Below are 72,089 nucleotides of genomic sequence, written 5' to 3'. Positions count from 1 at the left end.
AATTTCCTAAATCGGATTTTATAATTTTGTGCTGGACTTTGTTTTTCGATAATAAAGTCTTGTTAGTTGTACTTAACTCCGCATTCATCCTCCTGAGCGGCTAATTCCTGAACACCGGAGTGACTCTTACCCTCGCTCCTGAACTATTTGTTTTTTTTTTTTTTTAATCTAAGTCGACGGTGTGTCTGACAAAACACACCTGGTGGCAGGACCATACTCTAAATTTGCATAATCTATTTTTTGACGACCTCCGACCTCCGCACTTTGTTACCATGAAAACAGTTACTCCAAACAACTAAATATTTAATTTAGGGTTCGATAATTTTATATCTAAAAGTTAGAACGAGAAACATATTATAAAAGTTTAAAACTATACTTTAAAAAAATTATAATATTCGAACGTTTGTCTACCTGTGTTTCGAGGTTTATAACGTTTTTCTCGATACAAATTTCAGTTCGTTACACGGATAAAAAAATCATATAAATGATATTTTCTTTTGTATATATAAATAATATTAGAAAAATATGTAGAAAAATAAATAATACTATATGAATATAATATTATAATATAAAACAATAATATAAAGATATAATATAATACCATGTTATATAAATACTGTATACGCAAAAACTAATCTTTGTAATAGAAAACTTCATATAAATCTGCTTTAACAATACACTAATACACCCGAAAAAAATAAAACGACCTTTTAGCACAATGAAAAATTAGTTATTTCAAAATAGAGACAGAAGGAGCTTTCATCTATTTCATGATTGATAGTCACTTCTTAATTCATATTCTATTTACTTTTGAAAGCAAGTTTGCAAATTTTACTTGCGAAATTAAAGAACAGATGCACAGTTTATTTGCTTCACGTAAAATATTTCATTTGATTGATGTAAGTATTATTTAAAATTAAAACAAAAGTCGGCAAATATCTCAGTACTCTGTTTTGGTTGAATTTCCCCGTAAGTAAAAGCGTAGACATTAATAAACTTTAGTCTTTTTACTTAGAGTTTCTCAGTTCAATAAATATTATTTTTCGATTTAAACATATTGTTTTATTATATTGCTGAAAGATTGGTATAGCAAGCAAAAGTCGTATTTATTATAATGGAATAGTAAATTCTTTCTTTGTGAAAAGATAGAATTTCGAATTGATATTAATTATTGTTAAGCAGAGTTTTTAAATATATCTTACACACATACACGAAGAGAAAAAGGTCGAATAACATCTTCCCAATCAGATTTCAGTTTTCTTTCTGCTACAATAAATTTAACAGGATTCACCACTATAGCTGGTGTGTAATCCGCTGGGATGTGGGGTATAAAACGTACAGGAATACCAGTAATATCTGCAACCTAAACAAGAATATTAACGAGAGATTTAGTATTTTTAGAAAATAAAATAATCGAATATTTATATTTAGTGTTTACTTTTAAAGAAATAAAAGATAAAAATATTTTAAATTTATGAAATTACCAACCTCGTCATGTATTTAAAACAATTTAAGTTATTTAAACTGCGTATCATATTCTATTTTAGAAAAGTATTTATTTAAATATTTCGAGGTAATATTCTTTTAGCTTTATTATTAAATATTTTATTTAATCTAGTATTACAAGCATGTACTGTACATAGCACTGCACTCACGTGGCGAAACAAAGACCCTACTTTTCTTTCTAAAAATGTAAAACAATGGGCATCATATCAAAAACTACAATTATTTTTGTAAATTCTGAATTTTTTTGTCTAACTAACAGCGTGAAATACTTTTGGATTGAAAAACAGATTATTACGTTTACTTTATGTATGTTGATCAAAAATCACAAACACTAAACTTATAAATTATTTATCTGACCTCCTAAAAAAGGGTTTTCGGACTATTTAACAAATTGTCAGACTGTTTGCTGGAGTTCAAAAATTACTCAGAAGCAATTTTAATCTCCAGATGTTTTATTTAAATGCATCTCAGATCCAACGTTTTCGCTGATTTCTTCTCAGTCTACAGAGCATGAAAATTGTTTTGTGAAATTCTAACTAAAATATATTTTAAATCAAATATAACTAAATGGCATCTATTAAAAATAAGACAAAAAATATAAAGAAATCAACATTTAAAGTAAAGAAGACGGAGAATATCAAAGAAAAAACATCATGAAACTACATAAGCTATTTGGATACCCAACTTTTAACAGAAGAAAAGAATGGAACGGTATGTTAATCTTGAATAAAACTAATATTAAATTTCCGGATAATATACTATATATGCTAAGGTTGGAAATATCTTTCAATGCTCCGATAAAAAGAAACATTTTTAATAATACCGGAAATAGATAAAGCAATAATTTTACTTAACATTAAAAAAGAAGAAAAAGGCAACTTAAAAGGGTGTTTAAAAGAGATATTAGTAAAATAAGAAAAAAGAATAAAGACGAAAAAATATTAAAATCAGACAAATAGGCAAAAGATTATTCTAAAAAACACAATTTAGTTCAAAAATTAAAAGAAAAATAAATAACATAACAGTTATAAGAGCAGATAAAGCTAAACAATTCATTTTGGTCAATAATAAATGGAAAAAAAAGTAAATGCTTGGAAGTAGTCGACAACGAAGATTTTGTAAAACTAAAAGAAGATCCACAAACTCGAAAAATTACTTATTTGAATAAAGAACTTTAAAAAATACAAAGAAAATTGATAGACGCAAAAGAACAACAGTTTATATTAGACTAGTCAAATTATATAACACCTCTTTTAAAAATCTGATTCAAGACTCATAAACCTGAAGATAAATGCAGACCTTTAGTTGATTTCCAGAACTCTACATTATATACGAGGGTAACCCCAAAAGTAATGTTTCTTATTTTTTTAAAAATACAAAGAAACGTTTATTTTCAATAACGTTCATATCATTTTAAAGCTTGAACATTTAACTATTTTTCTACATAATCGCCATTGAGGTCGATACATTTTTGCATGGGTTATGGCAATTTTTGTATGCCCATGTCATACCAGCTAGCCGCCATGTCGTGTTAAACCGATTGAAATTCATCGCCAATTAACGGAATTGTATGGCGAGTCGTGCATACATGTCAAAAACGTCTTCAAGTGGTGTGAAGGGTTTGCAGCTGATCGTACTGAAATTCACGACGAAGAAAGAAGCGGAAGACCGTCAATTTTCGACGAGACAGTCGCGACGGTTGAGCAAAGCATGCGTGAAGATCGACGAATCACTCTGGATGATCTGTGCATTTTGGTTCGTGGGGTTTCTCCAAAGCACCATTCATAGGATTTTAACGGAAAAGTTTCAATATCAGAAAGTGTGCGCAAGATGGTACCCGCGACATGGCAGCGAACTGGTATGACATGGGCATGCAAAACTTGCCACAGCGCCTACAAAAATGCATCGACCGCACTGGCGATTATGTAGAAAAATAAATAAATGTTCAAGCTTTAAAATGGTATGAACATTATTGAAAATAAACGTTTCTTTGTATTTTTAAAAAATTGGAGACCTTACTTTTGGAATTACCCTCGTCACTTAGAACATTTCCATAAAAATAAACTATTTGAAATTCCATACTCAGACTATAGAATAACATCAACAGACGAATTAATTAATAGAATATTAAAATTAAAATTTAAACCTTTATTTAAATTAGTAAGCTTTGATATAAATTCAATGTACCCTAATATAAAACGGAAAATAATAGAAGAAAACTTCCAAATGTAGATATAAAAATATGGATTCATAAATTAATACAACTAACATATTTCAGTAATTACTTTAAAAATTGAGGGTATATTTAATCGCCAAAATGATGGGAATAGTATGGGCTCTGTCATAGGACCAAAACTAGCTGAAATCTATATGAACACAATAAATAGCAAGTAACATTTTACCAGGTATAATCCTCATTGTAAAATATGTAGATGGCGTCTTAATAATATTCGATTCAGAAAAAATGGATGAATTAAAAATACGAAACTTTGCGAACGATATAAATTTGAATATTTTATTTCAAATAGAACTTGAAATAACAATCAAATATATTACTTAGATATAATAGAGGCTGAATAGCTGAGCGGTTAAGATGGCAGCCTACCACTCTGGGAACCCGGGTTCGAATCCAGATAGGTCAAAGAAATCCCAGCATTTTTTTGGGGTGGTCAGTCCAAATATATTGGGCCACCATACCTCATTACCTGGCCGCCCCATTGTGGGCCTGGCCGATTCTGTAATGGGCTTGCTAATGAAGGCCCTCTTAATTCTCACAGAACAGAAAGGGTTTTAAAATACATATATAACAATACACAGAAGTAGTACAGAAATTATATTTAAAAGTAAGAAAAAGATTGTACTATGTCTAAGACTATAAATTACAAATCATATTGTCCTCTCTAAATAAAAAACAACAACTTCATTACAGCATTGAAAAAACCTACACACATACAACATATAGTGAAAATAGAATAAATAAAGTCAATATGATGTTTTTATTCTATGATTACCCCAAAAAATAATAGACAACAGATACAAAGTTAAAATTCTAAAATAAAGAATTGATACATAGATCCTTTCCTTATATTAAAATTCATTTCGAAAAATTAAAAAAAAAAATTTAAAAACATCCATAGAATTAACAGCTAATTTAAAGAATGCATAATTAATAACCAAAATAAATTGAAAATATATGTAGTCCTATATAAATTGTCGTGCACATGTGCAAAAAGTGCTCATTATATTGAAGAAACAAGAAGAATGTTAGAAAAAAGGATAAAGGAACAAGACACATCAATCAGACTGGAAAATGCCCAATCATCTTGGTTCATTCGCTGCAATGAAAATAACTGTAAAATTAATTTAAAAAAAATAACATAAAAATCCTATTTAGAAAAAAATATACATTTTTAAGATGATTTAAAGAACACAGCAATTAAAGGTTAACGTTACCTATGGTTCCAAGATGGCGGCTCGTCTCTGATTCCAGCAAATAAAAAAAGGGAAACGGTGGGGACTCACGTTCTAACCTAACCTAAACTATTCTAATAAATTACCATAATTATTACCAACAAAATTATTAGAATAGGTTAGGTTAGGTTAGAACGTGCGTCCCCCACCGTTTCCCTTTTTCTATTTGCTGGAATCAGACGAGCCGCCATCTTGGAACCATAGGTAACATTAACCCAATTAAAAATGGTGATAACCGTAAAATGTCACGGTTTTAAATTTTATGGTTTTAACATTGTACTTTACTATGTATATTGTTTGCCTGTCACTGCTATTACTACTTTATGTATCGTACTGTCATAACTACTATAACTTCACAATTTTTACATCTATATTGTAAATGATTTACAAGAACAATATATATATTTTAACTATTGTTATAGCAAATACCTGTAAATCGATAATTATTAATCCATATTTTATTAATAGTCGCAATTTCTGTGCTTCTCGTAACCATGTACAGTACGTTAAAAATTTTTTACATATTTTGTAACAATGCAAATATTTTATATTAACTTGTATGCATTATTTCCTAAACAGTTACATCACAAAGAGTTGAAAAGAAACTCGGAATCCAAAATGCATACTCTAGGAAATAAAAATGTGATTTTCTAAAGCTTGTCCTGTTTCTAATTGAAAACGTAATAAGTCTAGCGGAAATGAAAAGCCGTCATAGAGCTCGTAAAATTGTATTTTTGTCTCTTATAGTAATTAAAAAACCTTTATCACTCTTTTTCTTTTCGAAATATTTATTTCTATTAAACTGTCCTTATTAAATAAATTCAAAAATATTTTTAATGTAACATGAAAGACCACATTATTTGTCATTTTATTCTTTTTTATTCCGGATATTCCCTCGCACTTAGTGTTTGTTTGTCTCGAAAATGCGAGTTGTGTTACTTCCGGCAGCACCTCACTAAATTGATATTAAGATTTTGAATATGCCCACTGGGTGAATTGAAAAAGTAGTTTTTCACTGTACTCATAAAAATGTTTTTTAAAATTTAAAAAGTAGTAATGCCAGGAGTAAATTTTCATTTTATTTTAATTTTTTAGCGAAAAATCGGATACTTCAATCTAAAAATAGACATTGCACGAAAGTATTACATTAAAAGATCAACGTTCGTGCTGATTCTTTAAAAATTAGTGTGCTGATTTTCATTTCTGAACTCAGATCTTTGAAATGCAATTCAATGACAATGCATCTTAATGACGTTTGAGGTGGCGCCCCGCTATGGGCCCTGTTATACTCCTATTCGAGAAATTGCTAAACATAACGAAATGTAAAATATAACCATGGGTGTGTCTAATACAGTGCAGTGACGTACAGTAATTGGATGACCTCACAATTAATTCTAGAAACATGACGAATGAAACCAACTTTTTAATTTATTATAATTATCCTTATATAGTTATTTTTAAAATGAAATGAATACAGATAATCTTTTTATAATTTCATAAATTTAAATAATTTATCACTAAATACTTTTCATTATTTAACTTCATATTGAGGCTTGAGAAATTACATTTTAAAGAAAAGACGTTTGCATTTACATCAAAAGACGCTTCAAGAAAGAAAATCTACCTTATTCACAATTTGGCCAATCATTCCAGAATAAAAACCATTTTCTTCTCTTTTTCCACTGTCTAAAGGTAATGGATGAACAACTTCATATCTATATAAAATCATCTGTATTTAAATATGTCATTACATATATTTATATTGCTTATAAATTTTACTCCATGTACTGTATTTTTGTTTTCTTGTATCAAAAACGTTGAACTGGTCATTACTTATTGATATTATCAGGAATTACTAACTTACCTAAAATTTAACTGTTCTTGTAAAATTTTAATGATATCTAAAAACCAAGTTTGAGTTATTTGTTTTTTTGATTTTGTGAAACTCATCCACGCAGGATTCTGTAAACAATATAAAATTAATTTAAAATGTGAAACATTAAATAACCAAATTAATAAACATAATTCTAGAAATAAAAAATTCTCAGAATAATTTTTCGAGTAAGAACACTCATTTTTCACCGACTTCGAGTAAATTGTGACAAGACAGTTAACAATCAAAGTAGAAAAACATTTATTTTACTTTTTATTAAGAAATTCAAATACATTTCGCCTATTTTGCTAATTCAGTGAATACTGACTTTAATTACCAAGTGTCTTCTGATGATGAACGATATTATTCCAGCGTGCATCAACGATCATGCCAGCATTTAAATTCATGTTATTTGCATAACATTTAATACCATTAATTTTAATAAGATTTTTTTTGTTTATATAAAATTTGTATATTATTTTTGTTGATTTTACTTTTAAAATTATTACAGTGTTGAAACCAAGGTGGTGTTTCAATCTTATGGCCTTAATACCTTTTTTATGCAGTTTAAAAAAATACTAAGAAGTAAACATTGCATGAAGACATTATAGTAGAAGAAAAACAGTTATTCAAAAAATATTTATTGAATAACCTAAATTTATTGAAATATTTACCTAGGAAAAATCTTAAGTGGTATGATTATTATATAAGTCATCGATACAACGTTAAAAATGAAAAAATAAATTCTCGATACGTCCTCTTCACGTATATAAATTGCTTACATGAAAAAATACAAAAGTCACTTCAATAAACTCTCTGTTCATCTTCTAGCAAATCAAAACAATAGATTATCTAATATAACAAACTTTATTAATAAAGAAGAAGAAAAAGTACAAGATCTTCAGTTAGATACTGCAGGAGTCATGTACAGTACGTGTCCACAGCCCAAATACTACATAGCAGAAACTAAAATAAAATTAGAAAAACGACACAAAGGACACGAAGCGGCCATTAGTGAATCATCTTGGTTTCAACACTAATAATTTTAAATGTAAAATGAACAAAAATAATATATAAATTTTATATAATGAAAAAATTTTTATTAAAACCCGTATTAGAAAACACTATAGTATTAAAAATTACGCAAATAACATAAATTTCAATGCTGGGGTAATCGTTGATGCATGCTGAGATAATATCGTTTATCATAAGAAGACACTTGTTTATTAAAGTCAATATTTACTGAATAAGCAAAATAGGCCAAATGTATTTGAATTTCTTAATACAAAGTAAAATAAATGTTTTCTGTAAAGGTCGCTTTTAGCGTCCTAAGTCGAAAAGCCACGCGACAGAGATAATTGGACCCACCTGGCGTTGGGGCCATAAACGGCCGGAAAGATCAAAGGAGTAGCGGTTTCGTTTAGGGGTCAATGTGTGTGCTACGTGTCGGCCGGCTTGGGAAAAAAATGTAAACAGGGGACGGACGCGAATGTGAGCTACGTCGGCGGGAAATAAGGCGGACGTCTTTGGAAGCTCTCAAAAAAAAAAGGAAGGAACTGATTGGTCGCGGGTGGTCGCAGCAGGATCCCTTAAATTGGAAGGGTGGCGGAAAAACGAGGAGAAAGGGCGAGAGACCGAATACGTGGTGGTCTCTGACACTAGGTAAGCCTTTGAGGTGTATAGAGAGAGCTTTCTCCTCTTGGAAAGTCCTCCGGAAAAAGGTTAGTGCAGAGACGGACGGCCACGCAGTTGAGCCATCTCCGGAAAAGCGACTTGAGTTCCCCGGAGACTAACAGTCCCCAATAGACAAGCCGACTAGCGATACCACATCTTTGTTACATAGCGTATGTAATGTTGTTGAACATTGTACATCTTGTAAATATTTGTTGTGTAAATAAACTGTATATATTTACTTGTTGAGTGTGGAGGTGTAGCTTTCCTCGAACCATCTTACGGACATTCTCGAGTCGCAAAACCCAACTCGAGACGATTCATCGTAAAGATCGTGACGGATAAGAAGGATCTTCACTTTTTCCTTTTTTGATTGTTAACTGTCTTGTCACAATTTACTCGAAGTCGGTGAAAAATGAGTGTTCTTACTCGAAAAATTATTCTGAGAATTTTTTATTAATAGAATTATGTTTATTAATTTCTATATATAACTGATCCCATTTTTCAATTGCATCTTTTATATAGTTAAATAACCAGTTTTGTAGAAGCTAAACAGGTATTTACGTCATATCCAGCAATTTTCCACACGTAGTCTTCGTCCATTTTTTTCTATCATCTAAAATGTATAAAAATAAAAATTTTTAAGACTTGTAAACCAGGTATTTTAACAAAATTACAAAAGTTTCACGAGCAGGCTTAAAAAGCTTAATATATTCTCAAAATATCAAAATATTGGATATTTTCAGTGTATTCAATTTTTGTCATATTTCTGTATTGAATGGCCAAGAAGAGAAAATACTTTATTCATATTCATAACATTACTCGTTTCTGAGATTTCGATAAAATATAAACTGGATTGATTTAATTTGTAATAATTAATACCAGGAAACAAAATATATTTTGCTGTTAGTGTTTTTCACCACAGAAGTAAGCTCATTATGCAGTGTCACAGATTATCACTTTTTAAATAAATAACTACATCAGTCTGTGTGAAGAAAAAATTACAAAAATCCTAATGTAGGCCCATTTTGAAAATTTTGTCAGTGCCCATTCATATATTGTTATTCCACTGCAACTGTGTGTTTTGTGTAGGGAAGTGTTTTACAAAAGCCATAGAAAAAATAATACTGAATAAATGAAACAATTCGTTAGCAACGAATTCATTTCGAAAATTTATAATTTGCAAATTCTTTTTTGAAGATTATAAGATGATAACATAGATGAAAATGATTCTTGCAAATTTTAACGTGAATTTTCTTTACAAAGAAATAAGGAAAATTACATGATATACAAACAACAAAACAAATAATCTTTATTACAAATTTAAATATACATAAATAAATTGTTATTGTTTTCTTTTGTTTGTCCTTTATGTAAATTTTTATTTTTACACAAATGTAAAAAAAAGTTTGTAGGATATTTTTCTAGTGTCACCACGCTGTCGTATTTCCAAATCCAGAGGCATTAGACCCGCCAGTACTCAGAGTGCATCATTTGATGTAGTACGACATGCTCCAGTAATTTTTAATAGCATTTTTCTTTATAGGCTGTTTATTTTCCGTTTCATGTGTGTCAATTCCATCCTCCACCCCGAAATTTGGGCAGCGTATGTGACAATTGGGATTATAGCACCTTTATAAATCTGTGTTAAAGCCCTTCCCGCCTAGACTACATTCTTTACGTGCTACTTTCGCTATTTCTTGGAATAGGTTACCCACATTTTTCTTAATTGTTTCTAGGTGTGCATTCCAGAAAAGTTTGTTATCTATTGTTACTCCTAAATAGTTGATTTGGTTGGTACATTTAATCGATTTATTTTGCATTTTAATTGTGGGTTGCCTGTTTGCCACTTTGCATGTTGTAAAGGCTATGGCGTTTGTCTTCTCTGGATTAAATTTTAGTTTGTTTGCATTTCCCCATTTCTCTATTTTATCCAGTATATTTTTACATTTTATTTCTATTTGTTCTCTGCTTTTTGCCGAACAAACAGACCATTACAATCGTCAGCAAATGCTGTTATTTTTGATTCCTAATTTTCCGACTGTCGAACTACTACCGAATCTACTTACTATTGAACTAAAGCCTAAGGTGAACAGTGTACACCTTAGGCTTGGTAAGGTAGGGTGAACTCTAAAGGACTTGAAGAACGCGCCGGAATTCTATGTCAGAAAAAATACTTATTCTCACGTGAAATTAATGTAAACTTTCTCACGAGATTAAGGGCTGCGTAACAAGACAAGTTTAAAAAGGAGAAATTATAAAAAAAACAAGTTATAAAAACCTAAAAATGCGTTATTTGGTAATAAAGCCTAAAATGCATATTTGAGTATATTTTGGTATAAAAAAAAAAAAAACATAAATTTGGTATTTTTTGCCACTTTCCTAAAAACTTTCCTAGCCAATCTCCCTTTTTTATCTCCAGGGATTGTGTTACTTTTTTCAAACTGGTTCTCATTAGTTTATTTTATCATTAAAAAATTAACGTCCTGTTGTTACCCATTGGACACTGATAAAAAATGCCGTAAGGTGTTTAACTTTAAACTTTGTTATTTAGGCCAAGTCTTTCTTTCTTCTTCCTAAAAACTATTTATACAGTGGAGCCACTTTCATTTTATTAGTTTGCATCAAGTATCTATAGACTTGAATCAAGTCTACATTATTGGATACAGATTGAAAATGCCAAAAGAATTGTCATCGAAATTCTCTCCTTTGCAGTCCAATATTGCTCAATTTAGAGAGCCTAAAATATATATCTCCGATGGAAAGGTGATAAATATTTTAGGCTGTTATATTAATATGTGCATCACAGGCATCGCAATGCCTGTGGTGCACATATCATTTGCAACAGGAAATCTCAAATTCGACAGTACATACAAACGGCTAACACAAGAACAACATGAAACAGTGAGAAAATGCCGAGCGTAAACGTAAACAAATATTTATATCACAATCACAGAAAAACGGGATTGCTTCTGTGCCAAACAGTAACTTAAATTATGAATTTCGTGAGGCGATGTGTGAAACAGAAATTCCATTTTCCAAACTATTATGTCCAACACTTAAATCATTTCTGGAGAAGTACATGCATAAAACAATTTCCGATGAATAAACGTTGAGGAAGTCCTACAGGGAAGACGTGTTTCTGAGAAAGCTGAGAAAGTTACAAAATTAGTTTGAAAGTAAACAAATATGCTTTGTGGTGGATAAAACCACAGATGAACAATACAATATGGTTACTGTTGTTCTAGTTGGAGCTCTTCGTGAAGAGGAATAAAACGCGCCTAAACTCTTGAATATGGAAATATTTGAAAAAGTCATTGTTTACTTCTTTGCATTAACTGAGTTACAATAACTCAGCTTCACTCTTTTCAGATTCTTTGGTCTGATGGCGTATAGTACAACATCGTGTGTTTACTGTTGTCAGATCATACAGCATATATGGTCAAAGCAAAACAGAATATGAGCATAACGTTTTCTTAATTTCTACATGTGACATGTTTAGCCAATAAATTAAGCGGAGCCGTTAAAAAAATCGAGATACTTATCCTAAAGTTGACAAGATAGTGGTACATGTTAAGAAAGTGTTCGTAAAGACATCTTACATACAAACGTTATGAAAATACGACTAAACTTTGTTTTCCTTGAGCCAATTATCACAGACTGGGGAACGTGGTTGAATTCCCTGTTTTACATTGGAAAATAAATGGACCAGCTGAAGAAACTTTTTATCACATACTTGCGAAGATAAGACCATGGGAATAGTGTGTGTTTTATCTCTTTTGCAAGATACATCAGTTTGCCAAGAATTAATGGTCCTTAGATCTCTGGAATTTCTAAGAACCAGCTTTGTGCAACTGGTGAAGCAAAGACTTCAACTGCATGAATTATTTCTATCATTGAAAAATGTCCTAGAGAAACCTACAATCTAATCTTTTGCAAGAAACTCGACGTACTGTGGAAAAACTGTTTGTTTGTACGTTGTTTGAAGAACATGTGGTATAAAGGGAGATTCGTATTTTGAGGGTTTTAGTGCATAATTTGAGGTTTTTACAGCAAATAATATACACCTAAAATGCACTTTTTAGCACCTAACACTCCAATTGTTAAACATCATAATGTAGTAATAAAGAACAAACTAAAAGGAAGATAACACTTGTACTTATATATAAAATAAAGATTATATATAGTTTATGCTTTACTTTAAACTTTCTTAGCCTATAACGTTCGATAAGTGCATAAATATAATTTTCGGAAAATCATATGTAACGTAAAATCATAGAAGCTGTAATTCTTAAATCTTGTGAACTTTAAAAGTTCATTAAAATCCTGATAAGTTCCATACATCTGGGTGTAATAAATTAAATGTAATTCAGTGATAAGAAAAAATTTCATAAAGTAGAAGCTAGATATACTGTACTTACATGAAAAAAGTTTATTAATGCTTCACTTTAATCTATTTCAGCAGGGAGTTTAATGATTGTGTAAATTTATTCCCAGTGATAAAAATAAATTTGACTACAAAATATTTTAGTTGATAGTCGTTCTTTTCTCTTTTATTCTGCGCACCAAACAAAATAATGTATATGCTTTCAAAGAACAGTATATTCTATAAATTATATTCAAACGTTTTTAATAATTACTATTGATCTGTATAATACATTGCATTTAATATCTCAATTAATAAAATTGTAGATAATAAATATAATTTAAGAGCAATAAATAAAACAGAGGGGTAATTTTGAAGATTGCATATATTTTTATGAATAAAGTTTTATATTTAATAACAAAATCATTATATTATTCGGATAAACAATCCGGAGTCGATATAAACGAGCGTGACGCTCGTTGATATCGACTCTTATAATACACGCTCTTATAATACACGTGAGCTGTCATGGAAACGAACGAATATAATTTTGCAATAATCTTTACATATTCGGATATTTTGTTTAGATTTCTGTAAATCAAGACATCCTACATTCATATTTAAGCATAATATTACTTTGAATATAGTACTGAATATTGTCTTTAAGATATTTCAGAGAAAAACAATGTTAATTTTTGTTTTAATCAGTAGGATTCGTTATTTTACTCTACTATTCAATCTTATCTTTACTTCATTTAAATTGTCGAAAACATATATTTTTGTATATTAAATTTGAATTAAAAATATGCTGCACGTGAGATAAAACTCGAACATGTGAAAAATTTTCAATCATAGTACACTCTTTTTTCATCTCTTTGGCATACTTTCTCAGAATCTGCTCTTCTTTACTGATAAAAAATGATGTTAAGAGGATGGAAAAGTCACATGACAGATTTATTGAACGACTTTTCATGTTACACCTGAAATAATTCTGCTTTCCTCTAATCTATGATATGTTAATATTTTGCAATTGTATAACCATAACTGCAATTAATACGTAATGCCTTCTAAGGTGTGCTGAAATCTAAAATCAAAAGAAAATTGTTATATATTAAGTACCTTCGTGTAAAATGAATTAAAATTAATGAATATGAATGTGGTCTTTCTTCACTCTTTATGTGATACTTACAATTTCTAATAGAAAGTTTTGTCACTAACGTTTGAAAGTTAAATATTTTACTACTTCCTACTGTTTTTTTCTAGTTTTCTTAATATCATTTATTTCTTGTTTTAACCTGAATTTGTGAAGATTATTACAAAATTATATTCGTTCATTTCCATGACACCTCACGTGTATTATAAGTGGTGACCACTTATAATACACGCTCGTTGATATTGGCTCCAGATTGTTTATCCGAATAATATAATGATTTTGCTATTATATATAAAACTTTATTCATAAAAATATATGCAATCTTCAAAACTACACCACTGTTTTATTTATTGCTCTTAAATTATATTTATTATTTACAATTCTATTACTTGAGATATTAAGTGCGATGTATTATACAGATCAATAGTAATTATTGAAAACGTTTGAATATAATTTATAGAATATACTCTTCTTTGAAAGCATATACATTATTTTGTTTGGTGCGCAGAATAAAAGAGAAAAGAAAGACTATCAACTAAAATATTTTGTAGTCGAATTTATTTTAATCACTGGCAATAAATTTACACAATCATTAAACTCCCTGCTGAAATAGATTAAAGTGAAGCATTAATAAACTTTTTTCATGTAAGTACAGTATATCTAGCTTCTACTTTATGAAATTTTTTCTTATCACTGAATTACATTTAATTTATTACACCCAGATGTATGGAACTTATCAGGATTTTAATGAACTTTTAAAGTTCACAAGATTTAAGAATTACAGCTTCTATGATTTTACGTTACATATGATTTTCCGAAAATTATATTTATGCACTTATCGAACGTTATAGGCTAAGAACGTTATAGGCTTATCGAATCTATTACACCCAGATGTATGAAAAAGTTTTCTAATTAAAATTGATCAAACCGATTGACAATGTGTTGATTAGTATTAAGAAAAAATTTTAAAAATATTTAACTTAGCTCTCATCTGTTAGAATTATAACCTTGAATTTACATATATAAATGCCCGACTAATCATGTAGTTTTTATCTTAAAGTTTTCATCCTAAGTATCTTAAGTAAGTATATTGTATCTTTAAACATTATAAGATGTTTAACTTAAAATGAGTTGTAAATAACATGTTTTATAATTTAGAATTCAACTCTCACAAAATGCAGAATTTAAGATATTTTTATATTATTTAGATTATTAGGTTATTTATATTTTTTATAGACACCTCAACGGTGCATAAATTTGCCCTTAATCATGCTCTTAGAAGGGTAAGAGAGTTGATTATTCGGAATTAATTGTTCTCCCCCAAAAGGTACAGGGTTCTGAAAAATAATTTTGTACTAATTTTAAATCTGTATTTGTTCTCAATTTATATATGTACCCAAATATTATATTTGTTAAAAAACCTGTATTCAAATAAACGAATAATATAAAAAAAGAATTATTTATTTCTTTGTTGACAGTTAATAAATCATTTAAGATACCAAATATTGTAGCATTTTAATTTACTCAACAAATTATTTATGATATGAAACAATTCCATCCGTGTTTATAAACTTGAAAAATAGTAGAATGGAATAAAATTTGTATTAAAACAAATTAATTTTGTGATTAGAGCTGCTCATACCCATACTATTCATATACGCTATATGATCTGACAACAGTAAACACTTACTATACGCCATCAGGCCATAGAATCTGTAGAGTGAAGCATTGGCTAAGTTATTGTAACTCAGTTAATGCAAAAAAGTAAACAATGACTCTTTCAAGTATTTCCATATTCAAGAGTTTAGGCGCGTTTTATTCCTCTTCACGAATAGCTCCAACTAGAACAGCAGTAACCATATTTTATTGCTCATCTTTGGTTTCATCCACCACAAAGCATATTTGTTTATTTTCAAACTAATTTCGTAACTTTCTCAGCTTTCTCAAAAACACGTCTTCCCTGTAGGACTTCCTCAACGTTGATTCATTGGTAATTGTCCTTACGCATGTATTTCTCCAGAAATGATTTAAATGTTGGGCATGATAATTTGTAAAATGGAATTCCTGTTTCACACCTCACCTCATATAAGTCAAAATTGAAGTTATTGTTTGGCACAGTTTCTCTGTGACTGTGATATAAATAATTGTTACACTTACACTCGGCATTTCCCCGCAGTTTTCCCTGTTCATGTGTTTAGCCGTTTGTATGTACTGTCGAATTTGAGATTTCCTGTTACAAACAATACGTGCATCATAATCATCAGAATGCAGAATCTGCCCATCGGCGATCAATATTTTAGGCTCTACAAATTCAGCAATATTAGAGTTCAAAAGAGACGATTTCGATGACAATACTTTTGGCATTTTCAATCTGTATCCAATAATGTAGACTTGATTCAAGTCTAAAGATGCTTGTTGTAGACTAACAAAATCAAAGTGACTCAGCTGTATAAATAGATTTTAGGAAGAAGAAGGAGAGAAGTGGCCTAGATAACAAAGTTCAAGGTTGAATACTTTCTGGTTTGGTTTTTTAATACTGAAGTATTCCCAAATATACATTTTAGGCTTTATTACCGAAGTATGCATTTTTAGGTTTTTATAACTTGGCCCCAGCTACCCATATGAATGAAATAATTGCAAATTTGGAACTTTATTTGCAATTTTGTTGCAAAAGAATATGAGAAAACCTAAAAACCGGTTCCTAATGACATTATTCTTAACATGTAGATATATAAAAATTGTTATAATTTTAAATGAACCTTATTGACGTCGCGTGAATTTTTACTAAAACTAAATTATTTTTTAACACAACGATATTTAAAAAATAAAATTTTTAAATTATTTAAAACAATAAGATTAAAACATGTAAAAGTAAAATATTAAATGAAATAGGAAAATAGTAAAATATAAAATAAAAAAATATATTAAAATATACATCTTTGTTTTTTATATGTATGAAATACACCACATATTTTAATAGAAGTTACAGTGTTACAGGTTAGAATAGTGATTTATAAAAATATAAAAATATTGATTAACATTTTTAGTAACAATTTCTAAACATATTTATTTACTGTAATTAATACAATTATACTTTGTAAAATTTTTATTTCACAATGGTTTTGTTATCTTATTAATTAATGCAAAAAATTTACATTCATATTTTTTTACATTGTTATAATTTCAATGATTCTGCTTTATTTCTTGCCTGTCTTCGGCAAGGATATATTTTATTATAAACTCTGAGTATTAATTAATTAAGTTTCAGAATTTTGTTTTTCTTGCATAATATTAAATATCCACATTAAAGGAATATGATATTAAAGAATCTATAAGAATTAAAAGTAAAAGGTATAATAACCAAATGATATTTAGAGAAATCTCCAATAAAAATAAAAGATTTTTTCAAGAATATTTCAAAATTACATTAATTGATTCTCGTTATAACTGATGTATGAATTATTACTATAAGTGATCACGCACGTCGATTAAATCCAGAATGTTTATTTGAGTAATATAATGACTCGGCTATTAAATACGAAAATTGAAATAATAAAAGGAATTTATCTCTTCGTTATATTTTTATTGCCGATAAATTACTTACTTTTAATACAAACTCCTATTATTTTATTTTTAAATGCAGTATTTTATACAAATCAATGGGGATTATTGGAAACACTTGAATTTAATTTATAAAACGAACTCTTTATTTAAAAGCACACACGATATTTTGCATGATCAGCACAATAAACAAGTGAATAAAGACGATCAAAGACGATTTATTTTGATCATTGAAAATCTATGCCATTCAGGGTAAAAAGGTTTCGAGTTAATCGATAAAGTATAATCTTTCTTTATGTAAATAAATCAAGTCTATTTTTTGTTTATTTTGTACAATTTCTTGTTCGTTATGTCGTTATGTTGTAATTGTTAACATATATAAAAATTACCACAATTGTAATGAACATTATTAAAGTCACTTTTTAATCTTAATGAATTTAATTATAATTATGGCTAACTTAAAGATTACTTAAGTGAGTTTGAAGTTAACCAAAATAAACATTTGTGTGAAAGATATTTAAAAATTAAATTTTGTAAGATTTCATAAAAAAATGGTTAAATGTTTAAAAATTAAACCTTTTAATATTTGAAAGTCCTGTGTACAAGATAACAGGTAAGATTTCTTCTTGAAGGCTTTGTTTTAAAGGTATTTTCCTAATTCAGTTTAGAAGATATTTTGTGTATTTGTTTCCTCTAACCGAAGTGATAAACTATTCAACATATTTGCATATCCAAAGTGAAAGACTTCACTTAATATCCATTTATTTATAATTGAATACAAGAAACTGGAAATTAATTTATGAGAAAATATAGGTTGGCCAGGAAATATAGGTAATTTCTGCAATAATTTCTCTGTGATAATTAATTTATAAAATCTATATATATAACCCATTCAACAGGTGTCCGTCCGTCCGTCCGTCCCGTAACCGTTTGATAACCGACACTAGAGGCGCCCCTATCGTGTGTCATATTTCAAACATTCAAATTAAATTAACAATTTTAATTATTATTTAAATTAACAATATAAATTATTATTATTCATTTGGCTAATACATTATTATTTGGTCAATATAACAATATAAATAATTCAGTATATTTGTAATAGGAATTTATTACTGTCACGGAATGCCTGTAATGTTCACTAGGGGGCGAATAACGTAAAACCGGATAGATTTGAACCGCTACGATAAAACGATAAGTGAAATAGTTAAGCTAATATTTTAATATCTATATATATAACCCATTGAACGCGTGCCTGTCCGACCGTCCGTCCGCGTAACGGTATGCCAAAAACGGGCACTGGAGGCGCCCCTATCGTTTATCATATTTCAAGCATTTAAATTAACAATATAAATTATTATTTAAAGTAACGCCCACTAGGGGCGCCCTAGCGAATGTTACCAGCGAAGGTAAATAAACAAATTAAACTATTTTAAAGTTTTTATAGAATGTTTAATAACACTAAATAATAATTTTTAATTATCATGAAATTTGTAATGAACGCCCACTAGGGGGCGTCCCGGGCTCCTAGTATTTAATAAAATTGTATTATTCAGCAAACTCATTGTTGAAATTATAATGTGTATGTTACAGTATAAGTGATTAACCGGTTATTATAATCATAATAGTATGAACATAATTAGCACTCATCTTGTTGGGTTCCATAAATTTCATTTAATGTCTCACTTTTACTAGCGATTTTACGTCATTCTCAAATGAATTTAGTAATTTTGATAAATATCGCGATACTTTTTACGTTTCTTCTTGCTCTATTAAAACAACTCGTAGATTTCAACAAATTGTAATAAATGAATAAAAAACTCACTCTTTTTTCTTGATATTAAAATAATTTTATGAATATAGAGGAAACTAATTAAAAAAAACTGTTTATATGTATAAAAATATCAAAAAGTTTGTTGGAAAAAATATTAAACTAATAATTCTTACTGTTTATTTAAACATGGTAAACTTTACTGGCATTTCCAATTACACGATTTTTCATTCTTGCATTTGCATTCGGTGAAATTGCACTTTCCTTTCTATGGACATTTCTGGCATTCTTGACCGCTTGAAATTGATGTTTACTTTGCGCATACTCTAAGACATAGAGCGGTGTTTGTTACATTCCCTGCCAAATGTTCCCTACAAAGAATTTTTTGTCACATAGTACGAATTACTTTCTGGTATACAATTGTGAAATACGTACGTCGTCTGTTTCCAAGAGTCATTTTCATTAGATAATAACACTGCCATGATATTCCGCAGATCGATTCTTGCCCCCGTCCATGTCCGGTATTCTTACTCCCACTGTAGCTCCTACTTTGTCCACAGAAAACTCCAGCACTGATATTTTCTTCCATTGAACTTCTAATTCTGTTTGTGGGTTCATTCGTTTCTTCTCAACTTCTTCTTTTCAGTATTTAATTGTAAAAATATTGGTCACTTCCATACTAGAATGCACTTTGGTGGACGAATCGGGAATAGACACACAAAGTTGATTGATTGATGGCTGTTCGTTTTTCAATTCTTTTTCTGAATACAATCTTTGGATCCATCTAATTTACGTTGATTTAACTATTAGATTAACTCCTAGATCTACGTTGATTTTGATCTAGGAGTTAAATTATTTCTTGTAGCTCCTCTTTGGTAAAAGCATCCGCTACAGCGTCATTAGGAAGGGATGATGTCTTTAGCTCAACTTTTAAGAGTGAAACAAACACGGTTTCCTAAGGATTCCACTTAATGCATTGATATTATAATCTATACATCGTAAGTTGCACAAATCGTAATCATTCGTTCAGTACGGGATTTTATTACTATTTAACCAAGAGTTACTGGAAGAAAATGCATTTATAAAATTTACTATCCTACAATGGTGAGTATGCCTAATCACCGGTTAATGTGAATAATTATTAACATATAACAGAGAGATTTCACATTAACATTAATCGTCGATGATTATTGACAATAATCGGTTATTATGTGTAACTAATCATTTAAACATTTACAAAATTATGTGTGTGTTAATTTACTTATATTTTCTATTACATTAAACCCCAGCTGTGAAGTTAAATCACCCGTACTTCAAGCGAAATAAAATTGAGAAAATACTTTACTTTCACTTAGCAAATGTAAAACTTATTGTTGATTTACAATAAAAGAACATTAAAATTAATACATTACACATTGTGCATAAAATATCCGATATTTCGATAAAATGTAGTAATTCGGAAGCCTGCATTTGTAACTTGTATGATTTCTCAAAATAAGTAGGTTTATATTACTTAAATTCAGATTTTTTATATCTATAAATTTTCCATTATAGGAGAAAATGCATAAAGACTACATTTGGAAGATTTCTGGAATCGACGTAAATCTTCTTTAACTTTTGCACATTTATTTATTTAATGTATTACTTTTTAAAATATATTTTGTATTGTTTACAGAATCCCACGTGGATGAATTTTACAGAATCAAAAAAACAAATAACTCATACTTTGCTTCTTGATATCATTAAAATTTTACTAGAAAAGTTTAAATGTAGGTATGTATGTAATCTGTAATATTTCAAAGTTTTAAATAAAAGTAAATAAATACAGTAAATACAACAAAGTATAAATACAACAAAAAAAATGATTTTCTGTAGATACGAAGTTGTTCATCCAATACCTTCAAGAATTGGCAGGAAAATAAATGGTTCGTATTCTGGAATGGTTGGCCAAATCGTAAAAAAGGTAAGTCTTTTCTTTTTGTATTTATTGTGACATTGTCACAATAATTAATTATTTGAAGCATATTTATGTTTATTTTGAATGTCGAGAAAAGGGCTGTAAGTTTTAATCATATTTTTAACTTATTTAATTTAAAATATATGCTCTCCACCTGAAATTAGTAGTGGCTTGCCCCTGTATATCATACTTTTTTAACAATAGAGTCGTGCCGGTCATCTAAGTAACTCTTTGCAGAGGAAAATATTTGAATTGAAATAACATGACATCTGGATTACATGAGAAGTTCATATACAGTTATTCGGAACTTTTCTTCAAATCCTTCCAAACGTTATCTCTGATTTTATCTATCTCACTCCGTTCTCGAGAGTAAAGAAAGACAGGAAGACAGACGACATTGGAAATTTATGGGCATCCATTTTTTCAAATTGCAGCCAAAAACTAACTCGTGATAACTTGTTCAAATTTATGAATTAATAGAAAGACTAGCAAAAAATACGTTTTGCTGGGGGACTCAGAAAAAGGTTCGAGTTGTTTTCGTTACTGTGTAGCGTATGTTTTCCGCAGGATGGTAGAGAGTAACTATGAAAATTTGGTGTAAATCAATCAACTTTGGCAATTTGTGAGGAATGAAATCGGGGAGAAGTGAGGTTACGAGTTTTAATGTAGCGTATATTTTTGGAGGGTTGTAGAGACTAACTATGCAAAACTTCGATATAAGCTTCTAATATGTTATTACTATTAGTAGCCTAATTAATAAATCACTATCACCTCACTGGCCTTATTGTTATAATTACAGATTGATCACACAATTTTCTGATTTTTATTCATTAATACAATCATGCCGGAACATCATAAGTTAAATGAAAAAATCGGAAATGTCTTAATGAATCTGTAATCATAACAAGCGGGTTCATAGTTATTTATTGATAATGAGAAATTTGTCTACAGTGATCAAAAGATGTGGGAGTTTGAGAGTATAGGGATGAAATTAGAGAGAAGAAGTGAGTGGTTCAAGTGGACTTCACGATTTTACTCGTTATTAGCATTTACAAATTTTTATAAAACCCATCCGTATATTAAAATTAAGGATTTTAATATTTTATAATAATTAAAAATATAAAAAGTTTTTAAAATAAAATATGTTAACAGATTGTGCCTAAAAATGTTGTCGGGGAAGATCAAGCAACTCGTTGCTGGATTGTTTTAATATGAAAATAGTATAATATATAGTCTATAAAATATAAAAAGGGACAAAATAAGCTTTCAATAGCGAAGAATTTTCAAAATCGGTTAGCAGATTTTGAGAAAACACATATTCTCGTTTTATATATTACTACAGATACATTGACTGAATTTAGTCATTTCATTGAGAAAATTTTATGCGAATAATTAAAAATAAACGTTTTTATCGATCATGTTTCTTCAGATAGTAGTGGAACCAGCCAATTGAGTACATCACTACAATGTGTTTAGACACACCCATGATTAAAATCCACATTTTGTTATGTCTATCATGGGTTGATCGGTGATGGGGATCGGACTAAGACTAAAACTAAAACTTCATTAAAGGACATTGTCATCAAATTACAATGAAAGGTTTCGAGTTTATAAGTGCAAACCAGTACATTAATTTCCCCAGTTGTTAAAGAAGGAAGAGTCGAGTAATCTAAAGCAGGAAATTTCAGCAGTTTTAATAGAAAAGGAGTTAGAACTAAAAAAATCGCATTGTTTGAACTGAAGATTTTCACGAATTCTACTGTAAACGTTGATTTCCATTGCATTACATTTATTATAAATAAGAAAATTTCATAATAAGAAAGAAGAAGTAAGAAAACTTTATTGCGAATTGAGTTTTTCAATTTTGGAATCATCTTCAAAATTTCAGTCTTAAATTTTACTTAAAAGTAAATGTCTATCTCTTCTTTCAAACCGTGTTTGATGATTGTTGGACTATGAACCCAAAGTTGAGTTTTAATCAAACACTTGGCTTTATTTCCATCTTTATTTAGTTGATACGTGCCATTTGCACGTTTCGGGCATAGAGCCCCTCATCAGTCAACTAAACAATACAACAATTAAAATATTACATTAAGTATTTGACAAACAAAATTAACACAAGTTATGGTTCTTACCATTATCATATTCGATCTGCCATGCATACAAGATTTTAACTCAATCGACACATGTATCTTATTTTTTATAAACGGAGTAATCCCTTTTACACACAGTATTTATATCTGGTATAAAAACAATGTATAAGAATATAAGCCGTATACAATAAAATATTTTTCAAAACACTAACAGGAAGTAGATTAACCGATTACCTGTTGTATTTGTACAGTACATAATCTTTTGCTTATTTTATGATATCCAGTTATCACAATATCTAGAAGATATAGACCGTGGTTGTGTTCATATTACGGAATATAATAAGTGATTTTTCACAAGGACATAAAAATTCTTTTTCATTAATGTCTTATGGCTGTTTCTGCCTCATTTTCTGCGCTGAGGCGTAGTACAAATTTGAATATTTTCAGAATTATTAGAGATGGTAACAACAATGTAATTTCTTGCAACAATCACAACCTATATTAATATATACAGTGTGTTTTACAATATTTTTAACCAGTTTTCATTTATTTTTACGCTTAGACTTTTATTAATGCAATTTTTGACGGTTAGGATTGAAACACTTTCTTTAAATTTTCTGTTATACATATTCTTTTCTTTGTATAGGATTTGAACGTTATTTTTGTCCATGTTGCAGTCGTTAAGTAAACAGTGGTCATGGAAAACGGAGTTTAGTCTATGGTATTTGAGGTCTGCAATGTGTTCTTTTAATCTAATGCCTAGTTTTGGTTTGGTCTCTCCTATATAGAAATTAGTTGTGTTGCAGGTGCACGGTATCTTATACACTATATTTCTTGTTTCTTCTTTTTTCTCTGGTTCTCTGTTGGGTTTCGTGGGTCTTAGTCTATTTTGTAATTTTTCGTATTTTGGAGCCAGCTTTATGTTCATGTTTTGTAGATCTTTGTTGATGTCTTCATATAGTTTCTTTATATATGGAAAGCTGATATATTTTATATCCGTATTTAGCTTCTTTGTTTTATTATTATTCATGTTACTGTTTATCTTGTTTTCCCAGTGATTAATTAAACTGTTGGGGTAACCGTTGAGAACGAATTTCTTTTCTAATTCTTTTGTATGGATATGTATGTCTGTCGGGTTGCTGGTTCTAGTGATGATTTTTATATACTCCATTTTGAAGATGTTTTGTTTTATATATAAAGTGATATACTAATAAGATACGTGTGTCGATTGAGTTAAAACCTTGTATGCATTGCAGATCGAATATGATAATGGTAAGAACCATACTTTGTGTTAATTTTGTTTGTCAAATACTTAGTGTAATATTTTAATTGTTGTATTGTTTAGTTGACTGATGAGGGACTCTATGCCCGAAACGTGCAAATGGCACGTATTAACTAAATAAAGATGGAAATAAAGCCAAGTGTTTAATTAAAATTCAACGTTGAGTTCATAGTCCTAAAAGTAAATGATACTTGAGTAGCAAAATGTTACAAAAATACTTAAATAAAACATTTAGTAATAAAAATGAAAGGATATGAACATAAAATCTTTAAATAAAATTATTACACCATTTAAATAAGCATAATACTTTAAATAAATCAAAAGTTTATTAAATTGATAAATTTAAAATATGTTTACCTTATTTATTTCTTTACATATAATTTCTGAATTTCTACTTAATATTCATGTTTAGGTGGCCGATATCACTGCTTTTCCTGTAGTGTATAGGAAGGACGTCCTAGAGCATTACACACCAATCATAATGGTGAATCCTATTAAATTTATGGTAGCAGAGAGAAAACTAAAATCTGATTGGAAAACTATAACTCTACCTTTCTCTCTTCAGGTATGTTTTTAGGATATATTTGAAATTACTAATTTCAATCGGAAATTGTATCGTTTCATACAGAAACAGTGAAATATTTCATTATAATAAATACCACCTATCTTCCGGCTTATGCTTTTGCTACACGAATTTTTAAGAAATGTAATAAATTAATTTTACTACAGCACAGGGGTCATATTTCTTGAAGTAAGAAAACTTAAGTGAAGTGTCTCAGCTTTATGTTTATGTTTTCACTTTTGGTGAAATCCTAGTGAAATCAATGATCAGTGAAATTTTGTCGAATTCTATTTAGCTTTTGAATTATAATTTCACTTTTAACATGGAGTATTTGAAATAATTCCAACAAACTATATTTTAACTTTGCTTTCGTAATTCTCATTTGCAAAAAATTGCCTTTGAAAGTAAATAGGAACCCCTGACCTTGCTTCATGGAACCCTCTTTGACAACCACGGCATTAGAGTATTTCTGAAAAACGTTTATCTAATTTTTTTCAATTATCATTATGAGTAACCGCTCTGTATGAATTTATCTGTAATATGAATAATAAATAACTATATTAAATTTTTATGATTTTTCCGGTTTTATTTGTAATAGAGGGGAAGTATGGTAATCGGTCAAAAAGGACTCTCAGTTTTTACATTTATGGGTCCAGAGGATTTTGAAACGCCGAGAAATCCAAAAAAGAAAGAAAAACAACTACGGGGGGTTTCTGTATGCATAGATCTGTGTGTATGGCACGATTTTGTTCACCTCATTTGAAGCTTAAGTCCTGTGCTTTCTGTTAAAAATTGCTTAAATTCTGTAGGGAGGTTTGATTAAGGGGATTAATGCTATTAAATTTTGGTGATTTAAGCATAAGGATGACGAGATAAACGGGATGATGTGTATCTTCAGTAATGTCAGACTTAAATGACGATTTCACTTATTATTAGCACTTACAAATTTTTTTATAAAACCTTTCCGAACTCTAAAATTTAAGCTTTTTGCTATTTTATAATAATTAATATAAAAAGTTTTTAAAATAAAATATGATAACAGATGGCGCTACCAAATGTCGCCGGGAAAGTTAAACAACTCGTTGGTGCAATTTTTATATAACTACGTAACTTAAAATGATATCGAATGTTCGTCTTTGCTGCTGATAATCAGCACTCAGAAAAAAGACCCTAAGTCTTATTACATTTAGTTATTATTATAATGTGTCGGCTATTGTTGTAAATAATTACAGTTTGTATTTTCGGTTTTACTATTGTTGCTATTTCGACACGTATTATAATTAGGAAATAGATATGACAGCATGGACTAATAATCTTAAGGATGAACTCCAGATTCTGGGAGACGTAAAACTTTATCACTAACAAATGAAATCACATTCTTTTAAAGTGTTACATATTGTTTCTTTTTATTTCTATATTCTTAATGTTATACTTTTTTTTTCTATATTCTGTAGTTAGACTTTGTTTATAAATAGGACATATTATACTAGTTTATGATTAAGAATTTCGCTTTTTACTAATCAGAAACTAAACAAGGATAATAAGTACTACGAATACGGTACAGGTAGAGAATATAAAAACAAAAATTTTATATTGTCTTCATGTATTTTCATATATTTTTAAAAGATTAAATTGTAATTAACACTTCTGAACTAATATTTATTTGGTAGGTGTCTGCCACAGTTGAGGCTCTCTCGGTACAAAAACTAATAAACATAAATTAATTTACACTTGACATCTTTTTCATCACAAAAATAAAAAATAAACGGATAAAAATAAAAACAATGAAAATGTTCGTTTATAAATGCAATCGTTCCAGAGGACGACTAATTTTCCCAGAACCAGTAGTCACTCCATTAAATTACGAATGAGGTACCTTTTGATTAATGAAATCACTTAATACTGTCGGATCCAGAAACTGAACTAATGTGTTCGTCTTTGTGTTCTGAACTTCCTTCACTTCCTAACTGCAATGAAGACTTAGGAGGTCAAACTGCCATCTGGCGTTTGGGTGATATCCTTGCACTTTACTATTACGACGAATTCTAATTGTATAAGAACGCAGGGTCTCTGCAATGCGATACGCTATAGCTGAACCCAATTTTCAGATGCAGTTTAACTTATTGGCCTTGTATCATATTTGCAGATTCATTTCTTGAAAATGTAGTGACTGCCACACGTTACTTTTCTCTAATTTCTTAAAGAAATGCAGATGATGATATTTAGGCGACCGTGCAATAGATGCAACGCTATTAAACCATGAGTAGGTCGTCCAAAAAGACGTTGGGCAACAGAGGGAAGGTATCCTCGTAAAGCATTCGTGTAGTTCAGAAGTACCAGTTGTATGTCTATCTGTTCTATAGCACGACATCTCAACATTATTTTTGCTATTTGCACTTAGCGTTCAGCTAGTCCATTGAATTTTGGATAATGCGGAATTGATATGTTGAAGTTTCCAATTTTTTTGTAAAGTTGTGGAATGCTTCTGATGAATATTGTAGAGTCTACAATATCGGACAATGGTCTACAATGTCTACAAATTTTCGATTCCAGTACATCCGGTATGCCATGTGTTACAAAAGAATCATTCAAATAAGTTATTACTGCATGAAAAGTCGGATTATTTAATTTTTTTTAAATCAAAGTATCCTGAGTAACTATTAGCAATAAGACAATACTGGGCCCAGAAAATTCAAGTATATTTGTGGCTGCTCTTCGCTAAGCGAATGGAAGAACCGGTTTCATTATTAACGGCTCTGTATTCGAAGCTCATGCTGTTTGCTGGCAATCGGATATCTTTGTACGTAAGCTTCAACATCACAAGTCACTCCATGTCAAAATAAAATCTCAATGACTTGCTGTAGCGACAGATAACTCCTAGATGACCTTGGTGGATAATTTTAAATATTTGGACTTTAAAGTGCTAGGACGTTCTTTCTTGAATAGCAGAACTTTGCATATTGTTAGCTCTTATCTATAATTCTAATACTTTTCCGCAAACTCTGAGGAACTTTCTTAATTGGAGGAACTTCTTAAAGGAATTCGTCCTGAACAGAGATATATCTTACTTAAATGGTTCACAAATGTGTAGAACTTTTCCCCGGTTTTTTTTTGAAGGCCAATCACAAAACTTTTTATACATAAAGGAATACATGTACGAGTCTGACAGATCCTCAGTGTAATGCTTTGGTAGATTTTTTTTGTTTTTTAAATACCCCCATAGCCTTTCTATATTTTGCGTATGGACTCCTTTTCTGGGGTTAACGAAATTCTCGAAGTGATTGACTGTCCCGTGCTCTGTTTCAACGCCTTCTAAATAGTCTATGTTGTTGTAACCTTTCCATTTGTCAGTTAAGACCAAGCTTTCTGAATTGACAAATTTCGATATAATCCAATTTAGCGTGATTTCGGAACGATCGTTTACTTGACAGATAAAATAGCTCTTGTCTTCTCGACATATTCCCCCCTACAACCCATTTCGTACTTTTTAGTTTGCGGCCTTTTTCATATTTTCGTTTACATATGACAGTCTCGTCGATTTCGACGGTTTTCTTCGGACCGCCAATTTTAAACGACGTCATATTGTGCAGAGCAACTAGCATAATAAAACGTATATGGTTGGACCAGTCGACAGCAGCCTTATTCGAAATGCCTACAGCAATACCCGAGATGGTCGAGGAGCATTCCAATGCAATGTAATGCTCCTCGACCATCTCGACCTGTAATGCCATATAAAAGAAAATATTCGACTCCATGATATTTTTCCACATTTACCTTTAAAGGTTCCTTCGAATGCAGAACTATTTCTTCGACATTTTTTGCATCTCATCACACACGAATTTCGGACATGTCGATAAAATATTTTGCACGAATTCGAACAATTCTTACACACTTCCTCAATATGCTGTAATCCTAGACTCGCCGCAAATTTAAAACCTTTATCGATTCTGGGTCATTACCTAATTCGGAAAATTCCGATTCGAGCACTTGATAGAAATTATGGGTGGTGCACGCTGCCAAAATTTTTGGGAAGAAATATCGAAAGCACTCATAATTAACCAATTAATATTAAACGAAAAACTTTGAAGAGAAAATAAAAAAACAGTACGTCTAAAGTCAAAAAACACAATCAAATCAACACTTATCACAACTGTTACTACTTTCCGCCGATAACTCTACACGAAATGAGTCGTTAGTATTAATTTGCATAACAGAACGCGATGTTCGCAGCTCCCTCCATTACCGACGTCACTAAGTAACCTGGATCGAGATTACCGGAAGGTCCGCCATCTTGGCTACCTAAGGTAACATTAACCCTTTTTTCCTTATTTTTACTGTATCTATTTTTTTTTGACAACCATAATTATTACAGTGTTCTCCCACTGCAAAATTTGCATAATTACCTCTGATGGCGCGTATATGCTCCTTTGTTCTGATTCCAAATTTTCTTTTTGTTTCCTTTATATAACATTTAGTAGGACCACAACTGCTATTAAACGAATAAACAACTTTTTCATCCATTAATTCAAATTTCTGATCTGACCTATAATATAAATATCTCTTAAATAAGTTATTTTTTTCAGGAATTAAATTAAATTTACTTTATCTTTCAAAATACTTTTTACTCTTTCAAATATTTTTGGTATGTATATAAAATTTACACACTTTTTGTCTTTATTAATATTACTATTTTTATTTGCTTGATTATTGATCCGATCCGTATATTTTTCTGATATTTTTAGGGTATTCACTTAGTAAAAACATTTTATTTATTTCATTAAAAATAGCCGGAACGATTTCATATTTAGAAAAATATATTTCTTACTAGACTATACAATGACAGTCTCGTCGATTACGACGGTTTTCTTCGGACCGCCAATTTTAAACGACGTCATATTGTGCAGAGCAACTAGCATAATAAAACGTATATGGTTGGACCAGTGCATGAGTCCATCTCGATCGGTCCCTTCACACGCTTTCTTAGAGGTATTAACTAGACTTGTTCTTGTTCTTGTTCTTGTGCTTGTGCTTATGCTTATGGTTCATATGGAGGTTATAGCCTATTAATTAGACTACGGCGGAACCGTCCTTTTATTTGAGGCTACTGTCCGCCAACAAATGTAAAAAAGTTAAAAGTCCTCTAGCGGTGGCTTACATAATCTTTAAAAAAATGGATGATGGACTCATGTATTGTATAGTCTAGTAAGAAATATATTTTTCTAAATTTTATTTATTTGTTCTATCTCCAGTTGTTGGTGCTGTAAATTAGTCGTTCTATTCTTAATTTTATCTATGTACATTTTGAAGATATTGAATTTCATAGATTGAGGGAAGTTAGATTTATAATTTAATACTTTCGTTATTTGCACAGGCTTTATAAATTTTTTATATTCTAATTTATTATTATTTCTAATGATTGTTATATCTAAATAATTTAAGCTATTATTGACTTTTATTTCAGCTTCAAATTTTATGTTTTCCTCTACAGCATTAGCCTGTTTTAAAATTAAATTTTCGCTAGTCTGCCTACCATCAAATATAATTATGCAGTCATGCCTATTATGCCTTTTATGTTTTTAATTTTCTTATTTATTTCTATCATAACAATCTCCGCAAGTCTTGGAAAATATTAAGGAAAAAAGGACCAAATAATTATAAAAGGCAGTTATATGAACACATAACTTATATAAAAATGTATATAAAATATACATGTATGCTGTATGGCAGTTATATAAAAAATGAGAAAAATAGAATAAACAATAACTTAGGCAGAATAATTCACCAATCATGGGCAGCCGTCTTAGATAACGAATGAGTGTTAATAGCTTGATAAGTTCAACACGCGTCAATATTACCAACGTTGAGGCCGAAGTTATAAACGCGAAAACGTGTACATCGGACGTTCAGCGCCACCTTCCTGTAAGCCTAGAAGTTTGACAATGGTGCTTGGAAAGTCAATGGAATCATGCTCGACATTCCAAACGCCATTGTCAAACTTCTAGGCTTGCAGGAAAGCGCCGCCGAACATCCGACGTACACGTTTTTCGCGTTGAAAACTTCCGCTTCAACCTCGCTACTGTGTAACTTGATAGAACGAACATTATAAATATAAACCTTTTTAACAGAATTGGTAGTTTTAACATGTTTTTAATAAAATACAGTAAGACCCCGCTTAACGTTGATTCGATATAACGCGGTCTGCTGGAAGCCTAAAAAAAAGCTCAACATTTATGCCGATTTTAATTATCGCGGCATTTCAGTAATTCGTACATAATAGGGGAAAAAAGTGAAATCTACTCCGCACGCGGCGCTAGTATCGATGAGGTCGTAAACAGACTAAGCGATACGTTGTCGGTTGTAAAGTACCATTTGTTTTTTCTTTAAACGAAAATCTAATAAATATTTTAAGTTTCAAAAATGCCAAGTACGTGGTGCTGTGTACCACATTGTTCTAATAGTGGTGGTCACAAGTTTCCAAAAAATCCAGCATTGCGAAAGAAATGGATTCACGCCGTTAAAAGAGCAAATTGGAAACCAACTTCATCCAGTCTCGTGTGTAAAAATCACTTCACACCTGATCAGTATAAGGAAATTAATATCTTTGGTAAGCACATTATTTAAAGAATTATAATAACTGTACAATATTTTTTTCAAGCTATTAGCAATTAAGAAGCTTCAAACACCTCGCTTGAAAAATACTTGATGTTTACATCAAAAGTCTCTGTTTAGTTTTAATATCTAGGCGTGATAAGCCCTAACAGTAGAGGCTAGTTTTGAGCACTTACATAGCATTAATGCTAAGTTAACAAAGGATAAAAAATATATATAGTATCATGGATTTAATTGTTAATTCTTTATGCTAAATGAAAAATAAATAGATTTATTTTACTTTATTAGGAAACATCCCAGCAAAGAGACAACTGAAGGCTGATGCTGTACCAAATGTATTTCTTTGGTCTAAAAAAGAGGCACCTTCGGTTGCGAGCAGACGAGCAAGAAGAGAAAACCGTGAACGCAAAGTTCAAGATAATCATGATGCATGCTATATAATGGATACTGGTACATTAGAAATAGGAGGAGAAGTAATAATAGATGAGGAGGAGGAAAAGGCTACTTGTCTTATTGAAAATAATGTGGCAAGCACTATGGTCTGTGTAACTACACAGACCCATACTTTTGAAGTCCCAATGTCAGTTGAAAGATTTGAGTTTGACAACAATGCTATACATTACTATACTGGGTTAGAGAACTACAATTCTTTCAATTTTGTACTACAAAGTTTGGGACCAGCAGCATACAGCTTAAAATATTACAAGTTTCAGGTTGTAACACTTGCAGTGCCAAACCAGTTGTTCTTGACTTTAATAAAATTAAGATTGAATACAGCAAATTTTGAGTTGAGTAGGATGTTTAGTGTATCTGAAGAAACAGTACGAAACGTTTTCATTACTTGGATCAATTTCATGTATTTACAATGGCAAGAGTTGGATATATGGAGTGAAAGATCTCTTGTTGATACATACATGCCTAGAGATTTTAAAATGAAATTTCCAAATACTAGAGTTATCATTGATTCTCTAGAATGCAAAATAAGCAAACCAAAAAATCCTGTTGCACAGCAGGCTACATGGTCATCATATAAAAATGACAACACATTAAAAGCAGTTGTAGGTTGCACACCAGGTGGTCTAGTAAGTTTTGTTTCAGAAGCCTATGGTGGTTCTGCAAGTGATCGACAGATTGCAGAAAGGTCTTCACTGTGTAAAATAACAGAGGCAAAAGACTGTGTAATGGCTGATAGAGGTTTTAACATTCAGGACTTGCTAATTACTAAAGATGTTGTGGTAAATACACCCACTTTTATGAGAGGAAAAGCACAGCTGAGCAGCAGTTTATCATCTCGAGACAAAAAAATATCTAGTAAAAAAATACATATTGAACGTATTATAGGAATGGCTCGTACATATAAGATTTTGAGGCAACACATGCATCCGACAGTAACCAAACTTGGCAGTGAAATTATATTTATATGTTTTATGTTATGCAATTTTAGACCATGCATTGTTGGCAGAGATGCTTAATTTGTTTCACTGTTAGTCTAGCTCTATTAATTCTGTATATAATGTTTTTTTCATTCTAGACTCTAGCCTAATTTAAGTTTTCCATTTATAGTATTTTTAAATTTTTGTCTGCTTATAAATTCTAAGATTAAGAATGTATACTAGCATACACAGTAAGGTCTTCATTATGGAACTTCAATTCAAAGTAATATAGTGGTTTTAAAATTTGTACTATAGTTGAATAAATGTTTGTAAATTTGTAAGCAAATAAAAAATTTTAATCTTTAAAACAAAATCTCTTTTTATTATTTAAAAAATTTACCATCTAGAAAAATTTTACATAAACTCAAATTGTAAAATAAAAATAACAATTAGCTCAATTATTTTATAAACTTAATGTTTATAGAACATCTTTTTTAAAAGAGCTGGCTTAAAATACTCATGGAAAAACATAATTAGTGTTTTAGTCATGTCTGCAATAAATTTATCATCTCTTGGAATGATAAAAACTTTGAAGTCACTTTTTGTGTAAATAAACAGGTGAGCAACTTGTCTATTTGTCACTGCTAATTGACCTTGGATTTGATAAAAATAATCATGATTCCGTTTTAAAGTAATTTTGTCATCAGTACATTCCAAATATGGTACATTTTGCACATTCACAGAAAGTTTAAAACTGGAGTAAGGACATTTAACTTCTAATATTTTATCATCATCCACAAGCCCATCTGGACTTGCAGCTAAGAATGGGTATTTTGGATGAAGAAACATGCCACATTCTTTCACAGGAGTATTTTCAAAAGAAGAATATGCTTCAATTGCTTCTTTTTCATACCTTAAGCCATGAGAAATTGCCTTACTTTTTATTGGCCTACTTGACAGTAACGAGTCACACAATTTTAGTCTGTCTGCTGATTTTAATTTACAAACTTTTCCAAAGTTTGAAGATGTCAAATGCAACAAATGTTCCTTCTTCCAAACTGCACTTTTTCGTTGTAATCGGGTCTCTTTTTCCAAATGTTCTATGTACTCCCTACTTGCTTCAGTTACATGTAAAGCTTTTAAAAACATTTCGGACATTGTGCTTTTGCAATAATCATGATCTGACTCTAAAGCCCTCATGTTTGCTGGTTGCCTTAATTGTAATATCGGTATTGCACAACCACTTTGCATGTTCATTGCCAAATTAATAACAAAGTTTGTATAATCAGAGATTGAACTGCCAGATGGTCTGGGGTCAAATTTCATGTCTTCTAATCGTTTCCTTTTCATTCCTCTCTTCTTAAATAAATGAAATGGAAGCTCACTAGCCTTAATTGGGGAACCTTTATGTTGGCGGGTAGGCTGATGGAATGTTTGCAGAACCTGAGTGCATGTTTTGTGACACTTATAATTGCCTGTTCTTCCGTATTCTTCTATTGCCAATAGTGTTACACATACATGTTTGCAATATGCTTTAGGCCCTTTACCTGCTGTACATTCACATATTGCATTTTCTATAACCCCATCATCTGTAATTACTAAATCTGTATAATATGTGTTCCCCTTGGTTAATTCAGATTTTACATTACCTTTAAAATATGAAATTTTTTTTCTTTTGTTCCTCTTATTGTTAATAAGAATTTATTAAAATACATCTGCAAAGCAGACAGTGGCATTCTTTGATCTGACATCTCCATGTAGGCATCAATTGTATCTATAGTCAAAACTGGTATTTGTAAACTTGGAGAGAGATCCTTATATTCAGATGAATCAGGAAGTTTGAGTTCAGGAGAGCTATCACAGGATATAGAAAAATTATGAGTTTCCTGATTCCTCTCATATGCCAATAACCTGAAAATTATTGTAAACAAGTTTAATAACTAGTTAACATATGATCACTAATATTTTATTTAGTTTTTTCTGTCTCATTGACAGGAAAGGCAAAAATTATTATTATATATTATATTTTTACCTTAATATATTACATATAATATAAAAATAAACAGTATAAGGTAACTGAACAGTATTGACAAGCACCTAAATATGGCATATATATATAGTGTATGCCAGATTTAGTAAAAGGAAATGGGCAAAAATTCACTTGTACAAAAAGTTTATTGGTGAAGAAATTAGTCTTATTGCATTAAATTAATGAAACAAGTAAGAAGACTTGTGACCAATAAAAAAGACATTTTGATTATATTTATTTTAATTACTCCAAAAATTGTTTTCTCTTGGTAAAAGATTCAGATATATATCTCTTATATTGTCTTAGAACTTCATAGAAAGTAGTTTTGTTTGTGTTGATTGTTGTTCTAAATTACAGTGATAACCTATCGGTACAGTTAACATTTCAGATACTGGTATAAATTGGTTATAATATATCAGGTTCAGTACATGACCATATTCCAAGAGGAAAAAACTTCATTTTAAAGTTTTGACCTTATGTTTTGGTTAGGCAAATGTGAAAAGAATCAATGACAACTTTACTGATCTTTAAATGTTTTTATCGACGAAAAATGTGCATTTTGTGAAATCTTATCCTTAAAACTTTCATATACTGGTAAGTTACCTTATCATGTAATAGTTATAAGGACTTGAAATTATAAATGTAATAATTAACGATAAAAATATAGATGTAGATTATTTTAACTTACCTTTCTATTAAATCGGCTTTTCTACCAGCTAACTTGGCATTGTACTTTTTTAATTCTTCCTTTAATTGTACCGTTGTTAACCTTCCTAAAAAATATTTTCGTTCTTCCATTATTATAAAGTAAGCTATCCTTCGAACGGAACAGCTTGTTTACAACCGTATCGATAGGCGCGACACCTATGTCACGTGATCACATTTTTCCCCTATACAATTATTTACAAACACGAACCAATCAGTAAAAGGTGGCAAAAAAGTGTCCTTTCTTTAAATCTCCGTTTGTTTGGTGCAATTCTTTAAAAAATATAACATCATGGATGCCATAGACAATATCGGCTTGGCTTGGCAAGAATTAACTGATAAATGCGTGAATAGAGTATGGAAAAAGTTATGGCTGAAGGTATCCAAGAATTCTCAACGAGAAGCGCCTATCGCTGTATCATTAGGTTGACCAAATTGTCAATCTAATATATACAGCATGACTAGGAGATGCAGATGAGCAGGATATTTTGGAGTTATCACAGGTTTCTGGTGAGAGCCTTGCCAACGACGACTTTCAAGAACTGGCACAAAAAGGAATTCATGTAGAACTGGAAAATAGAGATTCTGAAAACGAAGAACCAAACGAATTTCTCTACAAATTTCCTTAGTAAAAGTTTGGTAACGATTACTGAAATCGTTAATCAAATTCTAGCGAATGATCCAGATTTTGAAAGGAATGCAAAAGCGAAACGAGGCGTTTTGGATGCGATCTTAAGAATTTGAGATGAGCCTGGACCTTCATCACAAAAATGAAATTTACATTACTGTGTGCCTATGTTAATGTGTTATTTAACATATATTATTATGCAAATAAATATAAAAATAACCTAAAATTAAAATAAAATCTTTTTATTTTTGGTCGCGTGTTCACCTATCCCTATTTACTCTATGTTAAAATGACTTCGTTTAACGCTGTTTCGCTTAGCGCTTTCTCGTCTAGGAACGCATCCCCAGCGTTAAACGGGGTCTTACTGTACTTTTAATTTTTATATAGGAATATGAAGCAAAGTAAAATTAAATATAAAAACCAATTATTGTCGGTATTGGGATGTCTGTATATCGTAAGTTTATAAATCAATGTCGGTAAACCATTTTTATTTATATTTATATAATTTCTTAATTAGTTATTTATTATCTATACAGTAAGTAATTGTGTCTTAATCCGAAAAAGAATCCTTTCGGTAGACTACCTCACAGCTATTCAGGTTAAAAGGGATTCTTTCGGACCGAAGGGATTCTTTTTCGGATTGAAGAAACAATTACTTACTGAACAAATAATACAGCTACCATTAGAGAATTCAACGGTTATTATTTATAATTAAATATTGTAATCCTTGTAATCCTGATAATTGGGGGCATGATAGCCCGAAACACAGATTATAATCGTTGTGTGTGTACAGGTAGCTTAATAAAGAAAGTCTGTTTTTTTTTCATTTCCTCATTCTTGTGTAAATGCTTAACACCAATATAATTGTCCTGTTGATGATTAATGTCCATGTTGACAAATATATAATATATTAAATAAGGACAGTAATGCAATAATAATTTAACACATGTTTACTTTTACATACATATAATTGATGTTACTAAAAAAATAAACGGCAAATTTTAATTTTTGCACTTATTTGAAACTGGACACACACATTAATATACATGTACGGGCCAGAAAATGACTACCGTAGATAATAACTGTAAAATATTCTCGATAGTATTAACTACAATTACAAAGACACAAAACTCTTAAATTACATTACAGAATTTCAGGATGAGATATAATTCAACTCTAAAATCGTGTACCAGGTCAAACGGGATACATTTAATGGTAACATAATGAAGATTTTTACGAAAAATTAAAGCTTACCCTCCAAATAAATTTGGTAATAATTACAGAAGAAATGAGTATTATTTTTTATTTATATTTTCTGTATTGCTTGAAAATATAATGTGAATGTTTAAAACTAATATAAGGTGCATTTCATAAATAAGATTTCAATTCAAAACGATAATATTGATGTAAATTGTTTATTTTTATATATAAAAATTTATTTGAATTAATACGTTAGCTTTGGATTACTCTGGGAGTTTCTTTGGTGTTACTTGGGATCGTCTTACCGCAGATAATAAACTGTGGACAAAATATAAAGAAATCCAGAAATTTTTGGTCGATACAGAGAGCTTTCTTGTTTCTGTTTGCATCATGCTCCATGAAAGGTTTGTACGTAAATATACTAAGCACATTTTTGTGATTATCCCTGCATTAATATTTCTTGTAACCCTTATAATTAGGGACTAATCTGTGCAAGACAACAAATTGCTCTTCTAGATTATCCATCGGAATATGTCTCTTATCGACCTGCGTGTTAGCATTTGGTTACGCTGGAACTTTAATTTCGTTTCTGACTAAACCTTCTTACCAATCGGTTCCAAGAACCATAAATCAATTAGCCACTGCCGTCAAAAACGGAGAATATTCGAGTGGCACATTTCCATTCGGAATAGACTTATTTTTAAAAGTTAAGTGAATTTTTATAATTATAAATTAAATATACAAAGTTTATTTTTGAAATTTCAGTCTAACCTACACTTCTACTAGTATATTTGTTTAAATATAGTTATACCTCGGTTTTCTAAAATAAATCGTTTCTAAAATTTGTTATTTAGGTTTTCTTTTTTACCTTTTTAGCTAATATTGTTAAATAAAATGATCGACGCCAATTTTATACTAATGTGAAACAATAAAAAAACTATATTTAAAAATAAATTTTTATCATTTAATTTAGTTTAATAATTAATGATTTATCACGAGAAACAAAGCTATACGATGTGTTTATGTAGTACAAAAATAAATGGGTTTAATTGCATATACGTTTTTTTCAGGGAAAAAAGTCAACTGATATAAAAATATTAATAGATTATATGGAAAAGAATCCAGATACGTTACTATTAGACCCATCAGCTGTAGCTACCAAACTGAAAAATGAACGTTACGCATATATTACGTCACAGTTCTTTGCAAGAGCAAAAGTTTTGCCGGTATTTCAAGGGAAATCATCACTAAGTGAAGATAATTTTATTATGATGATTGCAGGATACATGGTTAGAAAAGATTTCCCATACAAAAGTTCTATCAACAAAATGTAAGAATGTGTAATTACTTTAGATTTTTGCTCGTAAATTTGTGCAAGATAAATTCTAATGTATTATATATACATGCTTGATTTTAGAATATCTCGTTTATACGAAACTGGAATTATTCAACATATAATGGAAAAAGAATATCCTCCTCTACATGAAGATAAGTACGAAGTTCACCCATTAAAGTTAGAAGAACTTGCGGAAGTTTCGTTGTTCTGGTTATTGGTTACATATTATCTCTACTCTGTTTTATTACTGAATTGGTAATTGGATTCTGTGATAAGTCAAATAGAAATTATTAATTAATGACGTTTATAAATCTATTATTCTATGGAAATTGCCATATATAGATCTTTTTAGTACACTTTTAATGAAGAAAATTATTGTTTAGTATTGTACTCGAAAAACACAGATTTTTTTTTATTAGCGAGGTTGGATCCGAAGTTATAAACGCGAAAACGGGTATGTCGGACGTTCAGCGCCACTTTCCAGTAAGCCTAAAAGTTTGACAATGGCGTTTGGAAAGTCTGGAATCAGGCTCGACAGTTAGTTAGTTATTAAATAAAATACCAAAAAGGTACATTCCCGGTACCGTAGTATAACATAACCGGGTGCAAGCGCGACAAATGATAAGATACAATAGATCAGAGTGTAGATTACAATACATAGGAACGTAGATACGGCAAATTAAAATACTGTATACAGTGTAAATAAAAACAACAAGAATACAAAAAAAATTTTAAAAAAATAATACAATAATACAATTAAAGTGCAATGGCGTGACAAAGATAAGATTATTAAAATTTATACATCAGAATTAAAATGTAAAACAAAGTTATGATAAACAAATAAAAAACAAAAGTGGGATAAAATACAGTACGATAAAATAAAATACAGTTAAATACAATACAAATACATATGATAGAATAAAGAGAAATAAAATGCAATATTTACAAATATTTACAAAATCTACAATGAACTGTGCAATACACAAGCAGAGGATAGGTGAACATGCTGAGGAGCAGGATGAAAATCGCCGCTAGCCGTTGCCAAGAATTCAGTAGTCAGGTACAGGTGTTCTTTTAAAATACACAGAAATAAGGTGGAAAAAGGAACTGTAGGTGTCTTTATATTTAAAAAGACTGTCCAGGTGTTGAAGGGGCCAGTTGTCGTCGTGGGTCTCGATGGTTGTGTTCAGGTGGAGTCGTTCCAACTCCAGAAGCGGGCATTGCAGGGTGTAGTGGGTGCTGCCATCAGAGGTTCCACAGAAGGTGCAAGAAGGGTTAGTAGTCCCTTTAAACCTAGCCAGGTAGGTAAAGAACCTACCATGGTTGGTCAGAAACTGAGAAAAATGGTGGTTGGGAGTGTACCACTTAAGAGTCAAAAAGTCCTTTATATCTGGAATAAAGTTAAAGGTGATGGAGTCGTTATGATTCCATTCGTCCTGCCAAGAGGCAAGGAGATCCTGCCAAAGGATGCCTTTGATGGCCCTGATGTTAATTTTATTATAAGAGAAGGGCAGGGAATTGTCAGTGGAAGCTTGTTTGGCAATAGCATCCGCCCTGTCATTACCATGGGTGCCCTGGTGAGCTCTGGTCCAGCTGATGTGAAAATGGTTGGGAGAGTGGATAACAGCTTCGTGAATGCCAGTGGCAATGGGATGATAAGACTTGGCCTGAAGGAGTGCCATTGCAGAAGCGCTGTCTATAATAATAGCGATTTCCTTATTAGTGTAATTATCATTTGACCAGTCAATGGCTTTTCTAATGGCAAGAAGCTCTGCCTGGAAGACAGAGCAGTGCTCCCCAAGCTTCAAATGGCCCGTAGCAATTTCTTCGTCATTATTGAAAACAGCAAAGCCACAGCCCGCGTTCGAGTCGGTTTTAGATCTGTCGGTGAAAATATGGAGGTCAGTCTGGTTAGAGGTGTCGAAAACAGATATTGCAAGCAGTCGCTGGGTGCCAGGAATTGAAAAAGCTCACATTGGTCTCCAAGTCTTCATGTTTAATACAGTGATTATCAGTATAGATATCTCGACCCCATTTTATGTGCCACAGTTTGGAGTTGAGGGATATCACTGCCCTCAACTCCAATCTGAGTTGATGGGTGCCTTTTTTGCCAAAACTTGTAAAGAAGCGTTCGGGTGGTGCTATACGCCTTGGTAATTTGAAGAAGAGCTCTTCGTAGGGTAGTGATAAATTTCCTTTTCATATGGGATTTGGTGATATCATGCCCCAGCTTCCACAAGCATATGTAGTGATTGGCGGGAAAATCTGATTATATATCGCATCAAGGGCTTCGGCTGCCAGGCCCCAACGTTTCCTTGCCATGCCTGCCAGAGCATTGAAGATTTTCCTGGTGCGATCTGTAATATACTGGGTGTGGGTGTTCCATAATAAGCGAGAGTCCAAGACAACTCCCAAGTACTTAATAGTTTTCTTTATGAGATCAGAATGATCGCCCATCTTGACAGTTGGCACTCTTCGGTACAGATTAGGTTGCCTTGGCTTATTAAATACGATGCCACAGGTCTTGGCAGCATTGAATGTTAGCTTATTCTTGGTTCCCCAATCGAGGACTTGTTCCAAAATATGGTTTCCATTGCGCTCCAGTTCTGTCCGAGAACATCCACTCAGCAGCACCAGCACATCATCCGCATATGCCATCATTGCCCAAAATTTTGGTGGAGGAAATTATCAAATACAACTTTCCATAGCAAAGGGCCACAAACAGAACCCTGTGGGCAGCCATGGACCACGCTCCGGCATACATCGTGATCTCCATAGTTAAGAATGGCGGAGCAGTTAGTGAGGTAGTCAGTAATTATTCGGTAAAGATTACCAGGGGTAGGCTGGATGGCCGAGCGGTCAAGGATAGCAGCCTGCCGCCCTGGGGATCGAATCCGGACAGGTCGAAAAATCCCCATGAATTTTTCAGAGGGGTGGTGCATCCGGATATGTCGGTCCCCGTGCCAACCCACCCGGCCGCTCCATTGTGGGCCTAGCCGAACCCATAATAGGCTTACTATAAGAGACCCTCTTAGTGCCCACAAGAGTGGAAAGAGTTACAAAAAAAAAATAATTAGCAGGGCAATCCTTGGTTCTAAGGCGGTAAAGAATAGAGGGCCACCAGGCACTGTCAAAAGTCTTTGCAATGTCCAGGCTGATGACCATCAGAGACTTGTAGCTACCTAGGAGGTTGTTAACGCTGCTGATGACGCCTTCATGCTTGACATTCCAAACGTCATTGTCAAACTTCTACGCTTACAGAAAAGCGGCGCTGAACTTCCCAACGTACACGTTTTCGCGTTTAACACTTTAGCCCCAACTTCGCAATTCTTATTTCGATTGATCGTATGTTGGCCTGCAATTTAAAGAATTGTAGACCTATAAATTTCCATTGTCAATCGTCTGTCTGGCTGCCTTTCGTTAATCTCGAAAACGGTGATAAATAAATGAAATCCAAGAGCAGATTTGGAAGGTATAGGGGCATTAGTCTCAATTAACTATATATGAACTTTCAATGCAAACTAGAAGTTCATACATAGTAAATTTAAAACCTTTCTCCTGAAAGATGTTAAACAGATGACTGGCATGACTCTATTCCTAGCGGGAAAAGCGTGATGTACAAGGACAATACACTACTAATTTTAGATGGAGAGCATGTATTTTCAATTAAATGAATCAAATATATGATCGAAAATTGCAGCCTGGCGTTGTGACCATGTCACAATATATAATTGCTCGTTAAGAATGAATTTCTCCTTGCTATTATGAAAAATTGTAAAGATAACTCGAGTAACACATTAAATATATTCCGAAGAATAACACATTAAATATATTCCATATATTTCTTAATATAAAAACTATTTAATTTATTATTAATAAATGTGTGTCGAACCTTTTTATTGAAATGCTTAAATAATATTAAAATATTTCTGCACAAATAAAGCCTTTCCATTAATCAAACTCATTAGAGGTATAAAACAATAATTATTCTATTTTTTCGAAATGTCATATTAATCACCATTACACCGAATATGGAAGTAGCTCAACAATTTTTGTGTCTGTAACATAGACATTTAGACTTTCAGATTGTCTGAAATATTACCGTTTTAAAACTTCATATAAATAATCTTAATAAACATTTTAACTGTAAATTTTCTTTATTTCGTTTGCATTTAAGCTGTCACTTTTAATTTGGTCTTGTGTGAAATTGATAATAATTATCTATTACTATATTATAAGTATTAATTTCAATAAATGCATTAGTATATAACTAATTTTTTGTAATTGTATTTTATGTATTTAGAAACATTATTCTGAAAAGGATTTTGTGATTTGCATGTGATAGCGAAAGCATCCATGGAAAAAACATAATTAAGATTTTTCAGATGGTTTGGACATTGGAAGAGTTTTTAAAAACATCTAGATGCGTTACTTTTCAGACTTTAAAGTTATAATGGCGATTGAACTAAAGTAACTAACTAAAGTATAATTGGTTCTGACGTTCTCATATACGTATCAGCTCTTTATAGTTTCTGTCAAGATACCCAATAGCAAATATATCAGATTTGTGAATTTCAAATATCAAATGTACTTACACTGTAACATCCTGCATATCTTCTGTGATGCTATTGTCTGTGTTTGAACAACTAAACAGATAATGTGATGTTATTCTTGCAGCTCATATTTTCAAATCTCTTCCTTTTAAACAATATGATCACGTAGTGCTATCTACTAGCCAATAAAGCTGGCTTTAGTCTGTCACTAGACAGATATCATTTGGTGTCCAACATGGTGCTGCCATCAAGTAATATTTAAGAGACGTACAAACATATAGAAAATGTAAGAGAGTTCATGATACGAGACAGCGAGGTTTTCAGTCATAAAAGATAAAATACACTATAATATCGATAACTTGTCTTGTGCAAGTGATACGTTTCCAAGTTATGAAGGTATCCAACTTTTCAGGTTTTACTGTAAATTATAAATACTTTGGATATACAGTAATTACGAAGAGAAATTGAATTTGAATATATTTATCTTGTATTAATTTATTAATTGTATTTTGTAGTAGCCTAAATGATTGTGTTTTTATGTAAATACATGTAATTGTGCACATAAAATATTATAGGTACAATTTTATTGTAGTTTTTATTTATTTGTTTATTTATTTTTGCATCATTTCCTGCAGCAGCTATTAGTAAAATGACATTAAATATAATAAATTGGTATTTTATTAGCGAATTCGAAAGCAACGTGTTTATAATGTTTTCTTATATAGAAATAGAATAAAAATTATAATTTTATTTGTATAAAGTGTTATTATGTTAGTGTCATCCAAATGAATCATAAAATCTAAGAATTGTTAAATTGTGGTATTTTTGAGAAGAAAAGTAAATGGTATCGCTGTCGTTTGATTATGTAGGAACAGAGGGTTTTAAGTTCTGCTGTCAACAGAAGCATTGTGTCTTTTGTGAAAATCAATATCTCTATCACGGTGTGAAAATATCTAGAACAAATTGTTTTTTTTTTCCTGATTCGTGAGGAAATAAAGATCTTTGCCGATAACAGTATTAGATTCACATTTATGAACAGTATTATTACATTTTTATGAATATAAATAATTTTATTATTGCACTATGATACATTCCTATACAAGATTGCATCTGTTCTGTAATCTGTCCACTGGAAACCTTGAAATGTTTTAGCGTTTTTAGTGGAAAGATTACAGAATAGCTACAATCATTCGCCGAATAACGAAAACGCTAAAATTGTTTTCAGAGTTTTTATCGTTTCTCAGAAATCGATGTCATCCAATACTCTAATCATTGGTTACGGTTATTCACTTAGTTTTAAATTATGTCGATTTTCATGGTGGTTCTTTCTGAAAGATTAGTTTATTCCAACTTATGATTTTGTCACTTTTTTTAAAATTAAAGACAAAATTTCCTCGTGTTTCCCTTTTTTGTAAACATTCCATGCAAATTATGGAAGTTTTTCAATGAACGTTTAAGTTATTGTTTACATCACTATATTCGTTATTCTTCTAAGCAAATGAAATAGATTTATTTAATTTTTGTATTTAAATATGTTCAGTGATTTTTTTTATCATTTCCTTTGTTTGACTCGAATTATAAACCAGTTTTGGGTGTAAACATAATAATTTTGTTTTGCAAAAATGAGAAAATAAAATAAAGAAATATTGAAAAATATATAAGTTTAAGATATATATATAATATATATATAATTTAATATTTAAAACTTTATTAACTCTATCAGTAACAATTTCTCGCGAATTGCATAAAATAGCTACATTGTATTAATTTTAAAAAGTAAATACATCTATATTAACTAATTAATTCGTTATTTAATTTTATTAAAATTAATAACTACTATAAAGTGTATTTTACTAAGTTTTCAATAAAAACATAATTATTTTTAAAACTTTTTATGTAAATGAAATAAAGAATTGAAAATGATGACATCACTATTCTTCCAAATTTAACTGTAATAAACTGTACTTTGAGAGAAAAGAAATTATTTATTCTAAACGATTATTCATTTGAAGATGCTATCAATCTCTATAACGATGAATGTATTTACGCTAGAAAAGAAAGTACTATTCACACTGCAACAAATTAAACATGTATAGCTACGTACTGTACGTCATGTGGAGGACCCACGACAAACTATTATACTATTTCGGTGTAATGTGACGTCAGGTATGAAAATTTATGAATACGTTGTCATCTTTGACAACTTTTCACTATTTCCTTATTCATCCCGTTCTGTAAACACTTTTCACTCATTCAGGTGTTCAGTGCCGTATGCGGATTATGAAAAAAAAAAGAATAATACCGTATTTACTCGCATATAAGAGGAGGTTTATATTCATTTATCACAGCTACGAATACCTAGGTCGTGCTATACGCGCAAGCGAAAGATTCCTTGCGTTTTTGCAAATAATTTTTGTAAACCGTGTATTCGCATTTTTTACCGGATGCTCACCCACTTGTATTTAAAAGCAGAAGTATTTTCTCCGAGTCGTTTGAATCGTTATTGTATATTGTCAGGAGTAAAGACGAATAGCAATAGGAAAAGCAAAGCTTTTGAATTGAATTTCAGATTGAAATTCGAAAATCACACGAAGCACGATATAAGTTTTTATCCATTCCCACGTAAAAACAGATGATTATTCAGAAATCAGAATTCGGAGAAACTCATAAGTGTAATCGACGGAGAGTGTATCGACTGTTAAGAATTAACAAAAAAAAAAAAAGGTTTCCGATTGTCCAGCTTGAACAAATTAAATTATCGATTTTACAAGATTGTTCCTTAAAGTTTAAAATGCTAGTAATTTTTGCGGGAAAATGTGTGCATTTATGTTCATTTGATATTTTACTTGTGATTAAACGAAATAAAATTAGAATTGTATTAATAAATCTAATTTTCTTTATTTTGATCTTTAAAATCACACCTTCTCTTATATGCGAAGCAGTGCCGTAACTAGGGCGGTGCCAGCGGTGCCCAGGCACAGGGCGTAGACCCCGGGGGCGCAGAAATGACCTGGACCAAGTTTTAGGTTATAGTTTTGGGGCGTAGTTACAGATGCTCGCACCGGGCGCATAAACGGCTAGTTACGGCGCTGATGCGAGGTCGTCTTATATTCGAGTAAATACGGTATATCCTGATAAATTCGAATTGAATAGTATTGCAGAACAATCGTATCCAGAATCGATAAAATTGAAATATTTATATTCTTATTCTGTAAAATATCCTTTTACCACAAATGTACTGTCTACGTGTCCCATCAAATATGTCGTAAATAACACATATACGGTGAAAATTCGATTATCAACAATGCTTATTAAGACATAATTAGTCAGAGAAAAAAATAGAACTTGTAGCGTTCAAGATACTACAGAGGACAGTATGCAGTGACCATACTTTCCATGTCACTGGAAATTACTGTCGTAGCGTCACAATACTGTACTTGTGGAAAATCATGTACGTATACCCAAAACATTAGAATAATTAAATGGTTTCTAAGTTGTTACGGAAATAATTGCAATTTAAATTAATTTCTGAAATATACATTAACGTCATTTTGAAAAGACATTACAGTATCTAACTTTGAGGACATCACTACTACCAAAAGACATAATTTACATAACCACATGATGTTGAATGACGCAACTATGAGACGCGGTACTATGCAAAGTACGTTAAAAATAAAAATTAAAAAATGTTATATTAACTTTTAATATTATCCTATTTTCGACTTTATCACCGAATAACATAAAATAACAAGTTATACGTATAATATAAAACTATAATTGTTACATAACTCTGGATATCTTCTATTTCGAACTTAAGACAATGAAGAAAATATACACATTTTCAAGTCTATGTTTTATCCATTTTCATCACAAAACATAGACCTGAAAATGTGTATATTTTCTGCATTGTCTTAACTTCGAAATAGAAGATATCCAGAGTTATGTAACAATATGTAAATGAAATTGGAATACTCGGAACCACCACTAGAGGGCCAGACCAGTTATAAATATGTTAAGGACTTGAAGGTATGGTAAGAAGATTATATTTCTGCTTTTAATGTAAAAACGTCAGATCCTCTGTAGAAAGGCTGACGTTGATATCGTTATAACTACGTGAATTTTCTACTTATTGTTTATCTTTTCGTGAAGTTTATCTTCATGTGTTTTTAGCTGTTACTTCTGTGGTTGGTGAAAATGGATAAAACATAGACTTGAAAATGTGTATATTTTCTTCATTGTCTTAACTTCGAAATAAAACTAGAAGTTGAAACGGTTAAAGTTTACTTAGGAAACCCCAATGGCCGCGCTTCCGGTCGCCATTTTGTTTGCTGTACTACGCACGCGTACTACGTTCAAAAAATTATGCAAATTAGTTAGTATGTATAATTTTTTGAAAAAATAATATTTACATTAGTAAAAAATAAATGTTTTAAGATTGTTTTATATTTCATAGCTAGCTGAACTTGCAAAATAAACTGTTACTCACGTGTTTGACGCTCTGTCATACATTTCCTTTCCGTTTCTTCTCGCTTTTCCTTGATTTGCGATCCCTATCTCTGATGTTTCTTTTTCTACTTGATATTTTTAGTTTCGCCACACGAATGTGCCTTACTTTTTTCCCCCTTCTTACACTCGTCGCTTTGTGGAGCAGCTAGAACGGACTCCGGTTCTTTCCATTTCGGCTCGATTCCGGCACGTTGCATCACGAAAAGTAGACGGAATAAAAACTTACCTATTTACTATTAAAAATAGCAGAAAGTAGCATTTTTTCTTCAAAAATGTTTAACTGGTGAAAAAAAACCACTCGCAGCAGTCGAGCCGTCACGAAAAACAAAAAATTTGCATACGATAGCGTTATTTAAAAATTGCGCCACCTACACCGAATTTCTAACATCACCTGCCGTCGAGATTTCCGGAAGCGCGGCCATTGGGGTTCCCTAGGTAAACTTTAACCGTTGAAACTTATCGGTATTCTGTGCTTAACGGGACATCAGTCATTTTTACTACTACAGTCGACTCCGCATAAGTCGACACCCGGTTAACTTGGCGTCGTCGGTTACGTAGTCAGTTTTTGTGATTTCAGTCGACTTACATAGGCATTAATGTTAAAAAACTCGGTTTACTCGACATCGTTTAACCCGTCACCACTGGATAAATCAACATAGAAAAAGTATGTTGATTTATCCAGTGGTGACGAGTTAAACGTTGTCGAGTAAACCGAGTTTTTTTAACATTAATGCCTATGTAAGTCGACTGGGACCACAAAATCTGACTACGTAACCGACGACGCCGAGTTAACCGGGTGTCGACTTATGCGGAGTCGACTGTATTTTCCGAAAAAATGATTATATATCAAATTTTATTTACTCACTTTATCATTTTATTTTAATGCAAGATTGTAAGCATTTTAAGATTCTATACAGTTGTTTCTTTCGGTTTATAACATAAATTATTCTTTCGTATGTTGTTATCGCATTATATATAATGTAAACGTATATAATAACCGATAATCCCACAGAGGTGTTTACGATGGGCGTCATTTTCTATACAATTAATAATAATGTTATTTTAAATATAAAGAAATGCTATTATTCATATAAATGATGTAAAAAGTAAATAAATTTTATTCGGATTTGTATTTAGTATCATGCTACCAAACTACTGTAAAAAAACGAAGAAATTTTATTTCTGTCTTTTTATTGCTTTTATGTATTCTTCAGTTTGTAAAATATATATATTTTTTACTTTTTAGTTTTACTTCCTACACTTTCTGTTACTAATTTGACTGCAATGAAAAAGAAAATTGTAGACCTATAAATTCCCTCTGTTTTTGTGTTTTTTCTTAATCTCTAGAACACAGTTGCATAAATGAATCATGAGATTACAGACTGAAAGATCAACGGCACAAGGCCCAGTTTAACTGTATTCCACCTTCCCGACGCGAACCGGAAGTGATGCTATTTCAGTTCAAAATGCAGTCAAATAAATGAACTTCACAACTCTACAGCTAATAGAAAAGTATGATTTACAGGGGCAAGACATTACTAATTTGAGGCGGAGAGCATATATTTTCAATTAAAAATAATCATATTAATTAAAAATTATTAAATAATCATCAATTATTTAATTAACTTTACTTTAATCTTATTTTTAATACTTTTTTAGTATTAAAAATATGATTAAAAATTTCCGCCTGGCATTGTGACGATGTCACAATAAACAATTTCTCGTAGCAATTTAAATTCGTTTTGTCTTTTATGCTCTTCACTTTGTTCTAAAAAATGACATTTGTATATACATTCTTTTATATTCATCATCATAATAAACAGCATATAACTTTTAAAATATTAATATAAATTTTTTATGCCGTGTGAGGATCCTAGACCTTCGTCTACCCGCATTTCAAGGATTCTCAGAGCCTAGTAATACCACTGTATATAAAAGTGGATAAACAATACACAGTAGACCTTGTGTTTATGATTAAATTATGAAAAAATAAACATTTCTATTCAGAAATATTGATTTCCGTTATTTAATTAACTTTACTTTTCTAATAAAGAATACAACGAAATTTAATTTTCCCAACAATATGAAGTATGAAAAGATTGCTAATTTTTATATTCATATTCAAATATTTGTTTTCTTACATTTGAGTTGTATTATTGTTTCATTTATTTACCAATTCTATTGTTAAAAGTTATTTTTAGTTTAATAATTAGAAAACTACAATCTGATTGGATATATTTGAAAACTTTATTTCTGAAAAATATAATAGTGTTGTAACGAAATTTGCATTACTTTTCAGTACATTGAATAATTAAACTTTTATTTGTGGGGCGTATTTGACAACTTCATGTATTTTCTTCGTAGTTATTAAAAGTACCAATTAAGCAGACGATTAATAAATATTCATTAAATTGAGTAAATTCAATCTACTTTTTACTTATTTAATTATCGTAAAATCATTAACGTCAAATCAACATGTACGCTTTTCGTTTTAATGAATGTTTGTTTTAAAATCTATCTAAGAAACCGCGAACAAAGTCTGTTTATCAAATACTTTGTAGTATCCATGCCGAGACAGAACATTCAAATAAATTATACATCATTCTTAATAAAGACGTGGTCTTACATATCACATTTCGTGATACATCTTTTCAGAAAATTTATTTTTCTGATGTACAAGATATTTGTCCCTGTTAAAAGCATTCAAAAAAGTAAAATTAAATCTAAATTATTTTTACTGTGACATAGTCACAATGCCAGGCTGCAATTTTTAATCATATTTTTAAATTTATTTAATTTATATTATATGCTATTCACATAATTAATACTCTATTCAGATACATCATATATTTCTTTAAAAATGCTGTCGTGTCGTTAATCTATTTAACACAATACGGGAAAAAACTTCATTTAAACTTACGTGACTTGTGCTTTGCATCTATTGTTTGCATAAAAGTAATCGGGCCCTACTCTTTGAAAGTTTTAAATTCTACTAACGAATTTCATCTATGTGACTTCGTTCTCGAGTTTATGGACAGACACCGGACGGTCAACATACAACAGTGGAATTTATAGGTCTTCACTTTTTACAAATTGGAGCCCAAAAACATCCGGATAGTTCAAAGTCGTGTTCGATCGGTCCAGTCGCAGTTCGATTATTAACGTAAAATTTGTAAAACCGAAACTTAAAAATGACATTTGTGCGAAAAAATTTTTTATTACATGTGTAATATGATGGAAGATTTCGAATGAAATAAGATTTCAGCGGGATACCAGATAATAACTTCGAATTTCATTGTACTCGTATTTGGAATTATTCGAACGAAAATATATAAAAAAAATTCAATTTTCTTGGTTGGAAATTGCAACCGTACTTTGAATTTTCAATATGGAAATAATGAGGTTTTACCAGCGCCGGATCTAATAGGTGCGAGGCCCGATTAAATTTTTTTTTTGCGGGGCCCCTCAAACGTTAAATAACAAAATTAATTAACTGTTAATTTACATATTGAAATATGTTGTTTTATTTTTAATAATAATATACCTAGATATTTATTATTGTAACATGTACTATTTTTAAATATATAAATTTTGACGTGATGCGGGCCCCTTCAAGCGCGAGGCCCGATTGGCACCAATCGCTCCAATCGCCTAAAATCTGGCCCTGGGTTTTACTTTACATGCATTTTAAGAAGAATTTATGTCAGATAGACTAAGATACGCTAATTTGTAAATAGTCGTGATTTTGAAAGAGACATATGCCAAGTCAATAAAGATATGTATGAATGATGCTTCAAATAAGCACGGTTTGTAAATTTTACTGGAGAATATTTATACAGCGAATTTATTATAAGTTCATCGAATTTTATTACAGTTTATATCGAATTTTATATGTATTTATTTATATTTATATCGAATTTTATATGTTTTTTATTTATGTTTATATCCTATTTTAAATGAAAAAAAAAAACAAAAAGATCTCTAGACTCCTATTCCGTTCGTTTACTCCGAGTTCCTATACGCAACATCTCTTGGATATTGTTCCCAATTATTTGGACACACCTACCACAGGTTCACACTTCTAGTCTACACTATTATATTAAGTCCCCATCACGCGTCTACCTATATTGGAATCGTGTTTGAACCCACAATCAGTATGATTAAAAATAAACATTTTTATTGCCGCAAGACAGAAAGAGTAAAAAATAAAAAGGAAAATATTCTCGTTCATTCCTCCTAACATTAATTATTTTAATTAAATTTTTCTTAGTTACCTGAAACAGAGTTTCTGAAGTGCGTATGTTGAATTTAACTTACAATATTTTGAAGCTATAAAACTGATATATAAACGTTATTATATATTTTGTCAACGTGGATATTAATTATTAATAGGACAATTATACTAGTTTTAAGCTTTTACGCAAAAATTAAAGAAAAAGTTCTTAAAGAAAACAGACTTTCTTTATTAAGTTACCTGGACTTTCTTTATTAAGCTATCAGGTAGCTTAATAAAGAAAGTCTGTTTTCAGTATAATTGTTCTATTAATAATTAATGTCCATGTTGACAAAATATATAATAAAGAAATAAAGGACAGTAAGGCAATAATAATGATATATAAACGATTGACTAGTAGAATACGACAGTATCCGATAAACCTATGAGACTGCTGTAAATTAATTACAGACAATAAGCAATGTTGATTGGAAAAGTAGTGTATAATATTTACTGAATGAACTTAATGAAAGGTTCAACTTTGGCAAATCCATAAATTTAGTACAAGTTATTGGGTAAAAGTAATTAGAACTAAACATTTGTAAACACATTAGAATAAAATATTTTTTGATTGCTAAAATACTTCAGACAAAAAGAGGACTATTAATATATCAAGTACCAACGAATAACAAATAATATAACAAATACAAAAAAACTGTTAATATAAAGTAGTAATTTATTACTTTTATATAAAATAATAACTACGTTATTTATATTTTTTATAGCAACAGTTAATTTAAAACTGTTAAATCAATAACGCTTGAATAAATAAAGTTTGAATTAATTATAAGTAAGGACTGTTTACAAGAAATGCGTTTTTACTGATGTTATTAACTACTTTCATCAGAATTTTTCATCGGTCAACTGAAATTCCCTGATGTGTTCTTGGTTTTTAAAAACTATAGTAATATGGTTTTACATAATATTATTTATTTATTTCATTGGTTAAAACTGACAGCCATAACGTGACATTTAAATGAAGAGAAACAAAATATGACAAAAGATAAAATTTATTAAAATTTCTTTCTTGTTTCTCTTTTTACAACATATTCAATGATTTATTAGCATAATTTATATTAAAAAACACGTGCTCTTTCGAATTGGTAATTAAATTCAATAAGAATCGATTTTAATGTATACACGTCATACACAATTTATTCTAAATACTAAATCTGGTCGTTAGATGCAACAAACATAAACACGTCACGAATAAGTCCAGAGATAAATCTAATTTTATATTCTCTACACCGCTGTGTTATATCATCGTCAAGGGAAATTTCATATTTAGAAGACGCTAAGAGATAAAGTGCGTAAGAAGAGTATCAAGGTATGAAATTAAGTTCTATGTTTATATAGCATTTTTTATGTATATAAATATTTTATACATAATTGTATAGCAACTTGGAAAGATGGTTATACTTTGTTTGCATAAGACTACGTCTTCCAGATTTATATTTCACAAATCATGACTTGACAAATAAGATAACTTGGAACTTGGGTGCCTTAAAGGTGGACATGGATTTATATCTATCTTCTGGAGGAAAATTATTCAAATACAGGTACGCGAATTACTAACTACCCGAACATATGGGGAACATGAATTAAAAAAAAAAAAAAAAAAACTAAATGGAAAAAATAATTATAAATTGCTTATAATGTAAACTATATTAGGTTACAAATATGTATCTTATTTATATCAAAAATATAAACAAGTTAATTAGCTAATTATTCTACAACTCGGAAGACTCATCTGGATCAATTGTAACTATTGGGCTATCATCACTAGGCTGAATCTCGTTGCATTTGAGGCAGAAGGTTGGCAACTTCATGCATCCATCTTCTCAAACTTACATATTTTATTCAGTCGCAAGACTTGCCACATTTATCGTAGTAGTAGCTGCGAAAGAGACTAGTGTATCTTTACTACTCGACTGCCTTTGAGGAATTCGTTTCTCTGTTCTCTTCCGAGCTTTATTGGGTTTGTTTTCCTTTTTTATAAATACCTTTAAAACCAATTATTGTGTCGTGTTTCTCATTATGTTTTCTGATAAAAGCTCTGTAAATTTTTTGATAATTTTTTAAAGTTTAAACAATGTAGCTATTTTCATAAACAGCATAACCCAAGCTTATCTTCATTTGAAGCATCAACAAACTTACATAAAAATATAATTTTCGTTCGAGTCTACTCTGTAATCCGTTTTATAGTCCAACTCAGAAGTAACAGTAAAACTGGCTTGAAGATATAACTTAGTGTTCAGACAAACAGGAAGAATAGAATATTAAAAAATTACGGAAGTTAAAATTTACTTTTATTGTAGGATTTGACGCTTTAAACAATGATAAAATTTATCACAATATGTTGGCGTTTGATCAATTTTAACTTCCGTAATTTTTTAATATTTTATCCTTACTGTTTGTCTGAACACTAAGTTATATCTTCAAGCGAGTTTTTACTGTTACTTCTGAGTTAAATTACAAAAAGAATTAAAGAATAGACTCGAACGAAAATTATTTTCTATGTAAGTCTTTTAATGCTTCTTTTCAAAAGTTTTTTTTTCATTCAAACTTATCAGATATTTTATACATTTATGTGTTCGTTCAAAAGTTCTACCATCCAAACCAATACATTTTGAGCTGCAATTTTAAAAAAATTGTAGACCTGTAAATTTCCACTGTCGTCTGTATATCTGTCTTTCCTTAATCTCGAGAAGATATGTGAAAGTCACGTTATTTCAATTTAAAAATTTTTCTGTTAGGTGTTAGATAGATGACCGGCACCATTGTATTGTTAAAACAAATATATGATGTAAAAGGGCAGGCCACTACTAATTGGAGGTGGAAAGCATATAGGTTAATTTAAATAAATTTAAAATATTATTAATAATTTGAACCCCGTGTTACAATAAATAATTGCTCGTATTGTCTTCTTGAATCTCGTTTAAATTTTGGATCTTCGATTTAGATAAGATTTCTTAAACTTACCGTTCGACTTTCCAAGATTTTAGCTTTAGACGAAGTTTATACAATCGTAATTAATAAATACTAGCAGATGAGGCCGCCGTTGCTCGGGCAAAAAGTAACAATGGCGAAGATTAAGATTATTAGATTATAGTCGATCTTACTCGTTTTCACCGGGTGCAAGAATTAGGTTCACCCTCTTCCGAGACTAATTACAGAATTTTTAAATAGGTCTAAAAATATGTTCGATTTCCCGCAAAAACGCAAAAAAACCGCATCAAAAAATAGTATAGTAAAATCTTAGTTCAGCCAAACCATCTCCCTCTCCCCCTGCGGAGGAGAACTTCGGAAAATCCCTTTTTATTGTACGTTCGCATGAAGCTGCGAACAAATATCTGTGTATCAAATATGAACTTTCAGCTCATAACCGTTTGGGCTCTGCACTTATTATTATTATTATCAATATCAACCCATCTCGATTATATATATATATATATATAATCTACATATATATAGAAGATTTGAATTAAGTTAATAAAAACATATACATGGCACTACCGAAATATTGAATACATGTCATATTGTTAGGAAGTTTCTAGATGTTGACACAAATACCAAAAACGCAGCTTATTGTTATGCTTGGTTCGGTAATACCTACCGAACTTTGACTTTAGTTCAACATTGCACTTGGCAACAGCATTATATGAGCATGACACTCGCAACGTAATAATAACAATATTAATAATAAAAGCGGGCTTTTTAAGAAAAAAATCACTGTTATTAGCGATCATTTGTTTATATTTTATGTTTTTTGTGCATTTGTCAAAAATTTAATCAATGCAGACATGAGTTATTTCTCTAGAGCAAACTTTCGAAGAATTACATAGTTTACAGCATCCACTTCTAATGAGAGGCAGCCCGTTATCACTAATTTCTCATAGACGTTATGCGTACCAAAAATTCTCCTTTTGAATATTTTCGATGCTTTTTGCTTAAAATTCCGCCCGATGTGCAAGTGTGAGCTTACAAACATACATAATAGGTTTATAAAATTATAATATGAAAAATTATATTAATTAAAATAACTGTCTAGTGCTGCAAATAAATTAATATGGTGGCATTCCGGATATACGGAAACTGTTTCATTTTATAAACAAAAGTTTCTATTATACCATTTCTCACAGATTTTATTGTGAAAAATTTATTTTTATTAAAAACATTAAGTTTAACGAAAGACAAATCATACATTTTTCCAGAATGAAATGTAACTTATTATTTATCAAACTGCTTACCAGTAACCGAGAATATAAAACTACGGAAGACAGGTTGAGTATCGCGTGACCAAGCCACATATATCGGCAGGATATGTGGATTTTCTTGGGATCGTGCGTGGTTAGGGAATGATATATTCCTATATAACTAATAGCTAATAAATAAGTAAATATAACTGAAACTATGAGTTTTAGTTATATTTTATTTTATGACATATTTATATTTAAATATATGTATATAAATAATTTATATTTAAGAAAATTATAATTATATTATAAGAAAATACTTATAAGAGTTCGTTTTATTTTACTACTTATACTGTATTAATATAGATTCAATTTTTTGGTGGTTAAAGTAAACTATTATAATTTATAACAAAAAAGAATTTGTTAGGCTGCAATTTGAAAAATTTTTAAACCTATTAATTTTTACTGTCATTCGTTTATTCTCTTTCATTAATATCGAGAATAAAGTTATTTAAATAAAAAACGAGATCATAAGGCACCGAATAACAATAATAACAATATACGCATTACCAATGCAAACCAGTAGTCACAACATTTCAATTCAAAGCCCCCAAAGGTATTAGATGATCGGCATGACTCTTGTTGTAGGAAAAATATGATATGATGTACAGGGAAAAGCCACGACTAATTTGAGGCAGAGAGCATGTATTTGAAATTAAATAAATTTAAAATATGAATAAAAATTTCAGCCCGGCACTGTGACCGTGTTATAATCAATAATTGCTCGTTTACGTATATCTTATCTTTACTTTTTAAGTTAAGATAAAAACTTAATCATTGTATTTATTTATATTCCTACAGTCCTATAAATTGTTCTATTATTTCGCCTGGCGATGTTGGGCATTTTTGTTTTAATTTTCCTAGCACATAATTTCAAGTACAGAAATGATGTTACACACATTAGATTGCTATGAACAGGAGAAAAAGGATATTATCAGAATGAGAAGTGAATATTCTCATTCTTTATGATTGCAAGGTTGAAGAACTCTTTCTTTCCGAAATTTGTTATAAAGACTCGTCTAGTTGTGTCCTTGTACGTAAAATACGTGTAGAGTTTTATCTCAAAATATTTTTTTTACAATTATTTGTATTCGTGTATTAATGTATTTCGTCCCTAATACGGTATTATATTTGACATAATTAAATAACTAATAAATAAATCAAATACATTAGTGAAACTAGTAAATACCCTGGAGGATAATTACATTTAAAAATTTCGTAAGAAATTTTTATAAAACTAAAACAATAGAAAAAAACTATTGAAAAAAATAACGATTGTTTATATTTATTCATCTTTGTTCCTCTTCATACCACAGTTCGTTATTTTTGTTATTACAAAAAAAAACGAAGAAGGGCCTGTAGGGTTAATTATAGATAAAAAGTTAAAATAATTATTAAAATAATCGTACAAAATATAATTTATAGTTTTTATCTATATATATAACCCATTCAACAGGTGTCCGTCCTTCCTTCCGTTCGTCCCGTAACAGTTTGATAACCGACACTAGAGGCGCCCCTATCGTGTGCCATATTTCAAACATTCAAATTAAGTTAACAATTTTAATTATTATTTAAATTAACAATATAAATTATTATTCTTCATTTGGCCAATACATTATTATTTGGTCAATATAACAATATAAATAATTCAGTATATTTGTAATAGGAATTTATTACTGTCACGGAATGCCTGTAATGTTCACTAGGGGGCGAATAACGAAAAACCGGATAGATTTGAACCGCTACGATAAAACGATAAGTGAAATAGTTAAGCTAATATTTTAATATAATAATAGAAACCTTTCATGGCACTAACGGACGGACGGACACCTGTTGAATGGGTTATATATATAGAAGATTAAGTGCATCAAACTTTTAAAAATTAAGCGCACACAACTTTCATATATTAAGTGCATTAAACATGCCTCATAGAAATTTGTAATACTGCTAAAACGCCCACTAGGGGGCGTCCCGGGCTACTAGTATGTTATAAAAGAGTTGAATTTCGTGTTATAAAATATGACTTGTTCTTTTATCGCGTGGCGCCATTATAGTACAGCGAGAATATAACGAATGCTATCCAATGGAGAATTGGAGTATTCTAATTCTTCCATTATTAGTTGTTATATGTAATCCATTATACATTATTTAACTTTTTTGTGAGTTATTGCTTGTGTTTCTGTAATCAGTGGAAACGCACCAGTCCCTATCTGTTACCTCTGTAATTAGCTCCATTCAATTATCATGGACTGATGGCAAAGCGAATGGGACAACAGTAACACTTATCGCCTTACCCACGATTTCCTGCTTCACGTAAACAATGGATTCTTCTCAGTTACCTGAAAACAAGCATTCTGTAACACAGATCTCAACTCTCTTAGAGCAATTTCAATGCCTATTATTTACGCTTTTTCAACAAAAGCAATGCACTCTGTGACTGCGAAATTGAGGAAAAAGAAGGCCCCTTACCATTTAATTTTCACCTGTAAGAAGCATACTTATCAACACTCACTTCTTAGGCAACAAGTTGAAAAAGATATATACTACTGGCCTTGCCAACTTCAATGTCCTCGTGGACAATAATCAATCATTCCAGTATTTGTGAACTTTGTGAATAACATACGTCTAATCAACCAACAAACCACCAACAACGAGACTGTTCCACCACAAACTTTATGTGTTCTTGCAACTATTCACCCACTATTGTTACTATCTACAACTCTTGTCAACCTTTGTTGCTTTGGTCGACCGCCATATAAATCGTATAGTATGTTATTTGTTTTTTCTTCCACCATCTCGGTTTTATTTCCTTGGTCATACCTGTAATGGTATCTACTCATCCTGTTTTATATTATACGTGTCATCATTCCTTCTGTTTGTCATAACTTCTTCACACGAATTGTCATGTAATATCTGTTTATTTATAATTGCTTCCCAGCAGACGCTCATTGATCCCTCTTCCTTCCACTTTTTTTCCCATCCCTCTCCTCACCTCTTCCTACTACATCTCTCTCTTTTCCCTCATTTTCTTAGACTATACACTAAGTCAGGCCTATTCTTTTATTTTCCTGTTCCTGTGATCAAGGAAAGGTGCTGACGCCATTCTGTATTACATTTTTTATGCTGTTGCCAGTCTATATAAAAATGATATGAAACAAAGCACAGAAAACTGTATGTATTGCATATTTGATCAGTATCATTATTTTTTGTGACACTGAATATACACGAAACACTCAGATTTCCTAGAATCTTCCCCCTACTGTGCAATTAAACAGTACAGTATTCTTTAGTGTTTCACAGACTTTATAGAATTTCTCAATAAGTATCATTCTGTCTGTCTTTTTAAGCTAGAGCCACAGTTAAGCTTACTTTTATTTCGATAAAAAACACCATCTCTTGCTCACTTTATTGGAATGTGTATTTCTGTAAGATTCACAGGCCTCATTCTCTTTAGGCTAGAGCTGGAACATTAGGATATAAAACATCCACAATAGAAGAGCTCATCAGGAAATATGTAGTAGTAGTAGTAGTAGTAGTAGTTCCTACAATGCTGAGTAGCTTACCGGGTAGCAATTATCTTCCATCGATTTCGATCCTTAGCGGAAACCTCCCTCGTCACGTTGTACATTTTTAAGTATTGAAGAAAAGTTCTACGCCATGTATTTCTGAGGCGTCTGCATGGTCGTTTGGCACCAGCGGAATTCATTTCATTGATTTCTTAGGGATCCTATTATTCTCCAGAAAAATGTGACAAGCCACTCAGACTTTTCTACGGGCAATGTTATGAAGTTTACGCATCTTACTCCTTCAGAAAACCTCTTCATTGGCCATATGATGTAAATATCGGATCTTTAGGATTCGTCGTAAGTGTCTCTGTTGGAAGACATCGAGCCTTCTATTGATGTTTTCTGATGTCTTCCATGACTCACTAACATAAATAGCTATCGGGATCACGATGGAGATGAACAGGCGGAATTTTGTTCTCAATGTGATGCATGGTAAGTATCAGATCTTGTTCATCCGCCGAAAGATAGTCGCCACCATTCCAATGCATAACTTCACATCTTTCTCTGTGTCGCCATTTTGCGAAATAACACTACTCAAGTATGTGAATTTCTTCACTTTCTCCAATCGTTGTGTTCCAACCGTTACTCCCCTGCATTTGGGCAGGGTTACTCACACGCATAATTTTCGAATTTACAGCGTTTATCCTGAAGCCAATTTTGTCTGCCTCCCAAACCAATGTGGTCGTGGTATGCTGTAGCATTGTCTCACTTTCCTCCAATAAGAAAATATCTTAGACCTGGATGCCAATCCCAATAAGCGCACCAGGCCTATCTGCCTGTCGCATAACGTAATGAAGAGTGACAAGAAAGAGGAAAGGGGACAGACAACCTTGCCTCACTCCTGTCATAATTTTAAAAAAGTTCCTATGGACACCTTTAATTTTTACCCAACAAATTGAATGCAAATATAAGGTCATGAAAATGGTGAATAACTTTGCTGGTATACCGAATAATGCAAATTTCAGCAGAGAAACTCTCGATGAAGACTGTCAAAAACTTTCCTAAAATCAATGGAATTGATGGTCAGTGGTTTCGATACTCAACGCATTGTTTGATGATATTTCGAAGGGATAAGATCTGCTCCTGCACGATCTTCTGCAGCGAAACCCAGCTTGTTCCTCCCTCAAGTGCTGATCAAGGAAAGTCCGCAGGCGTCAATGGAGGACCACACAAAATACCTTTCCAGGCACAGAAAGCAGGGTTATACCTCTTTAGTTGGTACACTTGGGGAAATCTCTTTCCTTAGAAATCTTGACTATAGCGCTCCTTCTCCAATCCTCCAGAACTTACACACATAGCCTGCATCTGTTAAACAATACGTTACCTTGTCCTACATGGGCTGCCCTCTGTGCTTCAAAATCTTAGCTGTAGTTTCTACCAAACCAGCAAACCCATTGTTCTTTAGGCTCTTAATCGCAAATTCCACTTTTTCAAAAGAAAGATCACCAGTGTCCACCCGAAGCTCAACCCGAGTATCCTCAATATCAAAATTGTATGTTACGGTCAGTTCTGTTTAATGCCTTCATCCCAGTGGCGTAGCGTAGTGGGGGCGGGATGGGCGGCCTGCCCCGGGCGGCATATTAAGGGAGCGGCAAGATTTTACGATAAATAATAATAATACCTAAATAAGGAGGGCGGCAAAATTTTCCTCTGCCCCGGGCGGCTGACACCCACGCTACGCCACTGCTTCAGCCTTTTTCTGCAATCTCGAATGGCAAAAAAGTATCCTCTAAGAATTTTATTTTTTATACTAATTAATTATTTCCACTTAAATACGAATCTAACATTAAAAAAAATTGCCGGGAAATAATTTCCGCGCAAAAAACGCCCTCCAAAAAGTGTATTTCCAGAACAACTATATAAAAAGTTATAAATTATCTTTTAAAAATGCTTTTATTCGATAAATATAGCTGCAGGGAGTGTTATTCATTCATTTAACAAGGCGTGAAATTTTACACATGCATTCTACATTGTAAACCGGTTGACCTTGGAAACAGCTGGATGCAGCTTTCCGGGGTAGTTCTCAAGTACGATTCAGGGGATTATCGGTTTAAAGCTGAAGGGAGCTAACTTACCGCATCTGTTCAAATATAACACAATATTTCCGATTTTATGCTATTAAAATATGAGGGGACCAAAAAAAGGTATGGGAAAAAAATTTTACTGAATAATAAAAAAATAACCTGCAGATTTCATAAAAAACATCCAATCGCATTTTAAAAAATTTTACAGAAGTCGAAACGGTCAAGTAGAAGTTTAGAACGATTTAATTAATTTTATAAAAAAAACTCCCATAAAAAATAATAGCGCGATTAACTATAATTAATAAATCGTCATAAAATATTTTTCACGGTCAAAAACATTCATAAAATTTGCATAGGTGATAGATAACGATGTATATATGCTGATCCATACATTTTTAGAAAAGTTATATATCAGGGCCCTTTTTGAGGCCTTTTAAGGCTTATGCCCAAGATATCTTGGGTTAAGGGCTTAAGGAGTTTAATTTGATATTTCTCGGAAATGTTCCATCCGCCTCCTGTTCTGCTCATCTTGAGCGATGAGAAGCTTCCAGTTCTTATCTTTTATTGGAACGTTGGAGTTACTACTGGTCTCAGTCAGTTCATTGACTATGCAGTACAGGGTCTGAAGTCATTCCGGTCAAACGTCTTGTAATTCAGCGCCCCTTCTTCATAACCATTCCTGCTTGTCTTGCTGACAACTTTTTTACACATCTATCCAACTGGCATATCTTTGGCTTTCTTCCTCCATCTCAGCCATTATTTTAGACTGGTCATTTTTAAGTTCTGCAGCTTTCCTCTCATCAATCAGTTTCCACGAACAAACTTAAATCCATTCATTTTTACGTCTTCCTCGATGTCTTTCAGTGATGTTTTGGGTGCACTCCGTGGTAATGTATCTGAGGTTTTCCCAAAGATTTTCGATATCTATCATCTCTCCAAGTATGGCGGAGCGATTGTGCAACTCCAGAGTAAATGCTTCAGTGATAATTAGATAAATTTAATTTTTCTATCGCGAGTGGTCTTTTTAGCATGACCGCCTTTGATTAAGAAGTTTCAGCTTAATATCCGCCTTAACTAGGTAAACCTCAGATCCAATATCCTTACTTTTGTAAACCCTCACATCTTGCATTAATGACCTCCGCTTTTTACTAATACAGATAAATTCATTGAATGTGCGCCAATCTGGTAAGGTGTTTTTATGGATAAGTCGATGTTAGAAGTACATGTTCCCAACACACAACTTGTTGTGTTCACAAAACGATGTTAACCTTTCTCCATTGTCATTCGCATGAGCACCACTCAGTCTCGAATTCTCGACGGGCATCGCCCAATTGGGCATTGATCTCCCCGATCAGGAGTTTCAAGTCATGATTCGGGTTACCAACAAAGACATCTTGGTGCTGCTCATAAAATTCATCTTTTATTATTTCTCCTGCACGGTTAATTGGCGCATAAACTAGCACCACAGTCGCTTTGGCATGCCCATAGGTAAAACAAGCTGCAATAATTCGATCACTGAAGGATCTCTATTCAAGTAAGTGCTTTTGTCGCTCGATTACTTACAATAAGACCTACTCCACGATCGTGCCGCTCTTTATAGCCCGCGTACAGAACGGTCTTACTGTCGCCACTGATTTGGCCGTTTGTCCATCTAATTTCACTGACGCCAAAAATAACCAACAGGTTTTCATCAAATGTCCGTAATATCTGAGCAAGTCTTCCACACTGATAAAGAGTACGCACATTCCACGTTCCAATCTTCGTAATGTTCCTGGCAGTAAAAATAATCCCCGCGCATCGGATATCGGCACTGTTGTCAGTTTCCTCTTCCGACGTCATATTATTTGGGGTCGTAATTCCGCCTATTGGATCAATATTTCTGTTCATTATATTACTGTTTTCATAACACTCACAATGTTTACAGGGTCAGGTTGTTAATCCGACAATCAACTCTCCGTATAAGCTAAGGTGAATTTAAATAAAATTGAAAATTCCTACAACATTCGAGAACGTTAACCGATTTCGAATACTTTAAGGAATTATGAATAATACAAAAATAAAATTCTAAAAGACATCGATAAAATCAATAAATTTACATGCCACAAATGTTCGGGATGCATTATAAATAGGCCAGCAACTTACAAAAACTGGAAGATAGTGTATAAAAAAGCATCTATTATAAGAAGGACTTACTAAGGAATGGCAAAGACAAACTATTTTAAGACGAACATTAGAGCACCGTTTTTCTCAACCTGGGAGTCGCAAAACAATAATGAAATCATTTTATGAGAAAAAATCATTGATTATAAACTTATAAACATTTTACTTACAATAAGTACACATGTAAAGAAAAGACATTAATGTGATAGTTGCAATTGTTTTTCATTTAAAATGCTCTCCATATGTGGATCTACATTAGGAACACACAGAAGCAAATTGCTTTAGAGTGAAAAAACTTAATACAGGAATCGTTTTTTAGCGCAACCATAGACAAAAATCCCTTTTTACAGAGATAAGACGTGGCGAAAGGGATTAATATTTTCAATGCTTCTGTGATTAAATTTCCATCTTCGTGTCGACGAGCAAGCCAAATCGTACTTAAATCTTCAGATGTAAATTGCAGTTGCAGCGTTTTGTCGGCAGACATTTCGATGAGCTGGTCGTGAATCTCAACTAGTAACAGCAGTGGCAACAACACTTTCAGTAAACGGATCCAGTACCCATCTCTTCGAGAAATCATTTTTATCTTCTGGGAAATACTCTGTCAACTGAGTTTTTAGCTCACGCAAATGAATCTTCATGCATTCCAAACTGTGGTAAATAATAGTGTCTTGTTCATTCAAATTTTTTTCAATACAATCCGAAGTGAGTGGGAACATATCCAAATTTTTGCGTTGAAGGCGAATAATCCAGATATCAAGCTTCTTAATGAAAGCATGAACTTTGTCTGTCATTAATAAAATGTTTGTATCACGTCCTTGTAAATTCACATTCGAGTCGTTTAAATGCGAAAATATATCAGCTAAGTAAGCCAACAACAACATACTCTCAATATTCTGTAAATACAATGAGAATGGCGTTTATCCTGGAAAAATATTATTAATTCATCTCGCAATTCCAATACCCGGGCTAACACTTTCCCTTGATAACCATCTCTTCTGTATGGAAAAGAAAGATTTTTTTTTTTTATATTCGTCCATTTCATCGCATAGTTTAGCAAACAGGCTGTTCTGTAACGGTCGGCTTTTAACAAAATTAACCACCTTCACAGCTTCAAGGAATTTGATTGAGATTTTCCGGCATATTTTTTGTGACAAGAGCGTGTCTATGAAGGAAGCAGTGCGTCTATTTCGCCCTTGGTATAAGACGATCTCTTAATATTTTCGTTAATCCACTGTTCTTTCCTATTATCGCCTTTGCACCATCACGACATACTGCAATACATTTAATAACAAGGAAGTGTGGCAAGGACTTAAAAACTTTGTGCATAAAACTAAGGCTTTACGTAATACTTACAGCTATGAAACTATATCTTAGTGTTCATGGGCTACCAGGGCAGAGACGTTGTTGAACACCGGTTCCGTGGTGAATAACCACTTGTCACAGTATTGTATATATAGTTGCAATTAATTTGTAAGAAACACAAATAATATTAAGCTTTGCTTTATACCTGGTATTCTGTAATTGGTAACGGTCTACAAGTTGTATGTTCGTACGAAAGCCTACCTCTTGTTTTAGTAGGCTTTCCACCTTTTGTCAATTGTATATTTCTATATTGTATTGTATTCTATTTGTACCCTACTGTTTTCATCGATAAATGCGATGCAGGTACCATTGGGCCTCCCACGTCTTCTTATTCACACTTCCCTATCCCCCTTTACTTCACACTTCACATCTCATGCCTTCTCGTCTTTCCATTTCTCAGGGAGCAAAGTCTGTTACTAAATACAGATAGCTCTACTTACTCTTGAATTAATTAAATTTAAATGTAAATACATTTTGTCCAATCTATGTTAGTATAGTTTCTCGTAGTTTCATAAAAAAAAACATCAAAAAGGCATTGTCCTGTCGCATGACCCGGTGCTGTTTTGCCAAACAACATGTTTTCTTTGATTGATGTGTCTCTATCGCATTCATACCTCACAAAACATAAGAACTGAGACATGATTGCTACATGTGTTGATTCGTCAAATTGAATACTAAAAAATTCACTCGAACTCACTTCCTGAATTATCTGATTTCGAATATCTGCAGCCATGTCATCGATTCGCCTTGATATTGTGTCGTTAGAAAACGAAATGTTTTTTACTTTCTTCCTTCTTCCACACCTATTAAAACACTGGCCATATCAACTGCAGCAAGTAATATGAGGTTTTTGGTGATTGTATGGGGTTTGGACATCTTAGCTATTCTTAATGTTACGAGATAAGATGCTTCAAGTACACTTTTATCAGTATGGCTTAACTTACAAATAGAAGTTTGTTGATTTCTCAAGGTATGTAATTCTCTTTCGAAAAATATTTCAAGGGTTTTTTTTTATGAGCCGGATGTTTAGTTTCCAAGTGTCGAACTAATTTTGATGGCTTCGTGTTTTCATCGGAGAAAACTTGAGAGCAAACAACGCATTGTGGCTTTCCATCAAATGAGGTGAAACCATAATTTAAATAACTGTCATTGTACAACCTTGTTTTTTTACCAACCGGTTAACTGGATGTAGATGGCTCACTTAGTTTTTTTTTACAAATTTATTCATTTTGCATTTGAAACTTAAAAAAAACAATTCAGTTTCACGGTTGACCGCACACTAAAATAAAAACACCAGACGCACTCTTCGCATGCGAAAGTTAACTGAAGTGGTGCAGTCGCCAGCGCCTCTTTTATACTACTGACAGCACGACTTGTTCAAACATGCTCTCACAGCGAGTATTATTGGAGATCAAGTTACAAAGAGCATGTATACATCAAGTTGGAACTTGTAAATTTCTAATGTATGTACACATCATACATACATGTTCATATCCGTCGCTATAAACGCAGCGACATAAAATAATAGAAATAGTTGTACAGTAGAGAATCGTGAATCGGAATCAACTGGAAACTGGGGTTGTTCAGATTAGTAATTTGTTCCGATTACCAATTATGTACAAAAAAATACATTAATTAACCTGTCCGATGTTCAAATTTTTTCTCGTTGCGTGTCGCTTCGTTTTGAATTTTCGTCGATTTTAAGCCTAACGAAAATTTTTATAATAATGATCGAGCCTATCGTATTGTTAAAAATTATTTTTTCATTTTGAGCAAACAAAATAAATATATTGAAGAATGTAAAAGCATAAAAATTATACTTTAGAAGTAAATCTAGTATCAAAAACGTTCGATTCAGCACGACACAGTCCGACTGAAAATCGTGCCAATTACTGGCGATTCCGATTACCGGGGTTCCGATTAACGACTCTCTACTGTATTACATTTTTTATTTTGTTGGTATTTTCTTAATGTATAAAATTAGTGCAATGTGATTATATAATGTTTTTAAAAAAAATTACATTTATAATTACAGTCAAAATTCAATTAGTAATAGTAAGACTTACTGTTATTATTCCATTGGGTGGTGGGCGCGAAATATTAAATTTATTTATATTTACTATTTGGGGATCGCAAAGCTAAGAAAGTTGAGAATCATTGCTCTAGAGTATACGAAAAACTCTTGTAAAACCAACCGTTACGGCTTAAAAAAATTATTTTGGCTGACACAAAGAAACTGCATGATGCATCTCAAGGAACACAAAAATCGTCAGCAAAACGGCCACAGTAATACAATTTTTGCAGCAATGTTTCAAATGGAAGGCTCGGTTGTAAAGGAGATGACAAACAATAATACAGTATTTTCTCCAACAGTAGAAAAATTAGAGATTTACAAAAACAAGATTAATAAACAATAAATGAACGTTAGGGACACAAACGTAATACATTCACCTTGTAAATACGTTATTAAAACATAAAAACCGTGAGTTATGTGTTCCCATACTATCAGGATTGGCTTTTCTTTACATTATACTTTCTTAATTTTTATTTTATATTTTTTTTCATTTTATTTTTATATTAAAATCTTATATTTTCACAATTTGTTTATTTAATTTGTGCTGGTTAAAATTTGTATGTATAATAGAAACAGTAAAAACAGAATATTCTATTTTGTAACGATTTTTTAAATTAAGTCTAAAACCTAAAAACGACCTATGCTAATATGTTGAAAAAAATGTTTAAATAAAGAGTTTTCTTTCAGCAAGTTTCAAATGTTGTACTTCTCTATAATATTTTCAAAGACATCTATTTTTGAGTTTAATTATTCTGTGTTTCAAACTGCACGATCATATCGCAAAAATAATTTAAAATGAAACATTAGAAATTATTTCTGAAAAGCTAGTTTTAGGTGGTCAAACGAATGATACTAACTATTTTGAAAAATAGCAATTACGGTGCCGACTTAGTGGACCAACAAACATACTTACTCCGTTATGTGTAACAGCCAAGAAAGTAAAAGTTGATGATGAAGATATACAATATTATCTTCCAATGGAATATGGAAAATTATATGGCAAAACAGTTTGAAAACAATAACAATTATTACATTTTAAAATATATTAGTACATTACTGTATTTACATTGTAATTTATTAATAGTATTACTAATTCTCTAAGATTACAAATTACAAATTTACATTTTAAGTAAAATTACTGAGTTCAACAAATTTATTATTTAACTATAATGTAATTGGTTGTAAATTAAATTAATTGGCGGTATAGAGTGTTATTTATGTGTCACGCCCCAAAGGATACTGTGCAGTGAAGCACCAGTTGATTGTTCCCAAGTGCACATTGTACCGGTTATATGATGCATCATTTCGAGTCTGCAATACTATCAAGCAGAAATTAATTGTACACAATTTATATGTGTGGTCGAATCACTCTGAAGTAATGAACAGCCAGTTATATCGTTGAGACCCATTGTAACTCACGGAGGTTGTTAAATAAATTAAATGAAATTTTCCTTTTCATGCTTTTCTACTAATAAAAAAATAACAATAAATGTAAATAAGGTAAAATAAAATCAAACAGGACTTTTGTGATCTGTTTTACTAGACTCACATCAAAATTTAACGTTCTATGTTTTACTTTAATAAAAGTATAAAGATATATCAATTATTGTTATATTATTATATTGCAAAGCCAAATAACACCTAATAATTTTTCGATTCTCAAATAAATTGATTGCTCATTTACTTTTCAATAGCGACCAGATTGTGAATTAATAATCTAGTACAGCGGTCAGGAAACCGGGGTAAATTACCCCAAATGGGGTAAAATAAAATTATTGGGGGTAATAAGGAGTTTCTCCAAAACCTAAAGAGTAAAAGTTTTAAATGAAATTATTGTGTTCCAAAATGATAATTTTATTTGGTTTGTCTATTATTTATTATTTTCATGATTCATTTTCAGTGTAAAATAATTCAATAAATAGCGTTTAATTTAAATTTGTATCGATTTTCTCCTTTTCAAAATGAGAAGGGTAATATCGACTTACACAAATATATTTTGGGGTAATGGCTAAAAATGTTCCCCACCCCCTGATCTAGTAGCTAGGATGTTTCTTTAAAAATACTGGAAGAAATCACGAAATAAAAACTAAAAACAAACGTTATCTCTCGAAAAAGTGAATATTTATTAATTTTTATCATAATACCCTTAAAGATATTATTTTATTCTTTGAGATACAAAATGAAATTTTACATTATTCATACCATGTAAATTACAACATATTCATTTTTATCACACTTTTTTTTAATTTCAGGAGGAAATGGAATCGAATTACGTTTGGAAAATTGCAGGAATCGATGTAAGTTTATTTATTTTTAAAAGTTTTGTAGAAATATACTATTCAGTTGAAGTTTTGTTGATGACTCGATTATTTAGGAGCCTGCGTGGATAAACGTGAATCAATCTAACAATCAAATAATTCGGGCACTTCAGTTTTATATATTTAAAACGCTTCAGGAAAAATTAGAATTTAGGTAAAAATTAATAAAAATTTAATATTCTTATAGAAATGAGACTGCAAAATAAATTATCGATTTAATATATTTATGAAAAATTGAAATTTTTGTAGGTATGAAGTCGTTCAACCTATGCCAAAAACAGTTATACAACAGCATCCAAATGGAAGTTACTATGGAATGATAGGACAGATAATTAATAAGGTATTTCTAGTTAACTATTTATTTATACTTATAAATATTCACGTTTCATGAATTTTCATATTGTGATTATTTTTCTGACAGGAAGCAGACATGTCCGCTTTTCCTATGTATATGAGTAAGAATGTCTTTGACTTGGCTGATTTTTCTTCGATTACTCATATGATACCGGTAAATTTTATCATCAAAGAACAGAAATTGAAGCCGAATTGGAAAACTATTTTTAGACCATTTACATTCGAGGTAAACGATAATACAATTTTATAACGACGTTTTAATAATTTTTTCTGCATCTTTATTCAGAGTATTTCCACGTTTCAGAATTTCAATTTATATAGTGTAGGTTCGAACCACTTTCGGCTATATTTTATTTATAAGAAGACGTCAGTAATTTTACATAATTCGTGTATTAACAAATTTTTGTGTATTAGTTACTCGGTGAAATTAATGTAATTTGCAATGTCTTTAAGATTTCTACAAATATCTGCAAGCCTCCGAAGGAATACATTTTATGAATTATCAAGAATATGTCACTTGTCTAATTATACAAATTTTAAAATATCTGAAAATAGAGAAGTAATATGACACGAAATTATTTGATTTTGAAAATTGTATATGATTTTTTTGTCTAGGTTTTGGTATCTCGATTACTGTTTCATCCCTGAAAGTCTTGTAAATGACGTAAAGTTTGAGTATTTAATTATTGATGTTCCAAAACTATTTTTATATTTAAGTCATGTATGTAACGTAGATATGACCGTAACAATTATTAGGCACTTCAGTTGATAATCTATGAATATTAATTATTCTTCGTTCATTTAATTACGTAGTTATCATTACAAAAAAGTTCTATTCTGCTACCGATTTGGACGACTTTTTTACATTAAAATTACATTCTTATGTTTCATTCTGTGCTAATTTCATTATGCTGCATTATTGCAAGCCAGTTATATGCACGAATACGTTTCACTGCGAATACTAAGTATTAAGTGAGCCTTTAAAGTTTTTTCTTTGCCTAATATTAAATTTTCATATTGTGGTAATAATGATGAAATCAAATTATCTGTAAGAATTAAAATAAAAATTATAATGACTGAACGATATTAAATCGTTGACTTTATCTAGAATCAGTTTTATCATAGAATGGAGAGATATGTTTTTCTGAAATTATTGTTGTTACTACATGATTTTCATCTTTAATTTCTATTGTTGAGTATTTTTACCATAGATTCTTCAATTTCTTTAGCTCTTTTTTGGTATTGATTTATAAAAAAAAATAAGAATGCATATTTGGTTTTAATGAACAAAATTTAATTATTGGTTTTAATGAAGTTTCATTTTTAGAATATCCATAATTTATTTTGTTCACATGGGTACATTATAACTTATGAATTTTTGAATAGTTGCTAAAATCAAAAATATCCTTTTTCCGCCGCATAGATTCCATTTTAAAGCAAATTTTAGTAATGTTTATAACGGATATAGAATATGCTAGATTTAAATTATAA

At 31.1% G+C, this 72,089-nt stretch overlaps 4 protein-coding genes across 4 annotated transcripts in view; 2 read left to right on the top strand and 2 right to left on the bottom strand.

The window, feature by feature from the left end:
- Positions 1 to 16,404, bottom strand: part of LOC136971922 (glutamate receptor ionotropic, kainate glr-3-like) — a 21,336-nt gene extending 4,932 nt beyond the window's left edge. The window contains exons 1-4 of the mRNA XM_067266446.1: positions 16,198 to 16,404; positions 6,842 to 6,939; positions 6,602 to 6,692; positions 1,211 to 1,363 (exon numbers count right to left, since the gene is read on the bottom strand). Of these exons, the coding sequence (XP_067122547.1) occupies positions 1,211 to 1,363; positions 6,602 to 6,692; positions 6,842 to 6,939; positions 16,198 to 16,404 (549 nt within the window). The remainder of the gene's footprint in view (positions 1 to 1,210; positions 1,364 to 6,601; positions 6,693 to 6,841; positions 6,940 to 16,197) is intronic.
- A 15,239-nt stretch (positions 16,405 to 31,643) lies between these two features.
- LOC136971921 (uncharacterized) lies at positions 31,644 to 39,405 on the top strand. Its single transcript, XM_067266445.1, has 5 exons — positions 31,644 to 31,870; positions 32,164 to 33,186; positions 38,290 to 38,516; positions 38,881 to 39,140; positions 39,228 to 39,405. Exons 1-5 carry the CDS (start codon positions 31,684 to 31,686, stop codon positions 39,403 to 39,405), a joined length of 1,875 nt encoding a protein of 624 aa, XP_067122546.1. The 5' UTR covers positions 31,644 to 31,683.
- A 790-nt stretch (positions 39,406 to 40,195) lies between these two features.
- On the bottom strand, positions 40,196 to 41,140 carry LOC136971920 (uncharacterized). Its single transcript, XM_067266444.1, has 2 exons — positions 41,121 to 41,140; positions 40,196 to 41,027 (listed from the first exon to the last, which is right to left on the bottom strand). The coding sequence occupies exons 1-2, from the start codon at positions 41,138 to 41,140 to the stop codon at positions 40,196 to 40,198; spliced, it is 852 nt and encodes a 283-aa protein (XP_067122545.1).
- Positions 41,141 to 41,887: 747 nt separating this feature from the next.
- Positions 41,888 to 70,848, top strand: LOC136971919 (glutamate receptor ionotropic, delta-1-like). Its single transcript, XM_067266443.1, has 5 exons — positions 41,888 to 41,968; positions 70,179 to 70,223; positions 70,301 to 70,398; positions 70,494 to 70,584; positions 70,666 to 70,848. Exons 1-5 carry the CDS (start codon positions 41,888 to 41,890, stop codon positions 70,846 to 70,848), a joined length of 498 nt encoding a protein of 165 aa, XP_067122544.1.
- The last annotated feature ends 1,241 nt before the right edge of the window (positions 70,849 to 72,089 follow it).

Source organism: Centruroides vittatus, unplaced genomic scaffold (assembly GCF_030686945.1).
Source record: "Centruroides vittatus isolate TY-2023 unplaced genomic scaffold, ASM3068694v2 contig_273, whole genome shotgun sequence".
NCBI classification, from domain to species: Eukaryota; Metazoa; Arthropoda; class Arachnida; order Scorpiones; family Buthidae; genus Centruroides; species Centruroides vittatus.
This window is presented reverse-complemented; position numbering and strand designations above follow the sequence as displayed.

Coding starts and splice junctions, on each gene's coding strand:
- LOC136971921 (XM_067266445.1), top strand. CDS start 31,684: ATGCCAAGTACGTGGTGCTGTGTACCACATTGTTCTAATAGTGGTGGT. Junction 33,187..38,289: donor TCGAGACAAAAAAATATCTA/GTAAAAAAATAC, acceptor CCTTATAATTAG/GGACTAATCTGTGCAAGACA. Junction 39,141..39,227: donor AAAAGTTCTATCAACAAAAT/GTAAGAATGTGT, acceptor GCTTGATTTTAG/AATATCTCGTTTATACGAAA.
- LOC136971920 (XM_067266444.1), bottom strand. CDS start 41,140: ATGAAGACTTGGAGACCAAT. Junction 41,028..41,120: donor ATGAAGACTTGGAGACCAAT/GTGAGCTTTTTC, acceptor TTTCACCGACAG/ATCTAAAACCGACTCGAACG.
- LOC136971919 (XM_067266443.1), top strand. CDS start 41,888: ATGGACCACGCTCCGGCATACATCGTGATCTCCATAGTTAAGAATGGC. Junction 41,969..70,178: donor AGGTAGTCAGTAATTATTCG/GTAAAGATTACC, acceptor TTTTAATTTCAG/GAGGAAATGGAATCGAATTA. Junction 70,224..70,300: donor GGAAAATTGCAGGAATCGAT/GTAAGTTTATTT, acceptor TCGATTATTTAG/GAGCCTGCGTGGATAAACGT.